This window comes from Pinus tabuliformis, chromosome 7 (genome assembly GCF_031772625.1).
Source record: "Pinus tabuliformis cultivar Carrire ecotype Pingquan chromosome 7, CPIR1, whole genome shotgun sequence".
Taxonomy (NCBI): Eukaryota; Viridiplantae; Streptophyta; class Pinopsida; order Pinales; family Pinaceae; genus Pinus; species Pinus tabuliformis.
This window is the reverse complement of record NC_142293.1, coordinates 363779659-363851747: the sequence shown is the minus strand read 5'-3', so window position 1 is coordinate 363851747 and position 72089 is coordinate 363779659. Positions and strand designations below refer to the sequence as shown.

At 36.0% G+C, this 72089-nt stretch overlaps 1 pseudogene across 1 annotated transcript; it reads right to left on the bottom strand.

Annotated features, from left to right (window-relative positions):
- Positions 1-32959: 32959 nt before the first annotated feature.
- Positions 32960-43721, bottom strand: LOC149247474 (uncharacterized; annotated as a pseudogene). Its single transcript, XR_016263361.1, has 4 exons — positions 43319-43721; positions 42764-43210; positions 33742-33936; positions 32960-33547 (listed from the first exon to the last, which is right to left on the bottom strand). The product of XR_016263361.1 is annotated as an uncharacterized LOC149247474 (transcript).
- Positions 43722-72089: the final 28368 nt, after the last annotated feature.

Genomic DNA, 72089 nt, shown 5'->3' with positions numbered 1-72089 from the left:
ATTGATGAAAGAAATATTAATTTTTTTCTAAATAAAAAAATTTCATCAATTTTTTTATCGAACAGTATTGAAATAGAATCTGAATGCGAATTCAAACAAGATAATTATGCTTTAAAAAGAATAGTATTTTGATGAGGATCTTAGCATAGAAAACTAATATTCCACATTCAAATCAGCGAAGGCAGATGGTTGTCCTTCCTCATGCCTCTAAATTCTGCCCCTTGAAGTCATCATTTATTCTTCCTACTTGCATCTTCCGATTAGTTCATCAAAAGTTGGCAGAACATTGTTATTGCTGATAGTAGTAATGAATACCTCCCAAGTTGTAGGAAGTCCATCAAGGGTTGTGTGTACAAATTCCTTATCATAGAGGGGCTCCCCAGTAGCTAAAATTTGGTCATTGAATTTAGTAATCCTTATAAAATAAGACTGAATAGATTCTCCCTTATTCAATTTGATATCTTTGAGTTGTTTCTTTGAGTCAAGGACGTGATTCATATTTTGGACTTCAAACATGCCAACAATCTTGTCATACATTTCCTTAAATGTCTTCAATTTGGAGATATATGTAAGAATATGATCTTTCATAGAATCAATAATAATTTTGCAGGCTTTGATCTCACCTTTCTTGTATGCTTCTTTAGCAGTAGCGGGGGCATTTTCAGGAGGTTGGGGTACACCTTCTTGGACATACTCTAGAACATATTCTCCATCCAATTTGGTGTCCAGCTTGAGTTTCCACGCAGCATAATTTTAAGCCCATGTCAATTTCTCACTGTCCTTGAAGAAGGATGTATCCATATGAACTGATCTACTATTTTATTTTGAGCAACAAATAAGGTCTTTCAATAGATAATTGGCTTCAACTTACTGTTCTTGAGCTTATCTTCACCACAACTCCGATACCATGTTAAATTTTGCAATTTGTAAATTAATTATCTTAGATCTTCAACCTTTAAGTGCAAACAGTAACCAATATCCATATAGAAGACAAATAATAGACAATAAGACAACATATTTGGTGCAATACCAAGGAAAAACCCCACTGTGGGGGAAAAACCTTTAAGAATTTTATTCTATTAGATCTTCACCAAATGTTCAACAAAGATACATAAGCATAGTACAAAACTCTTTTCTCAAAGACATTAGCATTAACCCTTTTATAATGAGGATAGATCTTCTGAAGTTAGAGATCTGATCACAAATGTAGAATAACAAATACTTCAATCCTTTAGCAAAGGTTACAAGTGTGAATAGGAGATCTGCAAAAAATGATACAAGAGAGATTTGCCACCAATGATAATACAAAATAGAGATTTTTCCCAACCTACTAGGAGAAATCGTCGAATGGGAAATGCTATGTTAGTAAGGTGTGTTGATAGATTCCTAATCAAGGAACCACTGATGGATATGATAGATTTGGTTAGGGAATGGTTTGGTTCAGGAGGAATATCATATCATTCTCCTATCTTTTTAGAAGTAGAAGGCAACTCTCGAAAGTCACATGCACCATTCAAATTTACTATGACATGGTTAAGGGATGAGGAATTTCAAAAAAATGTGAAAGAAGTATGTCAAGATAGCTCACAAATCGAGGAAAGGTTGTCAGTGGAGCACCTAGCTAGAAACCTTATTTGCCTAAAGCAGAGGACGATAGAATGGGAAAAGGAAAAGAAAAAAAAGGAAGAGGAGGCCCTCTGTAAAATCGAGCATGAATCAGCTAGGTTAAAAGATCTTGATAGTGGAGGGTATGATACTTCAGAATCAAAACTATATATCACATAATCAGAGGCAGAGAAAATTCAAGATATTAAGGGAGAAGGAAGAAACATGAAGACTTAAGAGTAGAGCTATTTGGCTCCAAGAGGGATAGGACAATACAAAATTTTTCCAACAAAATGCAAGAGGTCAGAGGGATTTCAATACTATATGGTCCCTGGAGGATGAGGTGGGATCATCAATGAATAACTTCAAAAGCTTAGCGAATCTTGGCATACAAAATTTTGGAAATTTGCTCAAGCCATACCAGGAGGCATCCCTGGAAGAGGTTATAAAGGTAGCTAGCCTATTTCCACAATATGTGAATGAGGAAGTCATTGAATAACTGAACATGCTAGTGACGATGTGGGAACTAGAGGATGTACTGAAGTGGTTCAAAAAAGACGAGATCCCCAGTCTAGATGGATGGCCTGTGTAATTTTACCTCGCCATTTTTGATCTGATAGGTCAAGATTTAATAAGGGTGATCAAGGATTGTAGGAAGAATGGGAGAATTTACAATGCATTTAATGCTATGTTCATAGCCTTAATTTCAAAATCAGATGAGCCCATAACCTTTAATGATTTTAGGCCTATTTCACTGTGTAATTGGATATATAAAATCATTGTGAAGATCATTGCAAACCAAATTAAGCCTATTTTATCCTAGCATATTTCTAAGGAACAATTTGCGTTCTTAGAAAATCGTCAGATCCATGAAGCTATAGGTATTGTACACGAAGGACTACACTCCTTAAAAGTTAAGAATCTAAAAGAAATGATCCTAAAAATAGATCTTTCCAAAGCATATGATAGGACTAGTTGGTTGTACATCTGGATGTTGCTAACTCACATAGGTTTTCAATATGGTTTCATAAAATCTATAATGTGTTGTATTACTTTTGTATCGTACAACATTAATATCAATGGATCTACAACAAATATCTTCCATGCAGAACATGGCCTCAGGTAAGGATTCCCTTTATCACATTTGCTATTCGTTCTAGTCATGGAGGGTCTGAGTAGACTTTTGTCTTAAGAAAGGAATTGCAGGAGATTCAAAGGTGTGAAAATTGTTGTAAATGTTATCTTGACTCATCTACTCTTTGTAGATGATGTCCTCATTTTTGTGAGTGGGGCTATCAATGATACCACATCGCTCAACAATAACCTCAAAATTTTCTGTAAGACCACAGGATGGAGACTAATCAAGAAAAATCCACTTTATCATCTACAAGGTGCACACAGTTCGAACTAATCTATGCAAAACAGATATTTCCCTATCGAAATTTGGTATTTGAAGATGGAATAAAGTATCTGGGATATCGACAAAAACCTAATAATTATAAAATTGCAGACTCGATGTGGTTTGTAGCAAAGATTGAAAGTAGAATTAATGTATGGCATTACCATTGGTTATCTAGAGCAGGTCGATTAGTTCTTCGAAAATCTGTGTTGGAGGCCATCCTTGTATATTGGATGTCTTTTTCATGGATGCCAAAGGGAATTCTTCACAGAATACAACAGATTTATTGTAGGTTTATTTGGACAGGGAAAAAGGAAGGCAAACCTTTTGCTTGGGTTAGGCTCTGGGATCTCATTCCCATTCCCAAAAAATGGGGAGGTTGGGGGATAAAGATCCTTACTTGTTTTTCAAAAGAACTTGCAGGAAAAATGGGATGGAAACTGATCAAATAAAAAAGTTTATGGTCAGAGGTGGTCGTGAGGAAATATATTAATCCGCTTCATATTGATGAGTGGATCAAAATTACTAGATGAAACAAGTCGGATGTCTCTATGATTTGGCAAGTTGTCTTAAACTCCTTTGTTTATATCAGAGTTGGATTGGCGTGGAGAGTAGGATATGGTGAGAGGTTTCGTATTGCCTTAGATGTGTGGCCGGGAAGTGTTAATGCGCACGTCCTCATCCCAAATCTAATACAATTCCTTGAGGCATCTGGTATAAGGACATTAGATCAAATTGCAAACCCATAAAATTATCTTATATTTGGTCAAAAATGGAAATCTTCTAAAGATATTCAGATTCTGATTCAATGGCATCAGGACTAGGATAACTACACAAAAGCTCTCTCAGAGGCATATGTGAGAATACAAGATCGTGAAGATGAATTAATTTGGTCTATGGCTCCACATGGTAGATACACTCGAAAAAAGGTTAGCCCTTCATTTTTCACTGATCATGAACCTGATAACATTGTCTGGTGGTGGCATCCTCTTTGGAAACTAAAAGGCCTGGAAAAAGAAAATATTTTTATGTGGTGTCTGCTACATAATAAAGCCCGCACAAGATACAATCTACAATGAAGATCGTTTCAGTGTCCAACATGTTGCATTTCAGTGTCCAACATGGTGCAACAAAAATGAAGAATCAATCAATCATTTGTTCCTTCATTGTTCCACTATAGTCCAAATTTGGAATCAGGTATATCAATCATCGGTAATCAATATTAGGTCGTAGGGGAGAAATTATTGAAGAAGATTGGGAATCATGGTGGAATAGGGCTCATCCTACAAAGCTTTGAAACCTGCCCCTTTTGGTTTGTGGGGTATTTGGTTAGGAAGGAATGAAAATATTTTTCAAGATAAGGTTTCAAACTGGAATTTAACCTTTTCCCACATAGTGGCACTTTATAACTTGATCCCTGAGGACGAACATAATTAGAATCACCTGAACATTAATGCAAAAATCATCTACAAGACTTTTCCTTGGGCATATTTTGATGGATTTGCTCAGCAAGATGGTTGTTGTGGAGGAGCAATTTTGTATTTAAATGAAGAGAATTATTATAAGATGAAGATCGGCTTAGGGAGAGGCTCAAATAACTATGCAAAACTTAAAAGGCTTAGACTTCTCCTTATTTTTTCCATTGAGAAAGGATGCTGACAACTATAGATTTTTGGCAACTCTAAACTTGTCAGAAATTGGTTCAATAAATAGTCAGATTGTCACATGCACAAACTCATAAATATGTTGGAAGAACTTATTACGTTGAAAGCACATTTTGACTATGTAATTTGTCGTCATATCTACAGGGAAAGGAACTAGACTTTTGACAGTCTATCCAAAGAAGTAACGCAACAACATTTTGGTACTTGGATGATAAATGAACAGATAGGATAGGAGATCTATCAGTATTTTCACAAGCAATTCATTGATATTCAACCATAGGTGGCAGCATCAACTTGATTTTACACAACACATAGATGGACCTATTTTTTCCTATATTTCCAATTATTAGAACAATTAGAATTATATATATTTTATATGTTTCTGTTTCCGGTTACAGTTATGTATCATTCATTTTATTGAAATTTATGCAGTAAGTGGTATTTATGGCCACCTGTTTTGAGAGATGCTCATTTTGCAACATCCTTCAATCCTTTAGCAAAGATTACAAGTGCGAATAGTAGATCTACAAAAACTGATACAAGGGAGATTTTCCACCAATGATAATACAAGGTAGAGATCTTGCCCAACCTACCTGGAGAAATTGTTGAACGGGTAATGTTATGTTAGCAAGGCGTCTTGATAGATTCCCAATCAAGGAACCACTGATGGATAAGATAGATTCAGTTAGGAAGTGGGTTGGCTTGGGAGGAATATCAAATCATTCTCCTGTATTCTTAGAAGTATCAGGCAACTCTCCAAAGCTGCGTTGACCATTCAAAGTTAAAGTGACATGGTTAAGGGATGAGGAATTTCAAATAATTATCAAAGAAGTATGGCAGGCTAGCTCACAAATTGAGCAATGGTCAACGACGGATCACTTGGCTGGAAACCTTATTCGCCTAAAGAAAAGGATGATAGAATGGAAAAGGAAAAGAAACAAAATGAAGAGGAGACCCTCTGTAAAATCGAGTTTGAATTAGTCAAGTTAGAATATTCTGAAAGTGGAGGGTATGACACTCTAGAATCAAAACTCTATATCATACGATTAGAGGCAGAGAAAATCAAGATATTAAGGGAGAAGGAAGAAACATGGAGATTTAAGAGTAGAGTTATCTGGATCCAAGCGGGAGACAACAATACAATTGTTTTCCAACAACATGCAACAGGTTCGAGGGCTTTCAATACTATATGGCCCTTGGAGGGTGAGGCGGGATCATTAATGAATACTTTCAGAGCTTAGCGAATCTTGGCATAGAACATTTTGGAAATGTGTTCAAAGCACAATAGGAGGCATCCCTGGTGGAGATTATAAACGTAGCTAGCCTCTTTCCACGATTTGTGAATAAGGACTTAAATTAAGAACTGAACATGCCAGTGATGATGGGGGAATTAGAGGTTGTACTGAAGTGGTTTAAAAAAACAAGAGCCCCGGTCCAGATGGATGGCCTATGCAATTTTACCTCGCCTTTTTGATATGATAGGTCAAGATTTACTAAGGGTGATCAAGGATTATAGGAGGAATGGGAGAATGTACAATGCATTCAAAGATACGATCATAGCCTTAATTCCCAAATCAGATAAGCCTGGAACCTTTAATGATTTTAGGCTTACTTCACTGTGTAATTGCATATATAAAATCAATGCGAAGATCATTGCAAACTAAATTAAGCCTACTATTCCAGTATATTTCTAAGGAACAATTTGCACTCTTGGAAAATCGTCATATCCATGAAGCTATAGGTATTACACAAGAAGAACTACACTCCTTAAAGTTAAGAATCTGAAAGGAATGATCCTAAAAATAGATCTTTCGAAAGCATATGATAAGACCACTTAGATGTACATCCAAATGTTGTTGACTCACATAGGTTTTCAACATGATTTCATAAAATGGATAATGTGTTATGTTACTTTTGTATCATACAACATTATTATCAATGGATTTGCAACAAATTTATTCCATGCTGAACATGGTTTAAGGCAAGGATTCCCTTTATCACATTTTATATTCCTTCTAGCCATGGAGGTTTTGAGTATATTGTTGTCTTAATAAAGGAATAAAGGGAGATTCAAAGGTGTGAAAATTATTGCAAATGTTATCTTGACTCATATACTCTTCATAGATGATGTCCTCATTTTTTTGACTGGGGCTATCAGTGATACCACTATTCTCAACAATAATCTCAAAATTTTATGTAAGGCCACAGGGATGGAGACTAATCAGGAAAAATCCACTTTATCAGCTATGGGGTGCACACAATTTGAACTAATCTATGCAAAATAGAGATATCCCTATCGAAATAAAGTATTTGGGATATCGGATAAAGCCTAATAATTATAAAATTACAGACTTGATGTGGTTGGTAGAAAATAGTGAAAGTATAATTAATGTCTGACATTATTGTTGGTTATCTATGGCGATTTGATTGATTCTTATCAAATTTGTGTCAGCGGCCATCCCTATATGTTGGATGTCTTTATCATGGATCCCAAAGGGAACTCTTCACAGAATACAGCAGATTAGTTGTAGGTTCCTTTGGAGAGGGAAAAAGGAAGGCATACCTTTTTCTTGGGTTAGCTAGAATCTCATTGTCATTCCCAAAAAATGGGGAGGTTGGGGGATGAAGAACCTTACTTGTTTTTCAAAAGCACTTGCAGCTAAAATGGGATGGAAAATGATCAAATCAAATATTTTATGGTCAGAGGTGGTCACCAAGAAATATATTAGTCTGCTTCATATTGAGGAGTGGATAAAAATGCCCAGATGGAACAAGTCGAACATCCCTATGATTTTGCGAGTAGTCTTAAACTCCTTTGATTATATCAAAGTAGAATTGGCATGGAGAGTAGGATATGGTGAGAGGGTTCGTATTGGATTAGATGTGTGGTCAGGAAGTGGTAATGTGCACGTCCTCCCCCCCAGATCTAATACAATTCCTTGAAGCATCTGGTATAAGGAATTTATATCAAATTGCACACCTAGAAAATTCTTCTATATTTGGTCAAAAATGGAAATTTGCTCAGGATATTCAGATACTAGTTCAACGGCATCAAGATTGGGATAACTACACAAATGCTCTCTTGGAGGAATATGTGAGAATACAGGATTGGGAAGATGAATTAATTTGGTCTCTGGCTCCACATGGTAGATACACTCCAAAAGAAGGTTATTCCTTCATTTTTGTCGATCATAAACCTGATAACAATGTCTAGTGGTGGCGTCCGCTTTGGAAACTAAAAGGCTCGGCAAAGAAAAGATTTTTATGTGGTGTTTGTTGCATAATAAATCCCCCACAGGAGACAATCTACAATGAATATAAATTTAGGGACCAACATGGTGCATATTATGAAAGAAAGAGAAAGAATCAATCAATCATTTGTTCATTCAAGTTCCACACAGTCCAAATTTGGAATCAGGTATATCAATCATTGGAAAAAATCAATATTAGGTGGCAGGGAGAAACTATTCAAGAAGTTTCAGAATCATGGTGGGATAGGGCTCATCCTACAAAGCTTCGAAACTTACCCCTTTTGGTTTTTTGGGGTATAATTTTTGTTAGGAAGGAACCAACATATTTTTCAAGATAAGGTTTCAAACTGTAATTTCACATGTTCCCACATAGTGGCACTTTATAACTTGATCCCTGAGGATGAACTGAAACAGAATCACTGGAACATTAATGCAGAAATCATCGACAAGACTTTTCCTTTGGCGTATTTTGATGGATCTGCTCAGCAAGATGGTTGTGGTGGAGGAGAAGATTTTTATTTAAATGAATAGCATTATTACAAGATGAAGATGGATTTAGGGATAGCCTCAAATAACTATGTAGAACTTAATAGCCTTAGAATTCTCCTTATTCTTTCCCTTGTGAAAAGATGTCGAAAACTACAGATTTTTGGTGACTCTAAACTTGTCATAAATTTGCTCAATCAAGAGTCAGATTATCGTGTGCACACACTCTAAAATTTTCTAGAAGAAATTATTACATTAAAAGAACATTTTGACTATGTAATTTTTCGTCATACCTACAGGGAAAGGAACCAGACTTCCAACAATCTATCCAAAGAAGCAACGCAACAACATTTTGGTACTTTCATGATACATGAACAGATAGGACAGGAGTTCTATCAGTGTTTTCACGGGACATTCATTGATTCTTCAACCACAGGTGGCAGCATCAACTTGATTCTACACAGCACATAGATGGACCTCTTTTTGCCTATCTTTATATTTTATATGTTTCTGTTTTTGTTTCCTGTTTTAATTGTACATATTTTATATGTTTATGTTTCCAGTTACAGTTATGTATCAGTCATTTTATTAAACTTTATGCGGTAAGTGGCAATTATGGCCACCTGTTTTGAGTTATGCTCCTTTTGCAACATCCACAACATGTAATTTTCAATATTTCATATAATGAAAGTTGTGATTTTTCCTTGTGGAAAATGATAGATAACTTTCCAATAATACGAAATCTTCCAAAGAATAATGCAAGAAATAAATATCCATAAATGTGAGAGATAAATCTCCACTAGGTTTGCCAATGGTGAAATGAAATAACAGGCTTCCAATAAATCTGCTAATAGTGGGAGAGCTAAAATACTGATGCAAGGGCTCTATCACCAATGCGAAAGAGATCACTAGTGATGACAAGAGATCTGCCACTAATAATCATAGGTTTTCCATTGATAATAAGAGATCTGCCAATGATGATAAGAGATCTACCATTGATAATAATAAATCTGCCAATGATAATAAGAGATCTGCCATTGATAGTAAGAGATCTTCCAATGATAATAAGTGATCTTCCACTGATAATCAGAGATATGAAAATCTACGATAGATCTGCTAACAATAAGAGAGATAAATTACAAATGTGAGAGATAGATCACCAATGCAAGAGAGAGAGAAATCGATGTGTTTCAAATGAAGGCTTCACTTGAATATATAGGAATCTTTGAGACAAAATTCCTAACTTGAATTAGGTTTTTGGAAGCTCCTAGAGTGATCCATTTTTCACATGTCAAATTGGATCACTTAAGTGATTTTATTTTGCACATGTCAAAATACCTTTATAAAACAATTTTGAAATAACTTTTTCACTTATAAAAATAATTTGTACTTGAGAAATAATTCGCTTCAAGGGTGAAAGGGGTTAACTCATAGAGTGCTTTTCTAGGGAAATGTCTCCCTTAGTTGCACAAAATTCAACACATTCGTCTAATGCTTAACCCATATGATGTGTTATGATAATGACCATGGAAAGCATCATAGGGAGTAGGGGTGCTGACAGGTGTGTGCAAACCCCTCCTTCAAGAATATGGTCATAGGAGATGGAGGTTTTGGTTAAAATAGTTAGATGCATACACCCCATTAATCGGCTCTAGGCCCAAGTCATGCATACAGAAACAATGATGATCCTCCACTGCGGGTGAATCAACAAAACATATGCAAGGGAGATTCCTCCCTAAGGTAGTTGATGGTCCTAAATATGAATGCCCATGAATGTTTCATATGTTAGGATTTTTGTTGGGGTAAAAAATTTCTTGAGGAAATTCATAGCCTCATTTTCATCAGTAAGTATGCCTCTCCATGCCATAACAACAAGTTGAAATAGTTTCCAGTGGAGAAAGGGCTAGCAAAAGGTCTTTTGGGAGTTGAAGAGGAAAATTAGTGAAGCATACATTACCAAACTTATATTATCCCTTCAAAGTGGGGAAAATTGTGAGTGGGTATACTATGGCAATGGTATTGATGTAGGGAGGAAGGCTTATATTCTACCATTATAAAGTGTTTCATGGGGCGGTTATCAATGACCCTCCCTAGGTTAAGGAGATTTATGTCCTAGTACAAGTTGTCAAGAAGTGGAAACACTCTCTTATGCGAAAGGAGACAATTTTCCACACAAATCACAAGTCGCTATAGTACTTGCAAGCCCATAGTAAGTTACAACAAACCAATGATTACAAGTGGATGAGGTTTTTACAACAATTTCATATATTGATTGAGGAAAAGAAGTGTAGCACAAATAGGTTGGTTGACATGCTTTAAAGGCCACCCACATCAAAAGTAACATCTTTGGGAACTATGATACACATGGAACCTTTTACCCATGATGCATATAAAGAGGCATATATAGGGGATGAGGACTTCAAGGAGGTGATTTAATAGTTGTAAATGCAGAGTCATGCAAACAATGGACATAGAAAAGTTGGTAATCATCTCTAGAATATGTTACTCTATAGGTTGCACAAGTTATGTTTTCCTAAAGGTGAGCAACTGCAACTAAACAATGGCCAACTTACATAGGTATGTATATTAGCTCAAAATGCAAGAACACATAACTAGGTACATAAAAAGATGTATGCTTTGTTATATTAGCAAGCCTAGTAACATGAAACAAGGTCTATACCATCCCTTCATTATATCCACTCATCCTTGGGAAAGGATTTCCATGGAATTTGTGGGAGGTTTACCAACAACCAGGAAGCGACATGACTACATGTTCATGGTAGTTAACAGGTTCAGGGAAATCTGCATTCTCATACCTTGTGAAAAGAACACCAGTAGATAACAAGCAACAAACATGTTCTTTAGATGGGTCTGGTTTCAAGTTTGGATACCAAGGGGCATAGTTTAAAATAGAGACATTATATTTCCTAGTGCATGACTACATTATGGGACAAGATGGACACAAAGTAGAAGAGGTCTAAAACATTCCACATACACACACATGGGAAGACAAATGATGTCGCAATGTGACAATATTTCTCACATCATGACATCATTTGTTGTGTCACATTATTTGCCACAGATGATGTCGCAATATGTTCAACAACAAAATATGTCATAATGTGATGAACAAGAATCATGGTCAACAATGTGTTCGTTGTTCATTACGTTGAACACATTGTTAATGTTGTTATTTTTTTTATTTTTTAGGGTTTTCTCATGTTTTTCAATAATAAATAGGCCCTTGAGCATCTTTGTATTTATGGTTATATCTGTAATTTTTTGCGTTCATGTTTAAGTTCGGATCAGTTAGCCACATGTTGACCATAGTGAACCATGTTTCACCAAGCTCAATTGTGGTCAAACGTGGTTAAACAAGCATAGGCATGGTCATACATTGTCACTCATTGTCACTCACGTTTAAACACATACCACCTTTGTTAGTCATAACCAACCATGGTCAACCATACCGAAACTTAGTCAACCATGATCAACCATCATCATCTTTGGTTAACCATAATCAACCTTGAACAACCCATGCTCTTCCCACTCCTCATGGCCAACCATGGACAACCATAATTAGAGTGGTAAAACATGGTCAACCATGGTCTTTCATTGTCAACAAGGGCATCCTTAATCTATTATAGGAAACTGTGATCGACCATGTCCAAATTTGTCAAACCATGATCAATCATGGTCAACATGGTCGAACCATGGCCATCATACCCAACTAGGTTTATCCATGGTCAACCATCATCAACCATGATTAAACATAAACACCCATGGTCAACTCTAGTCAACCATTATTAACCATAATATATAATAGTCATGTCACAAAGTGATGGGCAACATGGTTGAACAAGAAAACCATGGTCAACATGGGCATCATGTTCAGCCATGGACAACCACAGTCATTTATTAGTAAGAACTAACCACCTTAATCAACCATGTACAACCACAGTCAACGAAATGTTGACCATAGCCAACCATGTTTGACCAAGCTCAATTACGGTCAAACAAACTCTTGTATAGTCAAACATTGTTAGCAATGTCATTCATTAGCATCCATGTTTAGCCATAAACAACCTTAGCCATAGTCAACCTCGGCCAACCATGGTCAGCCATAGTCCTTGGTCAACTATGGTTGTCTTTGCTTAACCATAGTCAACATTCAACAAGTCGTGCTCTACCCACTCCTCATGGCCAACCATAGTCAACCATGGCTAAAATGGTCAAACATGGTCAGCCAAGTTCTCCCTGTTTGAACATGGTTAACCATGGCTATCCATTTCAACATGGGAAAAGTTAATGTATCATAGAAAACTATTGTCAACCATGGCCAAATTTATCAAACCATGTTCACCCATGGTTGAGATGGTCAAACCATGGTCATCTTGTCCATGGTCAGCCATGGTCGACAGTTGCCAACCATGATCAAACATGGGCAACCATGACCAACCCTTATTTACTTATCTACCTCACACACACTGCCCATCAACTAGCACAACCACATTAGTAAATGTGGTTGATATACACCGATCGAGGACATTTTACATCTTTTATATGCCAATTGATATATAAGAATGACCTTAATAAACAAATATCAACCATATTTACTAATTCATATACATCATAAATAATTCATATACATCTTAATCATCACATTATTAAAAAATAATAATTAGATTATTAAAATAAATAATACAATAACATGTGGCTGGGATAAGTGATAAGTGCTAAAGCATTGAAATCCAAAATTAAATAAAAATAAGTTGAGGTTGTTATTCTGGAGCCGTCGCAGTTCCTCAAGTTCAAAAATTTTATTTATCATTGATCAAATTCTTTCTATTAATCTTTGCCTCACTTTTTTTCCTTTCTATGTTGTTTTTAAAATTTGATTATATAATTTTTTATAAATTTTAAATTTAATTATATAAGTTTTTAAAATATAGAATCAAATATAATATAATTATTTTTATAAAATATGTTTAACCATTTAGTTTATTTTAAATTGTATCAAAATCATTCATTAACTATATTTTAAGTGGTGGTTAATTTTTTTAATAAATATGTTTTATTTTTCAAAAATATGTTTAACGCTATTACTTAGTTTTTTATTTCTTTAACATTTGTTTATATTAATGGTTATTGATTCTTTCTTTATAAATTTACTAACACTCTTTTCTGACTTATCATACTTTACTTACTCTAAACATAAAATATCAACAAACCAGCGCACAATATCTCCAAAAACTTGTAACACTGTTTTCTGACTTATCATACTTTACTTACTTTAAATATAAAATATCAACAAAGCAACGCCCAATATCTCCAAAAACTTGTAACATTATTTTCTGACTTATCATACTTTACTTACTCTAAACATAAAATATCAACAAACCAACCCACAATATCTCCAAAAACTTGTATCAACATAACAACAGACTATATAATTTTTTTATTATTTAAAATCTAATTTTCAATTTATTCAAATTTAATAATAATAAAATAAAAATTTAAATTATATAATTTATCCAAAATACCCGAACATAAAAGAGTGGGGCAGGCTACGGGTTAACGATTACAGCCTGGATGAAGATCACTGAAAGTTTGGTCACATACAAAACGGTTTATAATCTGTAGTCACAACTTTAAGCCATAGTTACCAAATTCGAAAAGTGAATTCGAAAATTAGTGAATTTGATTAAAAAGTGAACGATTCGATAAAATTAGATCCAGTTCCTGCGTGGATTTGTCCATTCGGGCACGAGTGTTGAGTGTTTTGTATGGATTTAAGTAGGCGATGCGCCATGGTCATTAGTGCCTGGTTGGATTTTCGGGTTAGAGATGAACTTGTTACATATGATTGGATTGGGTTGGGTTAGAGATGAACTTGTTAGATATGATTGGATTAGGTTTATTAATATGATTGGGTTGTATATGTGTATGGTTAGATGTAGATTTAATATTTGATTAAATTTAATAGTGGGTATATATAGCCTAACTTCATTAATAGACTTATAAGCTATTAAATATTGTTCGTGAGTCTTATTTCCAATCTAGTCTAGGCTCTCTCAAGGGATAGCTCTCCCTTCAGAATTTGTTGGCAAGGAATAAAGTCAATATTTGACTGAACACAAAAATAAAAAAAATAAAAAATTGTGAAATTGGAAATATTTTTTATTTCAATTTTACTCTTGCTTTGCGGGGCAAGCTAAGAAAGTAGAAAAACAGACAGTGAACTAGCATTTATTGTCTAAATATATTTGACTTTATGGTTTAAATATGTTTTTAGTTTAATAAATTACAGATAAATAAGTTTAGAATATATATTTATCTCTTAATTTAAAATTTTGGATCAATAATTATGTTAAATTTAAGTTTACAAAATCAATTTTAACGAAAAAAAAATATAGTTTTTTTCTGAAATAGATCTCTGAAGATGTTATATATATATGATATATAGATGTTATATATGATATATATTTATTAAAAATAATTTAAAATTTAAAATAATTAGAAAAACAATTTAACAGAACACATTATTGATGAAAGAAATATTATTTCTTTTCCAAAAAAAAAAAAATCATCAATTTTTTTTATCGAATAGTATTGAAATGGAATCGGAATTCAAATTCAAACAAGGTAACTATGCTTTAAACGAAATCTAAATTCGAATTCGAACAAGGTAACTATGCTTTAAATAGTAAATCAGAAAGGCGCTCAGGTAAGCTAGTACCCAGAAACCCATTTATTACAGAACCTCAAATTCCGACATCACCAATTATAAACATGCCAATGCTGATTGATGGGATCACACAGAGAACTTTGATACCCTCTTGCAACACAAACACATTACTAATCAAAACCCAAAACAGCAGTGTCAATAAAGGGTTCATGTGTATCCATTACTTGATCACTCTTTGTGGATTGTGCTGTCTCAGTTGCTGGTTCTTGTGTATCAGCAACGTCCTCGACAGGTTCTGGTGTAACAGCTTCCCAATTTTCAATTTGAGTCCCCCTCAAGGTAGTATCTGTTGCATAAACTTTGAATCTAGCTTCCACCAACTTCTTAGCATAGGCTACACACAGGGCTCCGGGGATTTCTCCCCTTCTAGCCTTGTCCACAGCCTCTGCCAAAGTATCCATCCCTGGGATTGTTGGCTCTGCCTTTCCTACTGCTAGTTGTTCCCTTAATTCCTTAATCTCTTTTCCTAAAATTTCAATTTTTGACAGCAAAGACTGGGTTTTGCTCTTACCAGGTGAAGGAGGTTTTTCTGGCTGAGCTTTCTGCTCATCCTTCTGTTTGACTGCTTCTGTGTTATTTCTTGACGTAGATGGGGACTCTAGGTGCCCGCTAACCCTTATCCTCTACTTCGGCCTTCTGTCGCCAATTGGTTTATCAACCGACTTCTTGTTGATCCTCACTGTCGAGGACTACGGTTTCTCCTTTGTTACCTCTGGAGTTTCCCCAACTGTCTCTATTTTCCTTTTGCGAGTAGTCCTGGGCCTTTTCCGCATGAACTCTTCCCAATTCTTGCCTTGTTGGCTCAAGGCATCCAGCACGATGAGTTTAATAAGGTTGTGGTTTGTAACACATGTTTCTGGATGTGCAACCATTTTCACAGCCGCGACCATGTGTCTAATATTTCCCAGCAAGAAATATGATAGGTTAATCCGTTGCTGATGGCGGAGATGGTTCAGCAATGGGAAATGGTAATTAAACACAATTGTTGCTCTTCCCTCACAAGTAATATACTTAATGAGGAAGAGAGAAACATCCACCCATGGTTGGGGGAGTGACAACCTATCAATTCCCCTGCCCTTATTAACCAACGTCTCGCTTTCTTGCAGAAAATCCCCTTTTAGCGAGGGGTCATTAACCTTCCTGGTAAACCATCTCTTCCCTTCTGCTGGCAATCCTATTACTCTGGCAATAACTTCTTCCGTGACCTCCAATTTCAGTCCTCTGACTTCCATCTGGTTTCTTTCCAGGTTCTTTGCGAATTCCATGGCCACACCATTGTCTGATCCTTCCAATCTCTGGAAGAATTTGAACCAACCTGCATCTTTGAAAACCTGGCATGCCTCAGGACAGCCTTCCAAGGCTTCTGTAGTTCCTGGTTCGTGCCGTATTGTTGCTCCTCCCATTTCTTTTGCAATTCAATGCTGTTTCACCTGCTTATCTTCCCTCCGGCACGCACTCTAGCTATTTCAGCCTGCACTGCTACCTTCCTCTTCTCCGAACACTCTGAATAGGGATTCAACGCTTCCAATAGGGGTAAATGATAGGGTGGTAAGGTGGCGCATGTGTAGATTTGGATTAAGATTTGGCATGCATGGTTCATACTTCTTAATGAATTTTGAGTCATGGGGAGGTCTCATCAATAGTGCCCTTACCCTTTTTGGTATGATTCAGTATTAAGTAACAATAACTCCAGGTTGCATGTCTTAATTGCTGGATTTTTCCAATAATTACAAATCATGCGATGGTCATGTCGCAACATGATTCATTCCCCTCCAGATTAATTATGACAGTCATCCTCGGCCATCAATAGTCATGTTAAATTGCCATAATTAAAAAATAAATCGAATGCAATATTACCTTTTCGATGACGTACTTGGGTGACGTGGGGTAGAGTAATGGGCAGCGCGACGTCGAATCATACTTGCGCAGTGGGACACACAAACTTAGATCTATTGATGAGGCTCACAGTGATGTTTTTGTTGTTTATTACAATACAATATCTTGTTTTATTCCTAAAAAGTCATCGGTTGTTACAGGTGTAACAACCGCCACCAGGTGGTTTTCAGCTGTTACACTTATTGGAAAAGTTAATTTTTTTGCAGCACAGGGGGACTTTTCCATATTCTCGTAACCTTTAGATCGAAATTTGTGACAATGTTGAAAAATGAATCCTTCGAGGTAGGTTTGTGATACAACCAGAGACGGTGCCCATTTGCAAGTAATGGTGTCCTTGCACTGTCAATGGTTACCAAATTTACAGTCCCATTGTCAAAGATTTCATCTACCTCATAAGGACCTAGCCATCTGGTGCAGAGCTTACCCTTGAAGTCTTTAACCTTGAGTCGTAAAAGAGAGCCCAATCTCCTTTCTGAAACTGTTTCTTCTTTATAAACATGTCATGCCACTTAGCTCTCCGCTGCTGGATAATATCTATTTGCTAGATAGCAACCAACCGTTTCTCCTCCAATTCATTGAGCTGGTTCAATCTTTGCCTTTGTGTTGTAGCCAAATCCAAATTGACCTGCAATGTTGTCCTTAGTGTCTTGATTTCAAATTCAATGGGGAATAAAGGGTTCTTGCCATACACAAGTTTATATGGTGAGAATCCAGTGGTGTTCCTCCATGTAATCATGTATGCCCATAACACTTCCGGAAGTTTGTCAGCCCAATTTCTTCGATGATTGGCCACAGTCTTAGTAAGGATTCCCTAAATGACTTTATTAGTGTTTTCCACCTGGCCATTCGCCTATGGATGGTAAGGTGTTGTGATTTTGTGATGGATTTTATATTTCTCAACCAATTCCCAAATCTTATGAGATGTGAACTGCAGCCCTCCATCTATGACTATATCCTTGGGTATCCCAAACCAGACGAAGATGTCCTCGAACAGAAAGTTTGAGACAACCTGATCCGTGGCTCTGGTTAGTGCCTTCGCCTCGACCCATTTCATGACATAGTCAGTACAAACCAAGATGTAGGATCTCTGTCTGGATGAAGGATTGATTGGTCCTACAAAATCTAGAGCCCACTTCTCAAAATGTTCTATGATGATTTGGGGTTGTAACGACATCTCATCTGATTGCAGTGGTTGGCCCATCCTTTGACAACTATCACATCCCTTCACAAACTTCTTGGCATCCTGAAATATTGTTGGCCAGTAGTACCCTGTTGAAAGGACTTTGTATCCTATCCGTTTGTCTGTGAAGTGTCCTCCGCAAGGTTCCTCATGGTAGGCTTTAAGGATATCAAAGACCTTGTCCTCTCTAACACATCGTCTGATATGGAAATCAGGTCCAGTGTGGTAGAGGTTCCCATCTATCCAAGTATATGTAGCACTTTGTTGTATGATTTTCCTTTTCTCCTTGGAGGACAAATACTAGGGAAACTTCCCTGCAACAAGATAATTGGCTATATCTGCATACCAAGGTGAGTAAGTAGAAATAGAAAAAAAAATATTCATCAAGGAAAGCATCTTTAGTAGGAATGAAACTGTCATCAATAGTTAGCCTAGAAAGAAAGTCAGCTATTACATTGTCTTTTCCAGGCTTATCTACAATATTGATATCAAATTCTTGTAACAGCAATAACCAGTGTGTAATCCTACCATTTGTAATTGGCTTATTCATTAAGAAACGAATGGCAGAATGGTCAGTGTGTACAAATACTTGATATCCGGTGATGTAATGTCGAAATTTATTGATGGCGTGCATAACTGCTAAGAACTCCTTCTCGGTCACTATGTAGTTTATCTTAGTTGGAGTCAGGTTTTTACTTATGTAGTAAATAGTGTAAGGTTTCTTATCCTCCAACTAGCCCAGAACAACACCTACAACAATATTCGATGCATCCGTAGCGATGTGAAACGACAGTTCCCAATTAGGTCCTCGCAAGACCAGGGCTACTGATACACAACATTTCAGCTTTAAGAAGGCCTGCTCACACTTCCCTGTCCGCAAGACATCGACATCCTTCATGAGCAAGGAAAATAATGCCGATGCAATTCTTGAAATTTTTTCTATAAATCTTCTGTAATACCCTACATGCCCCAAGAAACTACGTACCTCTTTCAGCATGCAGGGTCTACCTTGATTCCGTCAGCAGAAATTTAATGTACAAGCATGATCCCTTCAGTCATCATTATGTGACATTTCTCAGTGCTCAGGGCAACATTGGTCTGTACACATCGTTCTAACACTTTTTCCAAATTGACTAATGCTACTTCAAAAACATCTCCATAAGGTGTGAAATCGTCCATGAAGATTTCCAGACAGTCATTCAATAAGTCGGAAAAAATTCCCATAATTTCCCTTTGAAAGGTTGTTGGTGCATTATAGAACCCAAAAGGTAGCACTCTGTATGCGTAGGTTCCCCAAGGACAAGGTTGTTTTATCTTTGTCTTCTGGGGCGATCTATATCTGATTGTAGCCACTGAATCCATCCAAAAATGAAAATAATTTCTTTCTGGAGAGAGTATCAAGGACCTGATCTATAAATGGTAATGGAAAATTGTCCTTTCGAGTGTCCTTGTTGAGTTCTCTATAATCAACACAGACCCTCCACTTTCCATTCTTTTTAGGAACGATGGCAAGCGGTGACACCCACTGACAGTTAGATATTGGATAAATAAAATTAGCATTCAAGAGTTTTTGTAGTTCCTCTTTCACCACTTCCTTTAGTGCAGGGTTCATTTGGCACTGTGGTTGTCTGACTGGTTTGTAGCCATCCTTCAAATAAATACAGTGAGTGCATAGGTTAGGGTGGATCCCTTTCATATCCATATAATCCCATGCAAATGATTTTTTATACTTCTGCAACAGCTGTAACAGCCATTGATTTTGTTCAACAGTCAAATTGAGGTTAACCTTCAAAAGATTTCCAGCCTCAATCTCAATTAGACTGCTAGAAATATTCGGAGTTGTCCTCATTTGTTCAAAATCTATATCTTCCACCTCTTCCTCCTCATTTGCATTTTTAACAGAAGAAACAGATAGTGAATTACTAATAAAACCATTAATAACATCATCTTTTGTTTCGTCTTTAAAATATTGGTCTTTCCCAAGAGTGAGGAGTGGTAGGGAAAGATCTGACTCATGCTCAAACACATCCCACCAAGGGTTGTACACATCCACGTTTGGTTTTGGGGGATAAAGATTACGGTTCTGGGTTTCCTGGCCAACTGAGATCACCATGGATCTCATCCTACGGCCTATAAATGTGTCCGCAGTGGCTAGCCAAGGTCTCCCTAGGATCAAAGGATGCCCCCCCAAATTGGATTTGGGCTATAGAATAAGGAAATCACCTAGGTATCTCCAGGAAGCTATCGTAATCACTATATCTTCTAACATCCCTTCGGTTTAACATGGGACCTGTCTGCCAATTCCAGCATAGTGGGAGTGTGTCTAAGTCCCTATAACTCGAGAGCGATGAAGAGATCCTTCATCATTACATTAATGGCAGCCCCAAGATCAATCAATGTATTGGGTATGGGTTGATCATTAATGTAGACGATGACTGAAGGATTGCCTGGATCATTGTACTCAATAAGGAGAGGCTAAGCAAACATTAATTTGGATAACTTTCCCATCACATGTATGGTGGCAGGGTCTTTAGGCTTTCTTCCAAGCTTCTTGATGCACAAATCTCTCACTATCTTGGCATATATGGGTACTCCTTTAAGGGCTTGCAGCAAAGGGATTCATAGATACAGATTTTGCAACTCCCTAAGGAAATCAGATTCAGGCTGGGAAATCATCCTAGGTTCATCCAGTCTCTGAGGATATGGGAGGTCCTGCATAATAGCAGTTGAATCTGCTGTTACAGGTGTATTAGCCTTCCTCGAATTAGCTATTACATATGTAACAGTTCTTCGTGGGTCAGTTGTTACAGATGTAACAGCTTCCTCTATATTAGTTGTTGTAGATGCAGTAGCTGCCTCAGAGCCTCCAGCTTCTTCTCTAGATGGTTCACAATATTCCTCTATAATGATAGGGGAGTGACAAGGGTTAATTAATATTCCAGATCGTAATTGTATTTCATTAAGTTCCACGGGGGTAAAAAGGTAGGTTTGGAAGGTCGTAGGAGCCTCTATGCCCTGAGCTGCTTTATTGTTTGGGTTTGGGCTACGTTGCACAGGTAGTTGAGGTCACACAAGTGGTGGAGGAGCAGAAGCTTGGAAAGGAGGTAACTGCAGCTGTTGCTACATGGGTGGTGCAGGAAAAGCTGAATTCTGGGCATTTCCTCTCTAGTTATAGTTCGACAACTATGGTTGGGATTGAGGATATTAGACAGGAGGAAATGGAGACCATTGGTTAGAGGGTGAATGGAATAGAGCTGAAGGAGGGGCAAAATATTTCCATGGATATGGTTGATTATTATATGCATTTTTCCACGAATTGAAAGAGGAAAAGTCTTGAGACATACCTGGAGGTCGTGATTGTCATGGCCTCCGTGGTGTAATGAAGTAAGAGGATTGCACCTCTTCGCTTGATTCTCTAAGTACTGCCTTTATTCTAGGAAGCTCTAGACACTTCTTTATCAAATGTTCCAGCTCGTAGATGTTGCAGAGGCTGATGTCGTTTAGTTCATATTCCCTGTAAGGATGTTTCCTCCGACAAGTCGAGCAGAACACGACCAGGGGTGTATCATCTTCTGCTTGTGTCTTTCTTATCTGTGTTGTTGTTATCTGGGATGAGAGAGTACTGAGGATATCGGTATTAAAATTTTCGAACAAATTTCTGAACTCCGCTCTGGTTACTCCTCCGCCTGTAGATTTTTGTATGCGAACAGAGGCATCCTGAATTGTACTTCTTCCTCTAGATGATCCTCAAGAGCATCATAGGCAGAGCTTTATAATTTCAGCGAATGGCTCTTGTGATAAATCCCCCTTGCTTAATAGGTTTATGGTATCAAGGCAGTCATCCCTCATTCCTATGATGAATATAGTCTTCAAGATTTCTGGGTCTAAATCGTTGTGTTTAGACCTCTGTAAATTGTAGTGGAATCGTTCCACATAATCTTCCAGGCTTTCTTCCTCCTTCTGTTTCATTCTAAATATATCTTCCCTTAAGTCCCTAGTCCTACAATAGTCTTGGTATTTTGACAAGAACGTCTCCTTCATAGCATTCCATGTTGAAATGGAAGTGGGACCTAATCCCATGAACCATCTCAAGGCTGCTCCTTTTAAGGTAGCAGAGAATAGATTTAACTTCTGAGCATCTATTGTATAATAATAACTTCTACACAAGACATCAAACTAAAATAGAAATGTATCTGGATCTTCCACAGTCATCCCCTGAAAGGATGGTAAGGATGATAGAGTAATATTCTTCATAGGAGCTTCATCCCTGAGTTCCCAATTGGTAAGTCAAAGGTGGTGGTAGTGGTGTCTGTTTTAGCATTATTATCATTGTTTTCCCCCATTATTAATTCTTCTAACCCTTTCTATAATAGACGTTCTTCCATCTGTGTTTATGATGGCCCTGCAGACGCGATTAATGCCTCAGATACTCCTAGGTGGCTGTTCCACCGCACTACCTGTATCCAGATAATGATAAGTCACTAAGTGGTTCTCCGTCTCTGGTGTCCGATGTTCCCCCTCGGTCCTCAAATTCTGGCTACTAACTTCCCCATCCTGCTCATAAATCAAATCCTTGATCTTGGAGGTATGAGTGCTGGCCTTAGAATGATCTGGTCCCGAGATGGAGGGATTGGAGGTTTATGCTTTTGCTATGGGAGTAACAGCCTTTTGCATCCATGTTTTCCTTGCATTCCTTTGAGAGGTGGACTGTTCTTTTTCCGCCTTGGAGATTAATTCCTGGATAAATGTCTTCCTTCCCAAATCTTCACCCTCCGTTTCCTTTTTGTGACCCGTCATTCCTATGACTTATTAGAGTGGGGATGATTTCAGTATCTCTGTAAGTCCTAAAAAGTGCACACATGGACCCTATGTGTATCAAATCAAACTCTAAGTATCTCAGCCTTCAACAGTGGTGAGCCCGCCCAGGTATGTTAGAGCGATGTGCAGGTTCTTACCTCTCGTCTTACCACCCAGCAACTGAAGAGCTGAAGACACACTAATCAAAGCATCAAAATGTCCTAAGTGTCCTAGTGATCATAATGGTGAGCCCGCCTAAGTATGTTAGAGTGATGCATAGGTTCTTACCTCTCATCTTATTGCCCAAAAATTGTGGACTAGGAGCACTCTATATTAAACAAACAACTTGGTTGACTATATCGTCAACTTGCCATCCCCGAAAACGACGCCAAAATGTAGTGTTGTTTTAATCAACCTTAATTGACTCAGACTGCAACATTAATTGTCAACCCAGGGTAGGTCTTTCTGTTTCAATGGAGTTCGCACTGTCTGTGCCGATACACTCCAGCCAAGCATAAGAAAGTGTAGAAAAACTATAAAAGATGTCACTGATCTAAATTGTTGAATCAAACCATGCATGCAGATATAAAAACACTCTACAGAATTAAATCACAACTCGCAGCTATTGAAGTAAAGGCGCGCCACACAAGAACTAACATCTATTCTAGCTGGTTACTATTCCTCTGTTGATTAACTCTGTGTAACAACATAAAATAAATAGAAACAACAGCGAATGCAATCCACAATTTGTACAACAACAATGAGAAACCATAAATCAATGAACTAAATTGGAATGTACACTACCTAAATCGCTGCAATCCCTGCCAAAGAGGAGGGCCCTTCCTCCTCAGCAGGGCGTAGGAAGAACACAAAAAGTGATTAACAAATCAGTTGGAAAGAAATAACAGCATCACCGTGCCAATTGATATTAAAATAAGTTCAGAAATTATAGAAACAGAGTAATGATACTCCTCTATATGTCGTCCCCTGATACATAAAAAGTCGAGTCTTTTATAACTATTACATCCCGAAAATTAGAAAACAGATCAGTCATGAGAATCTTCGATTCTCATGTTGATCCAAAAATAAAGAAGTTGCAACCTACTGCTAAATAAATATACATTAGTTACAACTGCTTGAGTCTTGTTGCCTCAAAAATAAACAATCCTACTGTCGACAACTGTTATGTGGAATAGTACCCACATTTCCAACTTCGGTGCAACAGTATTGAGCAAATGATGGTTTGGGATGACGTGGCATAACTGATGACAGCACTGTTGGTGTAACAGTGGATCCACGCGAGGTGTAACAGCACCCGATGTGTAACAGCAACCTATAACAACACTGATGTGTAGCAGCAATCTGTAACAGCAGCCACCTATAACAACACCTAGTATGTAGCAGCGATATGTAACAACACTCAGGGTGTAACAGCGAACTATTCTACCCTTTCCTGCAGTTAACTCCTACTGCATGTCTGCTTCCGCGAGCCAACACCTAAAAAAGATAAACTTCCCAACATGCTCCTTCAATGCTCGTCCAGTTAGCCACAAAAAAGGAATAAAGCCTCATATTTATTCGGTAAAATACAGCAAAGTAACATGACAGTAAAATGGATTAAAAAGGTAAGAAAACAGGGAGTTTGGTCATATAAGGGCATAGGTCTGGAGGACAGAAAGGTCAAAACAAGGGAAAGAAGGTGCAAAAAATGGGTGAAAAACCACACCCAATAGTTATCCTCCCCGAATGATGCTAGGGTACATTGGTTTGTTTATAATTTGGTTTAGCTGACATAAGATGCCTTGCAGGAAAGAGATCAAGATGACTAGCAAGATGGTAGACTAAATTTCACGAGATTCTCCTTATGGATCAAATGGGCAGCATGGTGTTGGAAATTCTTCTGACTTAGCAAACACATTGAGAAGCTTGAAGGTAGAAATAAGGAGTTGCAAAGCAGATAATGACAGAGTCATGCATGCACAAAAGAAAAAAGTAGAGGTTAATGCAGTAATCCTTCAGAGTGTATCAGAATTGCAGCGAAAGGGACCACTCCAGAGAAGTCATGAATAGGAGGAAAGAACCAATGGGGCATATGGAAGTAGGTCTCTTGGTGGGTACAAGTCAAATAGAGATGACACAATTAGAGATGGCAAGTTCTTGGACACTCCATATAGGAGAGGTGATAGACACATGTATTGTTCTAGTTCTGGTTCTGATAGGCACTATGATCGTCATCTTTATGATATTTACAGGAGGAGTGATAAGGGATATTTGTCGTATGAGTTTAAGAAAAAAAAACCACCTAAATTTGATTGAGAGATGAAGAAGTCACAGGATGCAAAAGCATGGTTTCTTGGAATGAATAAGTTCTTCAAATTGCACGATTACTCAGAAAACATGAAGGCAAAAATAACTACATTCAGTCTTAAAGGTAAAGCAGATATCTGGTGAGAAGATGTAAAGAATGTCAGAGATATTTATGAGGAGGAGTTGACTTGGAGTGAATTCGAGAGACTATTCAGAAAGAAGTATCTATTAGAGAGATACTATGATAACAGGGAAAAGGAATTTTATTTGTTGAAGATGGGATCCATGACTGATGAGGAGTAAACTAGAAGATTCCTGGAGCTACTGAGGTATGTGCCTTACCTCAAGGAGGAGAAGGCCAAGGTTCAGAGATTCATTAGTCGGTTGTTGATAGCATTGAAAGACAGGATTGAGTCCGATGAGCCTAAATCATTGAAGGAAGCCATAAGAAAGATAAAGCATTGTTATGAGCAATCGAAATGTAGATATGAGACTAACCTATATTGGAAGGGTAATGATAAGAATAAAGGGAAATGGGAAAATAAGTGAGAAAGACCTCACGATACAAGTAACAAAGAGAATGCCATACCACCTAAAAAGTTCAATACATCTGGCAAAGGACAGGGACTTCGATTTGAGGAGAAGAATAAGGATGAAGGTTGGAAGCCTTTGCAGTGTTGGACTTGTGGAGGAGAGCATCACAGGAGAGATTGTCCATATCATCACGGTGGTAGACCGCATATCTATAGTTCTTAGGAGGCACAGACAGTGGGAAATGTTAGACAAAGTATTCCAAGGATCTATGCAAAGTTAGATAACAGGCAGACATATCACCAAGCATCTATTATCGAGATGGATGATAAGGTTTATGATCAAGTTATTTCTATTTGGATTGACCCTGGATCTAGTTATAATTATGTTAATCCTACCCTAGTGGATAAGTGTGGTTTCAATAAAGAAGTACATGCAGAGTCTTGGCTAGTGCAGTTGACTATAGGTACAAAGAAGCGAGTTCATCATTGGGTAAGAGCTTGTGCATTTGATTTGAATGGCATGTCTACCTCAGCACATTTGAATGTATTACCGTATGGATCATATAATATGTTGTTGGGTATGGACTAGTTGTATCTTCATAGGACCAAGGTAGATTTTTATGACAAGGCTATTGAGTTTTTGGATGACAATGGGGAACAAAGAGTCTTGCAGGGTAAGAAGAAAGAAACATCAGTGAGAATGGTGACAACTATGCAGGAAAAGCATTGTCACAAGAAAGGGTGTGTGTTATTTGTAGTACATATTTCTAGTGACAAACGGTAACGAAGTTGAGGATGCAGATGTTTTCAGAAGGTACCCAGTTCTATAGCAGTTTTAGGATGTATTTCTCACAAAGATTTCATATTTTCCACCTCACAGGGAAGTAGACTTTTCTATTGAGTTGGTACCAGGGGCAACACCAACATTTAAGGCACCTTATAGGATGAGCACTCTAGAGTTGGTAGAATTGAAGCTGCAGTTGAAGAAAATGTTGGACAAGGGACACATTAGGCCAAGTGTATCACCATGGGCTACACTGGTATTTTTTTTGAAGAAGAAGGATGGTACTCTGAGGTTGTGCATTGATTACAGGAAGTTGAAAATAGTGACCATTAAGAACAGGTATATGTTGTCGAGGATTGATGATTTGTTCGATCAATTGAAGGGAGAAACAACGTTCTTGAAGATTGATCTGAGATTAGGATTTTATCAAGTACTCATTAAAGAAGATGGCATTCAAAAGATAACTTTCAGAACAAGGTACATACATTATGAGTTTGTTGTAGTTCCATTTGGTTTGACTAATGCTCCAGCTAATTTTATGTGCTTGATGATAGTGTTTTGCATCCTTATTTGGAAAAGTTTGTTATTGTGTTCATTGATGATGTATTGATATCAAGAGCATGTCGAACACTTAGCAGCAATTTAAGATTATTGAGAGAGCATCAGTGGTATGCTAATCTCAACAAGTGCATTTTCTTTCAGACTGAGCTACATTACTTGGGTCATGTGGTTTCCAAGGAAGGAATAACAGTGGACTTAGAAAAGGTAAGAGCTATCACGGAGTGGGCAACTCCGAGGAATGTGGATGAGGTGAGATCCTTCATGGGGTTAGCAGGGTATTACAGGAGGTTCATCACAAAATTCTCACAAATTACTTATCCTATCACATCATTACAAAGGAAAGGCAAGAGGTTTGAATGGACAGAGGAATGTGCAGACAATTTTGAACAGTTAAAGCAGTTGTTGACACATGCTCTAGTGTTAAAGATCACAGATTCAGAAAAATATTTTGTGGTATGTATAGAAAGAGAGGGATTAGCGGAGTCCTTATGCAGGAAGGACAGGTAATGTGTTATGAGTCATGAAAACTAAATGAGCACGAGCAGAACTATTTGAGGGATTGCATTGAGAAGCATCCAAATACATGGGATGGAAATGTGGTATATATAAAACACTCTTATTACAAAGTAGTCCACATATATATTGTTAAGTCCCCATTTAAAACTTGTTTCAGATATTTTCCTCATCCACCTTTAGATATTTCATATGGACAATGAGGAGATGTGAGGGACGATCTCACATGGGATGATTTAAGGGAAAATAGAATTATTGAGAATATTAGGTATATCTATCTACAAGTATAGGAGAAAATGAAGAAGTCACATGAAAAGTACAATTCTAGGTGATATCAACACAAAACAAAGAGTTATTTAGAGTGGAATATTGAGTATCGTCATAGTTGAACAAGGAGAGGGTATAGGGTCCTAATAATACAATCAAGGCTCTGCGTTATGGTCCTTTCGATATACTAGAAAAGGTGGGACATAATGGCTACATATTTAGTCTACCCTTATCCATGCACATTTAATTAATGGTGAATGTGGAAAATCTAAAACTCTATGGCCCTCCATTTTGAATCAGAAAGAGGAAAAGGTTCCACCTTCCATAAAGGATTGATCTCTTAATTCTCTAGTAGAGTCCATAGAGGATGCAATTTTATAGAAGGTCAATAATTGCAAGACATGGGAAACATTACCTTTGGAAAATTGGGTCGAAAGGACAAATTCGAGATAAGGTTAAATGGTACTCTATGGAGAAGGAAAAGGCAAAAAAATTCTCACCTTATTCAATAAAAGATTTTGGGGACCAAAATCCTCCAAAAAAGGGAGGTATAATCTAGATTGATCGTTATATTGCTTTGCACTCATCTTTATGCTTCTGGGCTGGAAAATCCAAAGAGATTAGCTTACAAGATCAATTTTTAACAGTGGGACCTAATTTGGAGAATTGGGGTAAGAACCTTCCAAGGCCAATTTTAGGAATTAAATGATATTTTTGGGGTAAAACTTTGACACCTAAGTGCTACACCAAGCCCTAACATTATTCTACGCTCAAATATCTTTCCAATGGTGCAAAAATCACGTCCATTGGTGTTTGAATGCAAAATGTATGCCTCTCGAAACTTGACTTATTGTGATTAACCACCATAAAAAGAAAGAGAGAATACCATGCCAATCCTCTTACTCATAGAAAAGATGCTATCCATGTGGGGACTATGAGGAATACTCTGAAAGGGTCTTGTTGTAATTCATGTTGAGGGTTGAATGGGTCAAATTTTTGTCTTATAACGAAGCCACTAAGAGAAAAAGGGGTTACATTTATTTGCTTACATTTTGTTCTATAGTAGAGAAAAGCAACGAAGTGTGGAGAGAGAGAAATATAGAGAGATAGAGAGAGAGAGAGAAATTGGGGTTTGTATTTTGTGGAAGCCCAAGGGCCACGGTCATAAAAATCTGCATAAAGAGTACCTTCTCCTTTGTATTTGCATCATTTCCATTCCAAACAAAAGAGAGCAAAGGAACCTCGGCTTCTAGCTAGGTTTTCTCTTAAAAGGGTTCCCTAAAGCATATGATGGTGTTTATTGTGGTTTGAGTGATTATTTTACATGTTCTCTATTTTTGGCATATTACCTATTGCATGCATAAACGACAACAAAAAATAATTAATCAAATCTAGAAATATAAGGAAAATTAACACTCATAATACAAATTTCATAATTTAGTCTAGCTTTTATTAAGTTTATTATGATGCAATATCTAGTGGAATATCCACAACACTTTATAGATTAGAATAACACCTCATCAGGTATCGAATTTATCTTCGGAGAATGATCGCTAGGGTTATCGTACATAGCTCATTCCAGGCTATTGTTGTAGGGCTTTAGTATGCCCTCAATGTGTATGATGTCCCTAATGTCCGTGATCGACATCCAAGCCAACCGAAGGGATGGATCTAGTTGGATTGTCAGTCATTTCAGTCAAGGCTTCAGTCCCCCTATTCATCTGTATCGCAACAAGTGAGATAACCAACTCGAGAGGTGGTAGTTTGGATATGGTAGTAATTTTCGGTATTTGACCCTCTCTACCAATCAATCCACCTTTGAAATGGAAGAATATGGAGATCCTCAAATCTATGTGAGCCTTTGTGCAGTGATATGGCATTTTATACTTAGATCTACACCACCAAGGCTATTATGCGATGACCATGTGTTTTCTTCATGCAGATCTGGTGGTTTGGCTCCCTATTTTGAAGTTTCACGTCCTATTGTAGGTTTACCCAAACCTAAGGCCATCATATCCTTATTTTCTTGCAAATTTGGTTATGGATCATTGTGAAAAATTAGATTCAAAAAAATATTAGGGTGCAGAGAAGTCTTTCCAAATATTTGTGAAAACCTCAGGTGGAAAATCTATTCTATTTTGGGTCTGAGACTCTGATCTGGTAAAAGAGTTGAACCAAAATATCCAAAATATTTTGTGCATTTGAATTTTTGATGATCTTACAAAACCTTATTTTTGGGGGAAATCATTACACGATGATATGAGGATGAAATATTACTACATTTTTCATTCATCCTCCATTATCTTAAATTTGAGGCTACAAGGAGGCTTTCTAGGAACCAGTAATTCCAAGGGTTCAACTTCATATCTGGATGCAGTGAAAATCAAGGGAAAGTCTCAAGCCCATCCTGATCAAGAAAAATCTTCTGGCTCATTCGAGAAAGCATGGAAAAATCATGTTTCAGCTAGGCAAAGCCAGAGTATCCTCGACCCTTATATCGTTGATTAGATGAAACATGCTCCTACAATGGCAGTAAATATCCCAGTGGTAAAGGATATGTTTGACGTTCTCCAATCACAAGATATTGTATTCAAGTTTAATGGTTTTTGGCCCAAATCAAAGGATCTTCATCAATGGGTTTTCTCAAATTGGACCCCCAATTGCGACATTCATTTGTGTTCGAAATGATTTTTTATCAAACAATTTGACACACAGAAGGATTTGGATTACACTCTAAATGAGGGACCATGGTTTTGGGGGAGTGTGCGGCTTTTTATCACTCCATGGTTCCCAGGTTTTGATGTCAATATTTTGGTGGTTTCAAAAATGTCGGTGGTGAGACTGCATAGTCTTCCTCTTCCTTTTTGGCATCGCCAAGTATTAGAGGGAACTAGAAACACTTTGGGAAAACACATAAAAAAGATTTAGAAAGGGTTGAAAAGGGAATTTTTACTTTTGCCAGAATCTATGTAGAGGTAGATCTTAGTAAAGGACTACCTAATCATATCCACTTGCTTCATAACAGTTTTCACTGGACATGGCCTCTATATTTTGAGAACACAACATTCAGATGTTGCATTTGTTTTCATACTGGACATTTACGAAATACATGTCCACACCTAGAAAAGAAGTTTCCAAATAGGAAAAAAAAGAAACCCAAAAATACAAAGGGATGGCAGGTTCCAAATCTGGAGATTTCAGAAGAAGAGGAAGAGGAACTTGTGGTGAATCGAATGAGTGTGGAGGTCCAGGAACACCGAGGAACACCGGAAAATAGGGGGGAAGAGCTTGGATCAATGACTTAAAGCCAACGAATTTTTGAAAAAGCAGAGATCACAGTGAAACAACCAATGGAAGCACTCCCTCAGTTGGAGGTGGGTGGAGTGAAACAATCCCATGCCTCAAAGAGTTTGGATTTAGAAAAAGAAGCCTCTTTGAAGGCATATGTAAATCAGTTAGCAATTATAAATGCCACTCCCTCCCATGAAGTCTAGCGAAAAGTTGAAAAGAAGAAAGGAAGAAAGGGGTAGGATATCTGCCCTTTTCTATATTTAGACCTGATATATTTAGTTAGGTTTTTCTTTGTGGATCTCATCCTTTGGCTGGCTTGACTGAATGCTTTTTAAGTATCTGCAAAATGTAATTTTGTTCATTTTGAATAAAATTGTTATTTTTCCTTAGGGAAAAAAAAATAACACACCATCAACACCTTTTAAACAAATTTAAAGAAACCCTTTCTAAATCAACATAAAATTAAAATTATATAAATAAATACCTTGAATATAGATTAAAACATAACCAAAAAACAACTCACCAATTAAGACAAAAATATTTTCAACAATTACACAGATCATAAAGATAAATCACATACAAATCATAAAGATAAGACCAAAATATCCTCAACAATTACACAAACCATAAAAATAAATCACAAAGATAAATCACAATAAGAAAAAAAGTTAAGTATAAATCTCATAAAAGATATTTTTAAAAGAACCAACCAATATGGTTTATCACACCAGACGATGATTTGAGAAATCATATTCACAACTCAAAGAACAAGATGATAGTTTAAAAAATTACATTTACAACTCAAAAAATTTGAAATCAATTTTCGCCTCGTAACAATTTTCCAAAAAAAACTGTATAATTATTTTCAACCATCACTTTGACATATACCTATACCAAAACTCATTTCCAATAGAATAATGTACATGCTATTAACAACAACCCAATAACCTAATTTGATTAGTTAGTTTCCCGCAGTTTATAAACGTGCATATTTATAAGTAAAACATTTAAAACTTCATAGATGATTCACATCTATAATGTCCAAACACTTTGACGTCTAATAAAAAGGGGTATTCACTTTATTAAGAAAGAATAATTAGAAATATTAAAATAAATAATAAAAGAAAAATTACCCTAAATATAATACCTATCTTAAATGTTGACTTACCTGTCTTCAATGATAATGGGTTATAATGGGTCAATTGAGTGATAATGGGTCAATATAGTTGTGTATCGTTTAAATTTGATTTTTTGAATTGTTTTTATTTTTTTAATTGAAACTCAGTAAGATTATAATTTTTTTATTATTTAAAATGTGTTTTTAATTTATAAATAAATTTGGTTTTATAGAAAAACAAAAACACTTAAAATTGAAATTTTAATAAATTGTGTGAAATTTCAAACAAAATTTATTGAAAAATATATTAAAAAAATATTAAATAATTAGTTAATTTTCGCATTCATTATTCAAAGAAACTTAATTTCAAGTGATATAGTTCATCTTTTGTGTCCTAAATAGCGTGAGTTCAAATTAAAATTTTTAGTTGGAATTTTTTGTGTTCTGAGTAGTGTGAGTTCAAATTAAAATTTTTAATTGGAATGAAACATTTCAATTGTAGAGAGTCTACAACTCAAATTTGTGATTTCAACAAATCACTATCAAATTAAACCAAAAAATAAACCTTCCAAAACATATAACAATTTATTATCTATGAAAAGATAAACCAGATACAGAACCTCAAATTTTGTCATCTCCAAATTATAAACAAGGCAATGCGGATTGATTGGATCACACAGATATCTTTGATCCCCTCTTGCAACAAAAACACATTACTCATCAAAGCCCTCCCCCACAACACGCACATACGATTATTCTCATCCACGCTCCTAAGCAAAGCCGTGAAGGAGCAAAAACAAAAACACATACAGATTCACATCTTTACAACATCTTTAATGATGATGGTGCTTCTTCTTTTCCCCGCCATTCTTGTTCTAGTGTCCAGGCAGCTTCTCTTTGATTTTATCGAGCAGACCCGCCTTCTTCTCCTCTTCACCACCGTGCTGTTCGGAAGAGTGCTTTCCGTCACCGGGGAGCTTTTCTTGGTGTCCCGGAATCTTCTCTTTGATTTTATCCAGCAGACCCGTCTTCTCCTCTTTACCCCCACGCTCATCTGAAGAATGCGTTCCGCCGCCGGGGAGCTTTTCCTTGATCTTGTCCTTCAGCCCTTTCTTCTTCCTCTCGCCTTTCTCTTCTTCATCGCTCGACTGCAATTATAAAAAATAAATAAAAAATAAAATTAAGTTAAAAATAGTTTATAAGGCAGATGGTTTCTTTATCTAGTTGATATATTTTTATTTTCCGTGTAAAACCTCATTTCTCTTCACAGAAAAAAGATGAAGCATAAAGAAACGAAGCGATGAGTGATGAATAAAAGAATTAGTGAGAAAGAGAGACTTACAGAGCTGGAGCTGTCACTGTTCGTGCGGTGAAGCTTTCCCATGAAACCCGTGTGTTTCTGTTGCTCAGCTTCCTCAGGGGTTAGTTGCCCCTGTTGCTTAGCTTGTTCAGCCATCTTAATACTAATTTCAGATACTAAGGCTCTCAGAGAGCAAGTCCAGAATGACGAAATAAACAGCGCGAGTAAATGAGTTCGTCAAAATTGGCGAGGATATAACGAGCAACAAATTGACAGAATACAGAGAGCACTGCATGGAAGTAAGGGAGCAGAAAGTGGTATTTATAGTTATCTTGTGCCGGTGTGGAGGCCTCTTTGCGTCCTTCTTTACGTGTACACGCGCCATGACCACAATGGTCGTGGGACCACAAAGTCGGTGCTAAAAATTTCGTAAGTAGGATAGCGCGTTGGATATTTTAATTTTTTCAAGGGACAGTAAATATCGTACGGTATTATCATGTCAGTTGACTTCCTGCCAACAGACCCTAACCTAACCGTTTGGGGTCCCCGAGGGCTGAAAATAAATAATAAATAATAGTGTGTGGTTTTCCAGGGGTTGAAAATAATTAGTTTGTTAGGGTATTAAATGAGAGCATTAACTGAATGGGGTTTTATATACTTATTAGTTTTGTGGTCCCCAAGGCCAAAAATAAATAATTATTCATAATTCCGAAGCTTTAAAATAAATAATAAATAATCATCTATATCTCTGAAAGTTGAAACTAAATAACCTGTTAAAACATTAAATAAACAGAACTGTATATACCCACTGTTCAGTTTTAACCTCTGCAAAATTAAACGATGAGCATATACATATACAGCTGTTATTTATTTAATGCCCGATAATATGTTGAATATTTCTGGCCGTCCCCGAGCAAGGGCCAATGGCTCTGATATCACAAACACCACCCAGAACTTTATCTTGATTTTCCGGTGGATCAATTTTCATTTATCTTTTTCCAATGTGTAGTTTAATTTGCATATATTTTTTTATTAGTATTTATCACAAATACAAAGAATGGTTGAAACTAAAAAGGTTTAGCGTAACGGTTACAAAATTCAAATGTAATTAAAAAATGCTGAATTTATTTATAATTTTTTAAATTTAATTATATAATTTAATTTCGATAACCATTATAAAATAAAATCTTTAAACGTCTATTTGATCATCTGTAAGTGTCAAAAGTTCATTAAAACACAATAATAATGCACATTGCCTCGAGTTGTCCCATGAATTGAATTTTATGCTATCATAAGAATCAAATATAATTAAAAAAATGTACTTCATTATTTGGGCACGGAATCATCAATGTTAGGTCTTGAGGGACAATTTAATCCGTAAGGGTAGTGAAAATAAAATATTATGTATTAAGAAATTTTATATTCAAATTTTTTAATTTATTTTTGTTTACAAAAATAATATACATAATTAATATTAAAAATATTTAATTATATATTTAAAATTTGTATTATTTATTTATTGATTATTAATAATTAAATTAAATTATATATATATATATATATTTTCATAGATTCAAATCTGGAATTAGAAGAGTTTCGAGAAGCGGAGTGACTATTACCATATTGTTTAATTGTGTGGGGGATTTACCAAGGAAAATTTGCATTTGTGTTTAGCAAAAATGTACACCTTTGTCATAAAGGAGGTGGTGTAAGGTTGAAAATGTACGCATAATAAGTGTAAGTTTAAAAGTCTACACATAACATGTGTAACTTGAAAATGGCGGGAAGAATCACTTTGGATTTATCACAAGCCATAATGACTTTTGTGTTGGCATCTAGATGATAAGTTAGAAATATATTGACTTTTTTGAACCAAGAACTTTTTTTATGTTGTAAATTAATAACATTTATTATTTAATTTTTAATTTAACACAATTTTTATATGTATTTATATCTGAATGTTATATATATATATATATTTAAGGACTTCTATTTTAAGATGTTTGATAATAGTCATAAGTATAAAGATATATTTTCTTAATATGGTAAATTAATAAGACTTATTACTTAAATTTTAATTGAACATAGACCGTATATGTATTTACATTGGAATTATATATATATATATGGATTTTTATTTTAAGATGTTTGATAATGGTTTTAAGTATATTGCATATTATAAACAATATTATGGGTATAGAGTAAAATGTATTTGTTTTCATATTTCTAATAATATAAATAAATTTTAAGCATTTAAATATTTTTAAGATAAAAATGTATGAAAATTTTCTTCTTAAGGTGTGTCTAGGGGATTATATATAGAAATGTTTTAAGAAACTATTATCTTAAACAATGAACACTTAATAAACAAGAGTTTTCTACCAAAGGCATTAGATTGAATATTCAAATTAAAATTAATTTAAAAATGGGAAAATGAATTTCCCAATGTGATTATTGGTTCTCGATTGTTGTAATGACTCATTGGATAAAGGAAACACAAAAGAGGCTCTTCTTTCGTTATTGTGATAACTAAGCAAACCAATAAAATATGTATACATTTATGGAGAGAAAGAAAGAGTGATTGTTGCTATGTTTTGTTTTTATATAGGTATATGAAAAAAGTTAGGATTGTAAATTATAAAAGTATAATAAAAAAATAGGTAATAGGAGTGAATCTTCTTCTGGCACTGAGGAAATTTTCCTACCATTAAAAAAAATCATTTATTGGTGAATGTTTTGTTTATGGTTTTTTATTCCTATTATAATATGATGTTATGTTACTTTTATGGCACTGAGGAAATTTTCCTACTATTAAAAAAAATCATTTATTGGTGAATGTTTTGTTTATGGTTTTTTATTGCTATTATAATATGATGTTATGTTACTTTTATGAATGAATGGGATGCTTCATATGGATGTCGAGTTCACTCTATGATAAATTGGAACTATCACTATATTCACAGTCAACATTTGGGGGGCATTTTGATTAGCAACTCTGCACCTACATGAATCATACCAATAAACATATCAAGATAAGAAATATTGAGTGAATTTGATAACAGTTATGGGACACAAACCTAAATTTAAAATAATAATAATAATAATATTCTTGCTATGAAAGAAACAAGGATCAATAAAAGTTCCACCAAAAATAATTCTAACCTGTAGTCAAATATGTAGAGTATTGGGCAGGGTTGGAGAGTTTTGAGAAGCAAGGTGATTGTTTCTATATTGTTCAATTGGCTGAGAGATTTAAAGGGGAAATTTTTCATTTGTGTTTAGCCTAAATGTACTTCTTTGTCACAAAGGATGTGGTGTAAGGTTGAAAGTGTACACATAACATGTATAAGTTGAAAATGGTTGGAAGAATTGGCTTGGGATTCACCACTAGCCATAATGATTTTTTCCTTGTCATCTAGATTAGAAAACCGTATATAATTAATTTACAATTTCAACATGTAAAGAGTTAGATTAGAAACTCGTATATAATTAATTTACAATTTCAACATGTAAAAAGCTAGTAATATATTGACTCTTTTGACACAAAAATTGTAAATACATATTTTTTAATGTTGTAAATTAATGAGACTTACTATCTAACTTTTTATTGAACATAAACTATATATATGTATGTATGTTTGTATTTAATGATATATCACATTCAAATGCAATTTTGAGATTAGAATGTACATTTCACTGTGGTCAACCTAAACTCTCGATATTAAATCTTAAATTTTTTAAGGATTCTAATTTTAAGATGCTTGGTAATGTTCATAAGTGTATTGCATATTGTGCACATAAAATAAAAATTAGTTTTGTTTTCATATTTCTAATAAAATTAATAATTGTTAAGCATTTAAACATTTGTGAAATAAAAGTGTAGGAATTATTCAAAAGAAAACTCTTCTTAAGGTGTGTCTATGAGACCCAATTCACTATGCATATATAGAAATGTCTTATAAAAACTATTATCTTTTGTAAACAATGCAAGACTAAATAAACCAGGGTTTTCTAACCAAGACATTAGACTAAATACTCAAATTGAAACTAATTTAAAAAGGGGAAAAATAATTCTCCTAATGTTATTATTGGTTCCTAATTGTTGCTAAGTAATAGCTCATTGGATAAAGCCAGAAACAAACAAACAAAAGAAGAAGAAGAAGAAGAAAAGAGGCTCTTGTTTCATTATCGTGATAAACAAGAAAACCAATAGAATGTATATGTATATATGGAGAGAGGGAGAGATTGCTCATAAATTTTGTTCTTATATGGGTGTCTGTAAAATGTTAGGATTGTAAATTGTAAAATTGTAATAAAAATAGATTATATATATTAAGGCTAGTATAGTGATGACTTTGATATGAAGATAAGGGTTTAGTCAAGGTCTACAAACTATTTGAAATATTTTTTATCATCATTAAAAAGTAGGTCTTTTTCTCGCAATGAGGATTTTCCTATTAATTTTCTAGTGCTAAATAGATAAGCATGAATTTCTGCATCTAATAATTACTTCCAATGAAATATGAACATCATTAAGTAATTACACATAGAAATTTCAACTTCTTAGAAAACGTCGACCTCTTTTGTAGATCGACTTCCAAGTGTGAGAGAGAAGAATATATGAGTGATGTGTGTGTTATGATTGTATCGAGTGTATTTTTATAGTGATATTAGGCTTCCCCAAAGAGACATGTCTCTTTGTAAATCAAATTTTAAAAAACTTTAATTTTCTTTCTTTTAATTTTAACTTAACTTTATTTTATTTTTCTTTCTTTTTATTTTAATTGTCGACCTCTTTCGTAGATCTACTTCCAAGTGTGAGAGAGAAGAATATATGAGTGATGTGTGTGTTATGATTGTATCAAGTGTCTTTTTATAGTGATATTAGGTTTCCCCAAAGAGACATGTCTCTTTGTAAATCAAATTTTAAAAAACTTTAATTTTCTTTCTTTTTAATTTAACTTAAATTAATTTTATTTTTCTTTCTTTTTATTTTAACTTGTATAGCTGGGAAACGCCTCCTGTAGCTACCCAAAAATCAACACTCCCTCCTAGCCAGGGGTTATTCACCTTGACTTCCTCAGATGTATCTCTTTGTTGAAAATTTCTTTAAGAATAAGGTTTCACAACTCACAGTATCAACATCATAATCATCCAGGTCAACACACTTGACCTATAACAATCATATCATCCACTTAGTACCATTATCCAGGTTAGCACACCTAACCTATGGTACTAGGTACCATCATCCAGGTTAGTACACCTAACCTATGGTACATCATCAATATGTACTAGGTACCATCATCTAGGCTAGCACACCTAGCCTATGGTACAACAACTAGTCACCATGATCTGGTCGACACCTCAACCTCATGGTATACAAACTAGTATAGGTTTTCCATCCACATTCAAACCTTAGGGAACATCCATGTTCCAACTTCACAAGGTTGGAAAAACCCTAGAGCACATCCACATCCTCACACCACATGGTTGTCATCACCATAGTCAAACCCTAAAGGACATTCACATCTAGACCCCATAGGACTCATTCCGGACCATGATGTTGTATGGGCTCACTCAATGAGTAATTAGGTCTGATGCTAAAAACGAACTCACTCTTATAAAGTGATCGGGCCAAAACACTAAAAGGCATCCACTCTTTTGAGTAGCCTCTACGAGACCATTCTCCCTAATTATCATCGCAGTACTTGACACATGAATAATATCTCTAATTCTGGTCATAGTTCTTGACACATGGAGAATGTTTGCCCATTGGACCACTATTCTTATGTATTGGATACAGTGATCATATCACCCCTAATTCCGATTAGATTACATGACACAGGAAGAATGTATTTACATGATGCTATCAAATCTATTAACTCATTCTCCCTAATCCTGGTCAATGTACTTGACACGAGGATAACTTCCCTAAGTTCACTTAAAGTACATGACACAAGGAGAATCCATATCCATGATGCAATATCATCATCACCAACATCATCAAACAACCAGTAACTCACATTCATGGTACTCATATACATGGTCTATCAAAGAGACATCAATCAAACAAACTCTCTCTAGAAGGAGACCTAAGCCTGATGTTGGGAGGCTCCAAATCAACTTCTAGGACCATCCTTCTTAATTCTAGTCATCATACTTACATAGGGAGAATGACTATCCTTTACCAAAACATTTTCCTAATTCTTGTTAATGTACTTGACACATGGATAACTTCCCTAATTCTGGTCACAATACATGACACAGGAAAATTTCTATCAACCAGATCATTCTTCCTAGTTTTGGTCAATGTACTTGACAAAGGGATAACATCCGTAATTCTGGTCATGGTACATGATATGGGAAGAATGCCTATCCAAACCATTCTTCCTAAGTTTGGTCAAATTGACACAGGGATAATATCCCTAATTTTGGTCAAAGTAACACAAGAAGAATAAAGATATTGCCTAATCTATCAAACCATTCTTCCTAATTATGGTCAACTTGACATAGGGATGATATCCCTAATTCTAGTCAAAGGACACAGGAAGAATATCATCTCTCAAACCATTCTTCCTAATTTTGGTCAACTTGACACGGATGATATCCCTATTTCTAGTCAAGTGAAATAGGAAGAATATCATGATGTAGGGAAAATCATTGCTCCCTCTTAGCCAAAGAGACATGCTCCACAAGTCCTAGCTTATCTCTATAAAACACAAATCTTCCTATGGAAAGACGCGTAGTCAAGACATCGGTGGAGATGTATTGAAGCTTTCTTGCTCCCTTCTCCACCATCTCATGAACGTAGTGGTAGTTGATAACAATTTTCTTTGACCTACCGTGCAACTTTCACTGTCACAAAATATCACGGTCCATTCCAGCACTAACCTAATATGTGAAACTACTTATGAAACTAACTTGTAAATGTGGCTTGTGAAACATGCATTATATTATGAAATGTCTACCCATTCACATTCTCCTCAGTGCATGGTGTTGTCGCAAATAATTAAAATAGTAAAGTTTCATTGTCATCCCATGTGCAATTATTTTAAAAACAATGTAAACTTTGAAATGAGATCTGTAAAGTCAAAACGAGAACTCTACCAAAAAGACCCAAAAAAACATGAAAAACAGCACGAAAACAAAAAGTGTTGATGTTGGAATTACCTTTTTTTCGATAAATTTTCAACATTTTTTAAAAATGACAATGAAAACCAATTTTTTTGGTGCAAAAAACACCCTGAACACTGAAAGTGTTAATGTTGAAATAATGCTCTCTTTTTTTCAACATTTTGAAATAATAGTGTAAAAGATAAAATAGCATGACTTGAAAAACCTTAAAATTTTAAAAGAAAAATGAAAACAAAAATTTACAAACAGAAAAACATAAATTAAAATAATGAAAGAATAAAAACAAAAACAAAAAGTTAAAAAATAATAAAAATATATATTAAGAGAAAAAAAAAAAAACAAAACAAAACAAAACAAACATACAATTTTAAAAATAACCCCAAAAAAATCAAATATATAAAAATATATAGAAAAAAAACCAAAAAAAAATCAAAATAAACCAAATATTAGCAAATATGATTTTTCAGAAAATCTTCATAAATTAATAAAATTTATTTTTAAATTTAATTTTAAAAAAATATATAATATTTAAATGGAATAAATTATATCCAAAATAGCAAAACATAAAAGACTGGGGCAGGCTACGTGTTAACTATACCCAAAAGCATGCCGATTGCGAAGATGAAGATCACTGAAATGTCACATACTGAAAATTAGTGAATTAGATTCTAAAGGTGAATGATTCGACAAAATTAGATCCGGTTCCTGCATGGATTTGTCCATTCGAGCACGAGTGTTTTCGACGCACCATTAGGATGGGAATTTGATAGGTTATTTGCTAGTTAGGTTTGTCAATATAATTTAAAGTTTTATAAAACCGCAAAGATTTTCATTTGAGATTAGGAAAATGGAGAAAATGTGAAAATCGTCAAACTCTATTTTAAAATTCCAACCCTGCCCACCAACACCATAATCATGAGTGCTTGCTTAGACTTTTTCGTCAGTCATGAAACTGTTAGATATGATTGTGTTTGGGTGTCTTATTTCTAATCTAGTCGACGCTCTGTGAAAGGATAACATGGAATAAAACCAGTATTTGGCTAAACACAAAAATAAATAAAATAAAAATTATTATGAAATTGGAAAAAAATTATATTTCAATTTTACTCTTGCTTTAAATATGTTTTTATTTTGATAAATTATAAACAAATAAATTTGAAATATATATTTATTTATTAATTGAAAATTTTGAATTAATAAATTAAATAATTATGTTAAATTTAAGATTTTAGCGCAAGCAATATGGGTTTTTCCTGAATTATATCTCTATAACTATAATGGTGAGAACTGGCAGGGGCTCGACTGTTAAAGAGAGGATTTCAACCCGCCCCTGAACCTTGCCGGACACATTAAAAATAATTAAAAATTTGAAATGAATCGAAAAAAAAATTTAAAAAACACATTATTAATAACATCATCATATATTTCAAAGCTTTATGTATACTACTGATTTTTCCTGAATCAATTTTTTTTTCATTTTTACCACCATTCTATATTTCAAAATTTTATTTATCCAAACTCTCTTCTTCTTTTTTTTCATTTTTATCGCATAGTATTCAAATTGAATCTGAATTCGAATTCGAACAGGGTAACTATGCTTTAAACAGTAAATCAGAAAGACGCTCAGTTAATCTGGTACCCTGAAACCCACTATGCTTAAACGGTAAATCAGAGAGACGCTCAGGTAATCTGGTACCCAGAAACCCATTTATTACAGAATATCAAATTCCCACATCACCAAAATATAAATCTGCCAATGCGGATTGATGGGATCACACAGAGAACTTTGATACCCTCTTGCAACACAAACACATTACTAATCAAAACCTACAACACATACATATAATTATTCTCATCCATGCTCCATGCAAGCAAATCCCTGAAGGAGCAAACACAGATTCTCGCATATATGGGCAGAAGCTCTTGTTTAATGATGGTGCTTCTTCTCTTCCTCTTCCGCATCATTCTTCTGGTTCTTGTGTCCTGGCAGCTTCTCTTTGATTTTACCAAGCACACCCAACTTCTTCTCCTCTTCACCCCCATGCTCATCGGAAGAGTGCTTTCCATCACCAGGGAGCTTTTCCTGGTGTCCAGGAATCTTCTCTTTGATTTTATCCAGCAGACCAGTCTTCTTCTCCTCTTTACCCCCACACTCATCTGAAGAATGCGTTCCGCCGCCGGAGAGCTTTTCCTGTTGTCCCGGGATCTTCTCTTTGATTTTATCTAGCAGACCCGTCTTCTTCTCTTCTTTACCCCCACACTGATCTGAAGAATGCTGTCCAGCGCCGGGGAGTTTTTCTTTGCTCTTGTCCTTCGACCCTTTCTTCTTTCTTCCGCCTTCTTTCTTCTTTCCACCTTTCCCCTCTTCATCGCTCGACTGCAATTAATTATATATTCATTTTTCAGTTCACAGGGAAAAGATGAAGTATAAAGAAAGGAAGCGATGAGTGAGGAATAAAAGAATTAGGAAGAAAGAGAGACTTACAGAGCTGGAGCTGGAACTGTTCGTGCGGTGAAGCTTTCCCATCAAACCAGTGTGTTTCTGTTGCTCCGCTTCTTCAGGGGTTGGTTGCCCCTCGTGACCATGCCCGTGTTCGACTCCATGGTGAGGAGCAGCTGGATAATAAGAAGCAGCCTCAGTCTGAGCAGGAGTTTGCACAATGTGATCACCTTGCTTTCCCTCCTCTTCCTTCTTTTTGCCGAATAAGCCGAACATACCGCGGTCCTGGTGCTCTGGTGCTTCTTCTGCCATATTTAAAGTACTAAGCCTTTCAAAGATCAAAGAGCGAGTGCAGATATGAACAGAACGAGTAAATAACTTCGTCAAAATTGCAGACGATATAAGAAGCAACAAATGGACAGAGGGCAATGGATGGAAGTAAGGGAGGAGAACGCGGTTATTTAAGGTTTTGGTACGGCGGTGTAGAGGCTTCTTTGCTTGCTTTGGATTGCGTATCCTACGCGCTGTAGACGCGCAAAGCCCACAAACGTACGACATTTACGCTGGATAGGACGAATTCACGCGATGTAGACGCGCATTTCCGGGGGAACAATTTTCAATCTTCTCTTTTTCAAAGGGTAGTTTAAACATCTTATTTTTTTTTACTCTGCTTTTTTTGCGTTGTGTATATTTTTTCCATTAGTTTTATAGAAAATGAAAAATAATGGTTGAAACCATAAAGCTTAATGGTAAAAGTTAGCGTAGTAAAACATATTGACCTAACTATATTATTTTTACATTTAAAATTTTTTTAAATTATAAAAATTTACAATTTTATTAACGAATTATATAATTCAATTTCAATAGTAATTATCCAAAATAAGATCTCTAGACAAATTATAAATCCAACGAATCATCTATGTGCAGATAGTAAATAAGTCTTGTATGCATGTGAGGAGTCCGGCGTCAGTACTCGAGGGCATTGATGGAATTTGAAGGGTGATTTGATTGTTAAATAAAATAAAAAAATTTATAAAATAGAGAAAAAAACCACCGAGAGGGCCGTCTTTGTCATGAACGAACTAAAAAGAAATGGATTAAGTTTAGAGTCATTGAATGAACGCCATCTAGTGACGAAAATAACTACCACAACGGTCCTCACATATTAACCACAACGAATACCTTGGAGTATAAATATCTAATTTTAATTTATTTGTATTTAAGTTTACAATTTTGATGATATATATTACGAGAGTCAACCCTTTTTCATCGAGAATTAAAAAAGCCTAAGCTCTATGTAATGAATAAAATATCTTAAAATAAAATTAATATACTCTATTAATTAATAAAAGATATTAAAATATATTAATATATCTGGAAATATATCATTATTACGAATGTTGAATGTTTTATTATTATGGGATTATTATTTAGAGTAGTTTTTGAAAAATTGTTTGAGGTTTTGTTATCTATGTGAGAATATGAATATGAAGGATGAAAATCACTTTTTTTAGAGTGCCTCGTGTACAACCACATTATATCTCAGTTTCAAAATCTTTGTTGCAATACTGACCTTCCTAGCCTTTTAGGTTGTCAAAATTACAGTGAGCTCGGGAGGCTTCTCTCCAAGCTTTTTGAGAATAAGAATAAAATCTTAAATCAAATTAAATAATTCGTTTCTTTAGGTCCAATAGACCAAAATTTGGTCTCAGTAGACGTTAATCATCATCATCAAAATATTAAAGATTGTGAGGGTAGTTATTTTATATTGGTCTTATAATATATGATATTAACAAAACATTAATCAAATGATGACTAATGATGAAAGAGGTGTTTTTCCCTAAAATATCATAGTTGATTAAGTGTCAAATAAATATATTTTTTATTAATTCTTTTATATATCTAAATTAATATATATATATATATATATATATATATATTAATAATGAAATACATATCGTGTAATATAAAAAAAACTTTTTAAAACTATAAATCTTTTGTGCCTTTTAAATATTATACATAAAAATGATTTTACACCCAATATTTCATAATACATATAGAAATTAATAATGAAATATTTGTTTTTAATAACGAAATACCTATCTTATAATTTCCAATAAAAAAGATTTTACAACTATAAATATTTTTTCCGTTTATATATTACATATAAAAATCATCTTACTCATATAAAAATCATCTTACTCCAAATATTTGATAGTATTTTTTTCTTATAACTTTTGTTCTCTTTTCACTCTTACCAAAAGTTCTCTTTTCACTATTAAGAAACACAAGTGGTATAATTTAATATACATGTTTGAGTTTTATTAATGCATGGGTAATTATGAGTTTTTCCATACCAATTCCCTCTTTTCGCATTTGCATGTATTCATACGTGGGGTTGGAGAGATTTAAGAACTAAGTGATTATTTTCATATTGTTAATTTGTGTGCGGGAGATTTAAAGGAGAAAATGTGTATGTGTCTTTAACACAAATGTACACTCTTGTCCTACAGGTGGGAGGGGTATAATGTGTCAAGTGAAAAATGATTAGAAAAATTAGTTTGAGATCAGCTATTAGTCATAATGATTTTTGGGTTGGCATTTACATTAAATTCTATGTAATTAATTTACAATTTTTTTATAAGCAGTTAATTTTTCTTGACACGGAAAAAAATAGACATATTTTAATGTTGTAAATGGATGAACCTTATAATTTATATTTGCAAAACTAATTGTATACTCAAAACTTGTTTGCATTATGATAAACATGTATATAAATACATTAAATATTGGTTTAAGATAGAAAATTTATCTTAACAACACAATCACTTAGCTGAGCAAATATCTCAACCAGACATTAAACTAGAAACTATTTAGTTGGACTAAATCTCTCAAATCCAACTAATTAACAACCAAACAACTCACACAACAATTACATTTAATGATGAGGAACATCATTCAATATTCACAAGACAAGTAGGAGTTAAATCTCCAACACCCTCCATTAACGAGCACTTTTCTTCGATCTTATTGTCTAACAAAGTCTTCCTTAGCTTTTCTAATTATTTTCGAAATTGTATAGAGTGAACTCAATCAAGTTGTCTCATAACCCTCAAGTTGGATTCTCGAGTTCCACTCTTGAACTCTTGAACCATGGATCTCCCAAAGTAAAGTACTAAACAACATCCCAAGTTGTCACATAACCTCACTAGAAGACCACTCTCGCGTCTTCAACAAATGCAGGATCCTTCCCTAGATCCACAACTGACAAACTATCTAGATAACCATCCATGTTGAGCCTTACTTCCACTCAATCTCTTAAAATAGTTGCTTTAGACACAATCAATTACCTGTGTGCAATAACCAAATTGATAGTCATTCTATGGACAAGCTTTCATCCACTGATATACATGGGTGCAAACTATTGTACTCGTTAGTTATATAGGAAAGTCATCTAGATACAGAATGTATCTAGAATCAATTTTACAAAATGAACTCTTTATCTGATTTTGGAAGTTCGTCATCACTTAATTTACAAGCAAAAATGATCTAGATCTTGGGGGAGGCCCACAAGGTCTAAAAAATTGAAATGGATTTTGGGAGAGAGGCCCCAAGATCTGAAAAATTAAAATGCCAATAGAAAAAGAGGAGAATGCCCAATAAACAAAACCACAAAGAATTTTTTATTAAAACGGAGAATAACTATAAAAGCTACATTGTGGTGGACAAGCTGTCTTTTTACAAAATGCGACTTGTTACTTATAGTCTTTTTCGGTTATAATACCACAGGTAAATTTCATGTGTGAATGAATACCATGGGTGTATGTCACAATACCATGGGCAAATACCATGGGTGAATGAATACCATGGGTGGATGCCACTAACAATACCATGGGTGGATGCCACTTACAGTAACATGGGTAAATTCCATGGGTCGCTGAATACCATGGGTTGATGCCATTTTCCATTCGGATCATTCCTCCCTCCTTAAGAAGCAATGACCTCCATTGCGTGAAGTTCCCTCCAACAAAGGCTTTGTTGAATATGAGGAGCCACTGAGGAGAAGGGTTTTATGTGGTTAACCCATAACCATGATGAACGAAGATCTGGGGATAGAGATACCATGTAATGCTTGTGACCAACTGTGATACGGATAGTGTGCGACCTAGTAAATGGACTTCGATGAAGTGTCAATTTGTGGATGACCCATAACCATGATGAACGAAGATCTGAGGATAGAGATACCCTGTAATGCTTGTGACCAACTGTGATACTGACAATGTGCGGCCTAGAAAATGGACTTCGATGAAGTGTGGGTTTGTGGATGACCCATAACCATGACAATCGAAGATCCAAGGATAGAGATACCCTGTAATGCTTATGACCAACTATGATACTAACAGTGTGCGACCTAGCAATGGACTTTGATGACAAGGATTTTGTGTCGTTGACCCACAACCGTGGTGTTGGTTGTTGATGAAGTAGCAGGTGCCTACATAGTCTGGGGTGGGAGGGCACGTCTCCAAAGAACCCAAGCCCAATGCTGCTATGCGAAAACTGATGAATATGAAGTAGGTCCCTACTAAAGCGGGGTGGGAGGGCATGTCTCCAAAGGGAACCCGCTCCAAATGTTGCTCCAGAATTAAAATTGACATAACTCGGTCAATATAACTCAGAATATTTATTATAACCTATTTTTGGAAACAATATAACCATTTTGCATCTTCCCATGTGTTGTAAATTCTTATCTGGACACCCTGGAATCTCAGATTCACGATGCAACTATTCTGCTGTCACGAAAGTTCTGAAAAAAATAAATAAATAGTTGATTTTAAATCAGCGATATCTCCCACATCCGAACTCCGATTCGACCCATTTTTTTTTTGAAATTGGGTGATTTTTCAAGAGGAGATCATATATGCAATCATTGTTCTAAAATTCTGCACAAAAACTACAAAAAATGATACGAGAGCCACCGTCCATAATTGTCCTAAAAAAAACTGCAACATAGTTGATTTTAAATCAGCGATATCTCCCTCATCCAGACTCTGATTCGGCTGATTTGTTTTTTGAATTTAGGTATTTTTTCACAAGAAATCCAGATCAGTTATTTTTTTTTTAAATTTTGCACCAAAATTTTCAGATCTGATCTGCAAACTCGTCGCCCAAAAATATTCCTACAAAAAAATTAAAAAAGAAAAATTCTTCCCGCTTGGCCCAAGAAAGTGCTCTATGGAGGACGTAGGAAGTGCATGAAGATTATTGAATATTTATGGAAACTTTGAAAATGAAATGTGCATCAAACCCTCATTTCCCTATAGTAGTAACCTGCTATGATACCAATGATCTGGATCTTGGGGGGAGACCCACAAGATCTAAAAAATTGAAATGGATTTTGGGAGAGAGGCCCCCAAGATTTGAAAAATTAAAAGGCCAAAAGAAAAAAAGGAGAATTCCCAATAAACAAAACCACAAATAAATTTTTTATTAAAATGGAGAATAACTGTAAAAGCTACATTGTGGTGGACAGGATGTCTTTTTACAAAATGCGACTTGTTACTTATATTCTTTTTTCGGTTACAATACCACGGGTAAATTCCATGGGTGAATTAATACCATGGGTGGATGTCACAATACCATGGGCAAATACCATGGGTGAATGAATACCATGGGTGGATTCCACTAACAATACCATGGGTGGATGCCACCTACAATACCATGGGTGGATGAATACCATGGGTTGATGCCATTTTCCATTCGGATCAAAAAATAATACTTATATACAACATAAAGAGAAGCATATTCTACATACCATCAATAATTAATCTGTCCAGTTTTTTGAAATAAGTCTGCAAACATCCTGATTCTCCTTTAGGTTTAAGGCATTCTACCTTCTTGGCAATCCGATTTTTCAGTCCCTCAGGAATCAACAACATTTAAATCAAAATTCATAGGAATACATGCAGATTTCTTCATTCATTGTCCCCCAAATGATCTTGTTAGATGATTTGTAGACCCTCATGATTTGGCTATTCACAAAACTAAAAAAACAAACATTTCTTACTTTACGATCTATCTGGCTATACAGATGCATCCATCGAAGATACCTTCATGATTTCCAATACACCTTTGCAATTCACCAAGTCTCGTCTCTTTGTACAATGTTTGAGAAAACCAAGGGGAATTGTGCCTGTAGTATGTTTCCCATAATGCATCGAATTGAAGCAATGACATGTTCTCTGGATCAAGATAATCCACCATGGTATTACCAAATTGGAGTAGAAATCATGCCCTCCTTTCTTTCGTTGCTGCAAGATGACCAGAATACTTCCTTCTAGTAGTCGTAGTGCCTTCCTAGCCCTCAACAACATGAAAACTCTGTCACACAGCAACTGAGCATGAAGAAATTCTCTCCTCCTCACCTAAACCTTTAACAAGAAATGGTGAAATTTTTTCTTTTGAAGAATGTGTCCAAACATTCAAGTTACCAGATGTTCATATATCTACACTGTTAGAAATACACCTAAGCAGTGATAGTGATAGCCCCTGCCATCTTGCAAATGGTTTGATGTTGCAGCCTTAGTCTTCTAGAAACACAGAGAGTCATGGGTTCCCACAATGGTAGCGAGTACCATTTCATGCAATGTCATAGCTCAACTATTCAGATCCACACCCTGATTATACCATATCGAGTTATCTCCAAGAAATTGTTAACTCCATCCCAAATTTGATTCCTAACACTTGAATAATACATTTAGAAACTTTTCCACATAAACTTAGCACTTTTTGTGGTGAGAAATGTGTAGCTGGCTCCTGGAACAACATAATCTCTCTAGCAAAGCTACAAATATCTCTAGATCTTATTTTTTTCAGTATGATGAAGACAACATATTGAAAACCTGATCAGGAGGACCATTCAGCTTCAAAACCTTACCAAGAGTACGACTTGGCTGAAAAAATTGAAGAGGTGGACAAACAAGCACTACTACAGACAACACACATATGTTAATTTAATCTACATCTCTAATCTAATCATACAAAAAATAACTCTTGCATCTCTCTCACATATACTTGGGCCCTTCCTTAAGAGAGTTAACCTAGAGCCATTGGCTCTGATACCAATTTGTAAAACTAATTGCACACCAAAAAATTGTTTCCATTATGATAAACACATATAAATACATTAAATATTGGTATAAGATAGAAATTCTATCTTAACCACACAATCACTTTTCAAGAAACTATTTCAACGAAACACTAAACTAGAAACTATTTTATTTGGACTAAACCTCTCAAATCCAACTAATTAACAACCAAACAACTCACACAGTAATTAAATTTAATGAAGATGAACATCATTCAATATGCACAAGAAAAGTAGGAGTTACCACCAACACCTATCTCTTTACTAGACATAGACTATGTATATTATGTATTTAACTATGTATTCACATTAAATGTAATATTGAGATTAGTTGTTAACCTAAATACTTAATATTAAATTTTATTTTTTTAGGATTCCCATTTCAAGATGTTTGGTGATGGTCATAATAATATTGCATATGATGTTTGGTAATGATCATAAGCATATTGCATACTATGCATATTGAGTAGAAATTAGTTGTTTTTGTATTTCCAACAAAATTAAAAAAAATTAAGCATTTAAACATTTGTGAAATAGAAGAGGGTTTTTTCAACAAACAAGATAGGATTTTTGGTAAGGTTCAAATATGTCGTTGTGTAGAATTAATTTCCTTCGTGTTGTTGTTTCATTGTGTTAAATTTTGCAATTTTTAAATTAATTATCTTAGATCTTCAACCTTTAAGTGGAAACAATAACCAATAGCCATATAAAAGGCAATCAATGAACAGTAAGACAACAAATTTGGTCCAAGGCTAGGGGAAAACCCTTTAAGAATATTCTTGTATTAGATCTTCATCAAATGTTCAGCAGAGATACATAAGCAGAGTACAAAACCCTTTTATCAATGACAACAACATTACCCCTTTTCAAACTAGGAAAGATCTTCTCAAGTGAGAGATCTAATCACAAATGTAGAATAACAGATCCTTCAATCCTTCAGTAAAGATTACAAGTGAGAATAGGATATCTACAAAAAATGATACAAGGGATATATGCCACCAATGATAATACAAGATAGAGTTCTTTCTAATAATATGAAATCTGCCAAACAATAATGCAAGAAAGAAATCTCCATAAATGTGAGAGAGAAATCTCCACTAGATATGCCAATGATGAAATGAAATAGTAGGTTTCCAATAAATTTGCTAGCAGCGAGAGAGATAAAATATTGATGCAAGGTCTTTATCACCAATGCGAAAGAGATCACCAGTGATGAGAAGAGATTTTCCACTGATAATCAGAGGTATGCCACTGATAATAAGAGATATGCCAATGATGATAAGAGATATTCCACTGATAATCAGAGATATTCCACTGATAATAAGAGATCTGCCAATGTTGATAAGGGATTTTCCACTCATAATCAGAGATCTACAAATATACAATAGATTTGATAACAATTAGAGAGATGAATTACTGATGTGAGGGCTTGATCACCAATGTGAGAGCTAGATCACCAAAGCAAGAGAGAGAGAACTCAATGTGTTGCAAATGAAGGTTTCTCTTCAATATATAGGAATCTTTGAGGCAAAATCCCTAAATCGATTTAGGTTTTTGGAAGCTCCTAGAGTGATCCATTTTTGCACATGTTGAATTAAATCACTTAAGTGATTTTATTTTGCACATGTCAAAATACCTTTATAAAACAATTTTGAAATAACTTTTGCACTTATAAAAATAATTTGCACTTGAGAAATAATTCGCTTCAAGGGTGAAAGGGGTTAACTCATAGAGTGTTTTTCTAGGGAAATTTCTCCCTTAGTTGCACAAATTCAACACTCCCTCTCAACTAGGGAGGAATTTCCATCAATAGTGTCAAAATTGTTGTACTTGTCAAATCATCATGGCTCATGCTGAACATTCTCAAATCTAAAGAAGAATACTCATGGCAGGGGAGCCTCAGCTACCACCCTAAATCCAAGCTCAGCCAAATAAAGGCTAAGAAACCATTATCAGGGAGTCTCAAGCTCCAACCCGACCTAAATATCATCGGGGAGCCAGATGCTTCCACCCGACATCAGGGAGCCACATGCTACAACCTGGAACAAATACCATTGGAGAGACTCATGCTACCACCTAGAATGAATATCGCTTAGTCATGAAGACTAAGAAACCACTGCTCAGCCAATGAGGCTAAGAATCCATAATAGCTCAGCACATAGGCTAAGAATCCATAATAATTCAAGAACACCAACATCTTCAAACTTGAGTGAGATACTACTTACCATGACTGGTAAGGATCACAATCCAATCTCAAGTAGCCAGTATACATATCCCAGATGGGTGGGTAACAAGATGCATGATTGGGGAATACTCTTGATTGGAGGTCCCTCATCCCTAAGAGCTTACTAGCTCAATTCCTCATCCCTAGGAACTCAACAAGGGGGGAAGAGCACAGATCTTAGTGTTGTTGATGAGCCGGGTCCCAAAGATGGAAGGGGTACATCCTTTAATCCAAGCATATCTTTGAAGACTAGAAATTTCTTCTTCGGTAGTGCTTTGGTAAATATATCAATAATCTACTCATCAGTGTGAATATGGTGGAGTCTCACTGCCCGTCCTTATACCATGTCTCGAATGAAATGATATATGAGTTCAATGTGCTTGGACATGTCATGAAATATGGGATTCTTAGACAATCGGATCCTTCTCATATTATCACAGAATATCACTTTAGTATCCAGGACTTGGTCAAATAACTCTCCAAAGAGTTTTTTTAACTAGACAACTTCACAACTAGCTAAGCTAGTAGAAATATACTCAGCTTCAGCAGAACTGAGAGTAACTAATTTATGTTTCATTCTCATCCAATAGATCATGGTAGATCCTAAACTGAAACAAAATCCTGAAGTGATTTTTCTATCAATAATATTACCTGCCAGTCAGTATCTGTATAACCATGCAACTTTACATTGTCAGCAGTATATCAAAGACCAAAGTTAATTGTCCCATCTACATATCTATGCACGTGTTTAGCAGCAACCCATCGATTATGTAAAGACTTGGTCATGAATTGGCTCAAGCCATTTACAACATAGAAAATATTAGGAGTAGTGTTCACTAAGAACATCAATGCTTCAATCAATTGACAATATCTAGTTGGATTAGATAAATCAGGTCAACCTTCATCATCACAGAGTTTCTTGAAGTTCATCTCCATGGGATTGCTCATGAATTTTCACTCTAGCATTTCAATAATTTCCAATAGCTCTACAACATACTTCCCTTGGCGGAGAATATTTTCGCTAGGTCTCTGCCAGACCTCCAGGCTAAAAAATGTAACCCTGGTAAAAAATCCATGTAAAAATTAATAAAGGTAAAATAAGACCTTGGTCATGGGACACGTATTCCAAGCTGAATCTCATGAAAAAACATAGTGATGGGGATAACTTGTGATTAATTAATGACAAAGAAAATTGGCAAAGGCAATGGCTAAGGCTTTGGAAAGGCAAAGTGGCATTTATTGGCATTTTATATATTAAAATAATGGAAATTAGGAGAAAAGGAAGGTGAAAGGTCACAACTTGCATGTGAGGAGGAAATTGAAGTAAAATAATGGAAAATTAAGAAAATAGAGGCCTCGTTGATAAAAGAGCTTCTGAGGATCAGTTCACGGACTTTTGTCAGTTCAGTTTTGGAGCTCTCTCTCTATTCTCTCTCTCTCATACTCTTAGACACACAAAGTTTTCTAGGAGCACTCTTGCACGAGTGTGGCATACTTAGATTTTTGGAGCAAGAAGACAAATGAAGAGCAGGAAAGCACAAGAGGACATTGGGGTCAACAACTGCATCGGGTTTTTCTTGCAGGTACCAAGTTTCATGTATGTTTTCCACACTAGTTTTGGCATGCATGCCATATGCATGTGGTTTCTTGGTTATGATCTAACATTGGCATGGACGATTTCCTGGATTGACATTGGTTTTGCCTTCCATTTCCTGGATATTCATGGTGTTGTGGGTTTTTCTTGTGTTTTCTGGTTGGTTTTCTTGTGCCTTTGGTTGTGGGTTGAGTTACTAGTTCCTGGAAGCCTTGGTTGGACAAACGCTCTGGAAGCCCTGTAACAACTTGGGTTGAGTACCTAGTCCTGGAAGCTTTGGTTGGAAAAATTCTCTAGAATCCCTTGGTGGGTTGAGTTACTTGTCCTGGAAGCCTGGTTGGAACAAACACTTTGGAACCCTGGACAACTTGGGTAGAGACCAATATGATGATGGTTAGTGATGTCCAACTATGAGGTGGAATCATTGGTTGAGGGTTGAGTTGGTTTGGCCTCTGGTAGCCTTGGATGGTTTTTATTAATGTGTTTTATGATATCCCACATTCATGCTTGGAATATGGCATGGGGGTGACTGGCTGAAGGAAAGATTTGGTTCATCCTAGTCTACGGCCGGGTGGTTCGTGGTGTTGAAGGAAATGTAACTAGGTTCAGTTTTCATAAATGTACTTTTGATATTTGTATTTATTCAAGAAAATAAATATTATTTTTATAATATATTTCAATGAGTTTCTATCTCATTGAAATGGGTCTAGCACAAGTTAAAGTGTTATAGGTGAGTCAAATAGTCAAAATAAAATATTGAAGACCTTAAGGGCATGTTGGATCATGTATATGTTTGTATAGAAATCAAAGAACTCTCCTCCAAGCAAAATCAAGTCTCCTCCAAAGCAAAGGCACCATCAAAGAGTCTCCTCCAAGAATTTGACACCACAAAAGATGCCATCCGAGGTAAGACAACAAGTCGGCCTACAAATAGTCTTTTTAGTCAGACTTCTAGTTGGCCTAAAGGGAGGGACAATCCTCTATATATAGAGGTTGTCCACTTCACTATAATGCAATCCATCTCTCTAAAATCAGTGAGGGAAGGAAGCCAAGAAAAAGGGTGAAAAAGGATGAAGAAAGGGTCTCCAAGTGTATCGAAGAAGGAAGAAGGAATACCAAAGCTTTGGAAGTCTGTTCTAGGGCTAAAAGACAGTCACACATCCGAAGAAGGAGAGGGTATCTTTTTTGTCATAGCAATCCTCTATCACAGTCACACAAACTTCATTATTTGGGCTAAGAACATAGGCCTAAAGGGCCTCCCACTCAAGTAAAGAACCAAGGAAGAAGAACGAAGGTAATAGGGTTGTTCTAAAGCCTATTGCAGTCACACGTGCAAAGAGAAGAGGTTGTCTCTACTGTTACAGCCCTTACATTATAGTCATACAAGTTCATTGGTTGATGAAGAGAAGGAATGGAGCATCATAAGGAAAAGGTCTCATCAAAGGTACCTCTTCTAGAGCAAGTGCAACAAGGTTTACCAATAGTTGAAAGTAGAATGAGGTACCAAAAGGAGGAGGACGAAGTGCCGAGGAACAACGTGCCAGAAGAAGGAAGTGTCAGAGAACAAAGTGTCGAAAGGAGAAAGGACTTGACTTGTGCTTGGAGGACATTCTAGTCAAGGGTCTAGGGTTTAGAATTGATCAATAAGAAGCTTCAATAAGAGAAATTTACCAAAGGGTTTTCCTCTCAAGAGAAGATAGGTTTTGGCCCTGGCAAAGAACCAAAAAAAAAGACTCCACAAATTGTTATCAAGTCAAGAAGAATCACACTACACCAAATTTTCCCTAGATTCTTCAACATGGTATCAAAGGTAAGGTGACACATCAAGGAAAGGGCAACTCAATAACACTCATCAAGGAGAAGCATCTACAAGGTTAAAGCATCAAGTCAAATCTACTCAAGGAAAAGAAGGCCTACCATCTATCATTCATCAAGGAAGACTACAAAGAAAGAAGAAGAGCCTTACACAAAGGCACCTACAAACAAGAGTAGATCAAAGAGTGACCTACATCATCTACAAGTTACCAAGCAAATATATTCATCAAGCAAGTCCACTTGGAGAAGGAAACTTGAAGAACATCAAGATCCTAGGAAGGCAAGACATCAAGTCTTCAAAGAGAAAGCAAATCCACTACATCTAAAAAATATATCAAGTAAGTATATGTCCCCTTATGAATATACATCAATGTCTTTTTGCAAGGAAAGCAACAAATTGGTAGGTACCAATAACTTTCTTGCATGGAAGAAGAGGACTGATTTATTTCTCAAGGAGAATGAACTTCTAGAGCATGTCAAGGGGAATATCACTATACATGCTAAGGAACAAACCAAAGCCTTAGCCAAGTACAATAAGGATGAGACAAGAGCTTAAAGGATTCTAATAGAATATATCAAATAATCTCGTATTCCTTATGTCTCCAAATTTGAAACATCAAAAGAAATTTATGATAAGTTAGTAGAGATATTCTCGGTATCCACAACCGAAGAAGTGATATCTATAAGAAATGAATTGTACAAGATGAAGATATCAAAGGAAGAAATAGCTCCCTAATTCATGAAGACCTTTGAGATGAGGGTTCAACTTCAAGAGCTTGGGGAAGTCATGTCTGACAAAGAAATGACCACTGTAGTACTCAATGCTCTACCTGAGGAATAGGGAAACTTCACATCGGTATTAAAATTTTCGAACAAATTTCTGAACTCCGCTCTGGTTACTCCTCCGCCTGTAGATTTTTGTATGCGAACAGAGGCATCCTGAATTGTACTTCTTCCTCTAGATGATCCTCAAGAGCATCATAGGCAGAGCTTTATAATTTCAGCGAATGGCTCTTGTGATAAATCCCCCTTGCTTAATAGGTTTATGGTATCAAGGCAGTCATCCCTCATTCCTATGATGAATATAGTCTTCAAGATTTCTGGGTCTAAATCGTTGTGTTTAGACCTCTGTAAATTGTAGTGGAATCGTTTCACATAATCTTCCAGGCTTTCTTCCTCCTTCTGTTTCATTCTAAATATATCTTCCCTTAAGTCCCTAGTCCTACAATAGTCTTGGTATTTTGACAAGAACGTCTCCTTCATAGCATTCCATGTTGAAATGGAAGTGGGACCTAATCCCATGAACCATCTCAAGGCTGCTCCTTTTAAGGTAGCAGAGAATAGATTTAACTTCTGAGCATCTATTGTATAATAATAACTTCTACACAAGACATCAAACTAAAATAGAAATGTATTTGGATCTTCCACAGTCATCCCCTGAAAGGATGGTAAGGATGATAGAGTAATATTCTTCATAGGAGCTTCATCCCTGAGTTCCCAATTGGTAAGTCAAAGGTGGTGGTAGTGGTGTCTGTTTTAGCATTATTATCATTGTTTTCCCCCATTATTAATTCTTCTAACCCTTTCTATAATAGACGTTCTTCCATCTGTGTTTATGATGGCCCTGCAGACGCGATTAATGCCTCAGATACTCCTAGGTGGCTGTTCCACCGCACTACCTGTATCCAGATAATGATAAGTCACTAAGTGGTTCTCCGTCTCTGGTGTCCGATGTTCCCCCTCGGTCCTCAAATTCTGGCTACTAACTTCCCCATCCTGCTCATAAATCAAATCCTTGATCTTGGAGGTATGAGTGCTAGCCTTAGAATGATCTGGTCCCGAGATGGAGGGATTGGAGGTTTATGCTTTTGCTATGGGAGTAACAGCCTTTTGCAGCCATGTTTTCCTTGCATTCCTTTGAGAGTTGGACTGTTCTTTTTCCGCCTTGGAGATTAATTCCTGGATAAATGTCTTCCTTCCCAAATCTTCACCCTCCGTTTCCTTTTTGTGACCCGTCATTCCTATGACTTATTAGAGTGGGGATGATTTCAGTATCTCTGTAAGTCCTAAAAAGTGCACACATGGACCCTATGTGTATCAAATCAAACTCTAAGTATCTCAACCTTCGACAGTGGTGAGCCCGCCCAGGTATGTTAGAGCGATGTGCAGGTTCTTACCTTTCGTCTTACCACCCAGCAATTGAAGAGCTGAAGAAACACTAATCAAAACATCAAAATGTCCTAAGTGTCCTAGTGATCATAATGGTAAGCCCGCCTAAGTATGTTAGAGTGATGCATAGGTTCTTACCTCTCATCTTATTGCCCAAAAATTGTGGACTAGGAGCACTCTATATTAAACAAACAACTTGGTTGACTATATCGTCAGCTTGCCATCCCCGAAAACGACGCAAAAATGGAGTGTTGTTTTAATCAACCTTAATTGACTCAGACTGCAACATTAATTGTCAACCCAGGGTAGGTCTTTCTGTTTCAATGGAGTTCGCACTGTTTGTGCCGATACACTCCAGCCAAGCATAAGAAAGTGTAGAAAAACTATAAAATATGTCACTGATCTAAATTGTTGAATCAAACCATGCATGCAGATATAAAAACACTCTACAGAATTAAATCACAACTCGCATCTATTGAAGTAAAGGCGCGCCACACAAGAACTAACATCTATTCTAGCTAGTTACTATTCCTCTGTTGATTAACTCTGTGTAACAACATAAAATAAATAGAAACAACAGCGAATGCAATCCACAATTTGTACAACAACAATGAGAAACCATAAATCAATGAACTAAATTGGAATGTACACTACCTAAATCGCTGCAATCCCTGCCAAAGAGGAGGGCCCTTCCTCCTCAGCAGGGCGTAGGAAGAACACAAAAAGTGATTAACGAATCAATTGGAAAGAAATAACAACATCACCGTGCCAATTGATATTAAAATAAGTTCAGAAATTATAGAAACAGAGTAATGATACTCCTCTATATGTCGTCCCCTGATACATAAAAATTCGAATCTTTTATAACTATTACATTCCGAAAATTAGAAAACAGATCAGTCATGAGAATCTTCGATTCTCATGTTGATCCAAAAATAAATAAGTTGCAACCTACTGCTAAATAAATATAAATTAGTTACAACTGTTTGAGTCTTGTTGCCTCAAAAATAAACAATTGTACTGTCGACAACTGTTATGTGGAATAGTACCCACATTTCCAACTTCGGTGCAATAGTATTGAGCAAATGATGGTTTGGGATGACGTGGCATAACTGATGACAGCACTGTTGGTGTAACAGTGGATCCACGCGAGGTGTAACAGCACCCGATGTGTAACAGCAACCTATAACAACACTGACATGTAGCAGCAATCTGTAACAGCAGCCACCTATAACAACACCTATTATGTAGCAGCGATATGTAACAACACTCATGGTGTAACAACGAACTATTCTACCTTTTCCTGCAGTTAACTCTTACTTCATGTCTGCTTCCGCGAGCCAACACCTAAAAGATATAAACTTCCCAACATGCTCCTTCAATGTTCGTCCAGTTAGCCACAAAAAAGGAATAAAGCCTCGTATTTATTCGGTAAAATACAGCAAAGTAACATGACAGTAAAATGGATTAAAAAGGTAAGAAAACAGGGAGTTTGGTCATATAAGGGCATAGGTCTGCAGGACAGAAGGGTCAAAACAAGGGAAAGAAGGTGCAAAAAATGGGTGAAAAACCACACCCAATAGTTATCCTCCCCGAATGATGCTAGGGTACATTGGTTTGTTTATAATTTGGTTTAGCTGACATAAGATGCCTTGCAGGAAAGAGATCAAGATGACTAGCAAGATGGTAGACTAAATTTCACGAGATTCTCCTTATGGATCAAATGGGCAGCATGGTGTTGGAAATTCTTCTGACTTAGCAAACACATTGAGAAGCTTGAAGGTAGAAATAAGGAGTTGCAAAGCAGATAATGACAGAGTCATGCATGCACAAAAGAAAAAAGTAGAGGTTAATGCAGTAATCCTTCAGAGTGTATCAGAATTGCAGCGAAAGGGACCACTCCAGAGAAGTCATGAATAGGAGGAAAGAACCAATGGGGCATATGGAAGTAGGTCTCTTGGTGGGTACAAGTCAAATAGAGATGACACAATTAGAGATGGCAAGTTCTTGGACACTCCATATAGGAGAGGTGATAGACACATGTATTGTTCTAGTTCTGGTTCTGATAGGCACTATGATCGTCAACTCCAAGAAATTGTTAACTCCATCCCAAATTTGATTCCTAACACTTGAATAATACATTTAGAAACTTTTCCACATAAACTTAGCACTTTTTGTGGTGAGAAATGTGTAGCTGGCTCCTGGAACAACATAATCTCTCTAGCAAAGCTACAAATATCTCTAGATCTTATTTTTTTCAGTATGATGAAGACAACATATTGAAAACCTGATCAGGAGGACCATTCAGCTTCAAAACCTTACCAAGAGTACGACTTGGCTGAAAAAATTGAAGAGGTGGACAAACAAGCACTACTACAGACAACACACATATGTTAATTTAATCTACATCTCTAATCTAATCATACAAAAAATAACTCTTGCATCTCTCTCACATATACTTGGGCCCTTCCTTAAGAGAGTTAACCTAGAGCCATTGGCTCTGATACCAATTTGTAAAACTAATTGCACACCAAAAAATTGTTTCCATTATGATAAACACATATAAATACATTAAATATTGGTATAAGATAGAAATTCTATCTTAACCACACAATCACTTTTCAAGAAACTATTTCAACGAAACACTAAACTAGAAACTATTTTATTTGGACTAAACCTCTCAAATCCAACTAATTAACAACCAAACAACTCACACAGTAATTAAATTTAATGAAGATGAACATCATTCAATATGCACAAGAAAAGTAGGAGTTACCACCAACACCTATCTCTTTACTAGACATAGACTATGTATATTATGTATTTAACTATGTATTCACATTAAATGTAATATTGAGATTAGTTGTTAACCTAAATACTTAATATTAAATTTTATTTTTTTAGGATTCCCATTTCAAGATGTTTGGTGATGGTCATAATAATATTGCATATGATGTTTGGTAATGATCATAAGCATATTGCATACTATGCATATTGAGTAGAAATTAGTTGTTTTTGTATTTCCAACAAAATTAAAAAAAATTAAGCATTTAAACATTTGTGAAATAGAAGAGGGTTTTTTCAACAAACAAGATAGGATTTTTGGTAAGGTTCAAATATGTCGTTGTGTAGAATTAATTTCCTTCGTGTTGTTGTTTCATTGTGTTAAATTTTGCAATTTTTAAATTAATTATCTTAGATCTTCAACCTTTAAGTGGAAACAATAACCAATAGCCATATAAAAGGCAATCAATGAACAGTAAGACAACAAATTTGGTCCAAGGCTAGGGGAAAACCCTTTAAGAATATTCTTGTATTAGATCTTCATCAAATGTTCAGCAGAGATACATAAGCAGAGTACAAAACCCTTTTATCAATGACAACAACATTACCCCTTTTCAAACTAGGAAAGATCTTCTCAAGTGAGAGATCTAATCACAAATGTAGAATAACAGATCCTTCAATCCTTCAGTAAAGATTACAAGTGAGAATAGGATATCTACAAAAAATGATACAAGGGATATATGCCACCAATGATAATACAAGATAGAGTTCTTTCTAATAATATGAAATCTGCCAAACAATAATGCAAGAAAGAAATCTCCATAAATGTGAGAGAGAAATCTCCACTAGATATGCCAATGATGAAATGAAATAGTAGGTTTCCAATAAATTTGCTAGCAGCGAGAGAGATAAAATATTGATGCAAGGTCTTTATCACCAATGCGAAAGAGATCACCAGTGATGAGAAGAGATTTTCCACTGATAATCAGAGGTATGCCACTGATAATAAGAGATATGCCAATGATGATAAGAGATATTCCACTGATAATCAGAGATATTCCACTGATAATAAGAGATCTGCCAATGTTGATAAGGGATTTTCCACTCATAATCAGAGATCTACAAATATACAATAGATTTGATAACAATTAGAGAGATGAATTACTGATGTGAGGGCTTGATCACCAATGTGAGAGCTAGATCACCAAAGCAAGAGAGAGAGAACTCAATGTGTTGCAAATGAAGGTTTCTCTTCAATATATAGGAATCTTTGAGGCAAAATCCCTAAATCGATTTAGGTTTTTGGAAGCTCCTAGAGTGATCCATTTTTGCACATGCTGAATTCAATCACTTAAGTGATTTTATTTTGCACATGTCAAAATACCTTTATAAAACAATTTTGAAATAACTTTTACACTTATAAAAATAATTTACACCTGAGAAATAATTCGCTTCAAGGATGAAAGGGGTTAACTCATAGAGTGTTTTTCTAGGGAAATTTCTCCCTTAGTTGCACAAATTCAACACTCCCTCTCAACTAGGGAGGAATTTCCGTCAATAGTGTCAAAATAGATGTACTTGTCAAATCATCATGGCTCATGCTAAACATTCTCAAATCTAAAGAAGAATACTCATGGCAGGGGAACCTCAGCTACCATCCTAAATCCAAGCTCAGCCAAATAAAGGCTAAGAAACCATTATCAGGGAGTATCAAGCTCCAACTCGACCTAAATATCATCGGGGAGCCATATGCTTCCACCCGACATCAGGGAGGCATGTGCTACAACCTGGAAAAAATACCATTGGAGAGACTCATGCTATCACCTAGAATGAATATCGCTTAGTCATGAAGACTAAGAAACCACTGCTCAGCCAATGAGGCTAAGAATCCATAATAGCTCAGGACATAGGCTAAGAATCCATAATAATTCAAGAGCACCATCATCTTGAAACTTGAGTGAGATACTACTTACCATGACTGGTAAGGATCACAATACAATCTCAAGTAGCCAGTATACATATCCCAGATGGGTGGGTAACAAGATGCATGATTGGGGAATACTCTTGATTGGAGGTCCCTCATCCCTAAGAGCTTACTAGCTCAATTCCTCATCCCTAGGAACTCAACAAGGGGGGAAGAGCACAGATCTTAGTGTTGTTGATGAGCCGGGTCCCAAAGATGGAAGGGGTACATCCTTTAATCCAAGCATATCTTTGAAGACTAGAAATTTCTTCTTCGGTAGTGCTTTGGTAAATATATCAATAATCTACTCATCAGTGTGAATATGGTGGAGTCTCACTGCCCGTCCTTATACCATGTCTCGAATGAAATGATATATGAGTTCAATGTGCTTGGACATGTCATGAAATATGGGATTCTTAGACAATCGGATCCTTCTCATATTATCACAGAATATCACTTTAGTATCCAGGACTTGGTCAAATAACTCTCCAAAGAGTTTTTTTAACTAGACAACTTCACAACTAGCTAAGCTAGTAGAAATATACTCAGCTTCAGCAGAACTGAGAGTAACTAATTTATGTTTCATTCTCATCCAATAGATCATGGTAGATCCTAAACTGAAACAAAATCCTGAAGTGATTTTTCTATCAATAATATTACCTGCCAGTCAGTATCTGTATAACCATGCAACTTTACATTGTCAGCAGTATATCAAAGACCAAAGTTAATTGTCCCATCTACATATCTGTGCACGTGTTTAGCAGCAACCCATCGATTATGTAAAGACTTGGTCATGAATTGGCTCAAGCCATTTACAACATAGAAAATATTAGGAGTAGTGTTCACTAAGAACATCAATGCTTCAATCAATTGACAATATCTAGTTGGATTAGATAAATCAGGTCAACCTTCATCATCACAGAGTTTCTTGAAGTTCATCTCCATGGGATTGCTCATGAATTTTCACTCTAGCATTTCAATAATTTCCAATAGCTCTACAACATACTTCCCTTGGCGGAGAATATTTTCGCTAGGTCTCTGCCAGACCTCCAGGCTAAAAAATGTAACCCTGGTAAAAAATCCATGTAAAAATTAATAAAGGTAAAATAAGACCTTGGTCATGGGACACGTATTCCAAGCTGAATCTCATGAAAAAACATAGTGATGGGGATAACTTGTGATTAATTAATGACAAAGAAAATTGGCAAAGGCAATGGCTAAGGCTTTGGAAAGGCAAAGTGGCATTTATTGGCATTTTATATATTAAAATAATGGAAATTAGGAGAAAAGGAAGGTGAAAGGTCACAACTTGCATGTGAGGAGGAAATTGAAGTAAAATAATGGAAAATTAAGAAAATAGAGGCCTCGTTGATAAAAGAGCTTCTGAGGATCAGTTCACGGACTTTTGTCAGTTCAGTTTTGGAGCTCTCTCTCTATTCTCTCTCTCTCATACTCTTAGACACACAAAATTTTCTAGGAGCACTCTTGCACGAGTGTGGCATACTTAGATTTTTGGAGCAAGAAGACAAATGAAGAGCAGGAAAGCACAAGAGGACATTGGGGTCAACAACTGCATCGGGTTTTTCTTGCAGGTACCAAGTTTCATGTATGTTTTCCACACTAGTTTTGGCATGCATGCCATATGCATGTGGTTTCTTGGTTATGATCTAACATTGGCATGGACGATTTCCTGGATTGACATTGGTTTTGCCTTCCATTTCCTGGATATTCATGGTGTTGTGGGTTTTTCTTGTGTTTTCTGGTTGGTTTTCTTGTGCCTTTGGTTGTGGGTTGAGTTACTAGTTCCTGGAAGCCTTGGTTGGACAAACGCTCTGGAAGCCCTGTAACAACTTGGGTTGAGTACCTAGTCCTGGAAGCTTTGGTTGGAAAAATTCTCTAGAATCCCTTGGTGGGTTGAGTTACTTGTCCTGGAAGCCTGGTTGGAACAAACACTTTGGAACCCTGGACAACTTGGGTAGAGACCAATATGATGATGGTTAGTGATGTCCAACTATGAGGTGGAATCATTGGTTGAGGGTTGAGTTGGTTTGGCCTCTGGTAGCCTTGGATGGTTTTTATTAATGTGTTTTATGATATCCCACATTCATGCTTGGAATATGGCATGGGGGTGACTGGCTGAAGGAAAGATTTGGTTCATCCTAGTCTACGGCCGGGTGGTTCGTGGTGTTGAAGGAAATGTAACTAGGTTCAGTTTTCATAAATGTACTTTTGATATTTGTATTTATTCAAGAAAATAAATATTATTTTTATAATATATTTCAATGAGTTTCTATCTCATTGAAATGGGTCTAGCACAAGTTAAAGTGTTATAGGTGAGTCAAATAGTCAAAATAAAATATTGAAGACCTTAAGGGCATGTTGGATCATGTATATGTTTGTATAGAAATCAAAGAACTCTCCTCCAAGCAAAATCAAGTCTCCTCCAAAGCAAAGGCACCATCAAAGAGTCTCCTCCAAGAATTTGACACCACAAAAGATGCCATCCGAGGTAAGACAACAAGTCGGCCTACAAATAGTCTTTTTAGTCAGACTTCTAGTTGGCCTAAAGGGAGGGACAATCCTCTATATATAGAGGTTGTCCACTTCACTATAATGCAATCCATCTCTCTAAAATCAGTGAGGGAAGGAAGCCAAGAAAAAGGGTGAAAAAGGATGAAGAAAGGGTCTCCAAGTGTATCGAAGAAGGAAGAAGGAATACCAAAGCTTTGGAAGTCTGTTCTAGGGCTAAAAGACAGTCACACATCCGAAGAAGGAGAGGGTATCTTTTTTGTCATAGCAATCCTCTATCACAGTCACACAAACTTCATTATTTGGGCTAAGAACATAGGCCTAAAGGGCCTCCCACTCAAGTAAAGAACCAAGGAAGAAGAACGAAGGTAATAGGGTTGTTCTAAAGCCTATTGCAGTCACACGTGCAAAGAGAAGAGGTTGTCTCTACTGTTACAGCCCTTACATTATAGTCATACAAGTTCATTGGTTGATGAAGAGAAGGAATGGAGCATCATAAGGAAAAGGTCTCATCAAAGGTACCTCTTCTAGAGCAAGTGCAACAAGGTTTACCAATAGTTGAAAGTAGAATGAGGTACCAAAAGGAGGAGGACGAAGTGCCGAGGAACAACGTGCCAGAAGAAGGAAGTGTCAGAGAACAAAGTGTCGAAAGGAGAAAGGACTTGACTTGTGCTTGGAGGACATTCTAGTCAAGGATCTAGGGTTTAGAATTGATCAATAAGAAGCTTCAATAAGAGAAATTTACCAAAGGGTTTTCCTCTCAAGAGAAGATAGGTTTTGGCCCTGGCAAAGAACCAAAAAAAAAGACTCCACAAATTGTTATCAAGTCAAGAAGAATCACACTACACCAAATTTTCCCTAGATTCTTCAACATGGTATCAAAGGTAAGGTGACACATCAAGGAAAGGGCAACTCAATAACACTCATCAAGGAGAAGCATCTACAAGGTTAAAGCATCAAGTCAAATCTACTCAAGGAAAAGAAGGCCTACCATCTATCATTCATCAAGGAAGACTACAAAGAAAGAAGAAGAGCCTTACACAAAGGCACCTACAAACAAGAGTAGATCAAAGAGTGACCTACATCATCTACAAGTTACCAAGCAAATATATTCATCAAGCAAGTCCACTTGGAGAAGGAAACTTGAAGAACATCAAGATCCTAGGAAGGCAAGACATCAAGTCTTCAAAGAGAAAGCAAATCCACTACATCTAAAAAATATATCAAGTAAGTATATGTCCCCTTATGAATATACATCAATGTCTTTTTGCAAGGAAAGCAACAAATTGGTAGGTACCAATAACTTTCTTGCATGGAAGAAGAGGACTGATTTATTTCTCAAGGAGAATGAACTTCTAGAGCATGTCAAGGGGAATATCACTATACATGCTAAGGAACAAACCAAAGCCTTAGCCAAGTACAATAAGGATGAGACAAGAGCTTAAAGGATTCTAATAGAATATATCAAATAATCTCGTATTCCTTATGTCTCCAAATTTGAAACATCAAAAGAAATTTATGATAAGTTAGTAGAGATATTCTCGGTATCCACAACCGAAGAAGTGATATCTATAAGAAATGAATTGTACAAGATGAAGATATCAAAGGAAGAAATAGCTCCCTAATTCATGAAGACCTTTGAGATGAGGGTTCAACTTCAAGAGCTTGGGGAAGTCATGTCTGACAAAGAAATGACCACTGTAGTACTCAATGCTCTACCTGAGGAATAGGGAAACTTCACATCAAGCATATATGACTAGAATGAAGAAACCACACTCAGTGAAATGTGGTCTCTATGCAAGACAAAGGAAACCAGACTTAAAGCAAAAGAAGATGTGGGATCAAACAAGAAATCATTTGCTACCATGGCCAAGAGAAAGGGAAAATTTGTGAAATTTGATCCACGAAGAAAAAACAACAAAGTTATGTCCAAAATCCAATGTTATGGATGCCAAGAATATGGACACTACAAAAGGAATTGTCCTAAGCTTAATAAGGACAACAACAACAAAAGAAAGAGGGAAGAACCTCACATGACTCAAGAGGTCAAAGAAGAAGAAAATAATCAAAAGAAGGAATATCCTTCAGATCTCTACTATGACTAAGTCAAACTCTTTACTTCAAGTCCTCTTTCAAAGCTTTGAGTAGTATAGGAGCAAGTAGGAATAGAATAAAATTGCATAGCTATAAACATCTTTTAGAATCTAGAAGCATGGAGTACATAGAGTTCTAGATACTCATGAAGAAAGAGCATTTATTAATGAAAACAAAATGTATGGCTAGAAATATATTCTAGAATATAGGAGCATGGTAGATATAGCTCAAGATATTCATGTAGAAGGAGCATACCTAGTATAGGACCTCATCCACGATGAAAGAAAATTAATCATGATTAAGAATCTTAGAAGGCCTCCATCATCAAAAGAAAAGAAAAATTTGCAAGGCAATGATCTTTAAGATCCCATGATGGAATCTTCAAAAGAAGGTTCATGAACCAAAGAAAATGTCTCATTGGGAATCCCATTCATGGGATTCAAGAAAAGGATGATATGCAGGCAAGCTAAGATGAAGCAAGAAGGGCCACACCAAGGACAACCAAATGAAGCTAAGATGATCAAAGGAGAATCAAGATGAGGTATGTATGCATTAAATTTGAGTCATGTTATCATTTGTATATTATTGAGTCATGGGGATAGTTCTATAACATGATCAAATATGAAAGAATCTCTTTCACCAAGGACATGCTCAAAGGCATGTACTACTTGCAACAAAGGTCAAAAAAAGGATATGCTCACATAAGGAGTATAAGATTGCTGACTAAGAAGCAAGAAGAAATGTTGACTAGAAGCAAGCAATGAAAAAGTGCTCTCACAAGGAGCATAAGGAAATTGACCAATCTATCTAAGAAGAAGCAAATGAAGAAAGAGATCAAGCATGTGAAGAAGACCATGATCACCAAGAATCGCTATTTGACAAGATATTTTGAAGATATCTCCCGAAAGAAGGCAGGGCAACTCTGAAAAAGGAAGGAAGGACCCTTGACACCTATGAAGGCCTTGGAGATATAAAAGATGAAGATAACAGATTCTACTCTACGAAGTTGTCGTGATGAAGAAGTCATCCAGCAAAGGAAAAAGAATGTTGAAGAAATATCAGGATGAAGTCATGATGGGCTACTAGGTCGAAGCATATAAACAAGCAAGTACAATGAAGCATCCATGAGAAGAGTATTCTAAGACATGGACAAATGACAAATGAGTAGGCAGATGACGAGAAAACCCGATGTATGGAAATAAAGCCACTTTCCATGAAGGGAGCAATGACATGGCAAACCAGGAAGGAAAGTGATCAATGGATCATGCCCTACCTAGAAGAAGTTCGAACAAAGACTCCATGACATCAAAGAAAGGAAAGAGATCAAGGAGTTGAAGGACCCACGAAGAAGAAGATGTTGATGAATGAAAGAGTCCCTAGTTAAGAGGGAGCTTCGACAGGTCTCTGATCAAGATGGAGCTTTTGATCACCCTTGAATACAAAGGAGTGAAAATTGTGTTTTTCCATATCATGTATCATGCACTAGACCAAGACTAATAACCGTAAGTCTATATGAAAGCCATGAATGGAAATGTAGATAAAAGATAGACACAACATTATTGTCTTCACTTGGGAAGAAAGAATGGGAGGATTGGGTAATCATATGGAATCTGATACGCTTTGAGGATGTATAGGGCATCCAAGACAAGAGTAGGCAAGAGGACTGATATTCTTTAAGGGTTGGGAACCCAAGACAAGAATAGTCCTAGAAGGTCATACTCAGAGAACACCCAGGTGGGTATGTACCTTGAGAGACAATGATGAAAGTGTCTATAAATCATTGGTCTCACCAGCATTGTAGCTCATGATCTCATGAAGAGATGGAGTTGTTAGTCAAGGCCTTTCACTATGACAATGATGATTGATATGATGCTATAATAGATGGATTGCAAATCTGGTCTCTCTTATGTGAATTATTCAAGATTGAAACACAGCCAAACACCTTGTAATGTTGTATGAATACCTCCCTAGTTAAGAGGGAGTGTTGAAGGAAATGTAACTAGGTTTGATCTTCAGAAATGTACTTTTGATATTTGTATTTATTCAAGAAAATAAATATTATTTTTATAATATATTTCAATGAGTTTCTTGCTCATTGAAATAGGTCTAACACAATTTAAAGTGCTATAGGTGAGTCAAATAGTTAAAATATTGAAGACCTTAAGGGAATGTTGCATCATGTATATGTTTGTATAGAAATCAAAGAACTCTCCTCCATACAAAGTCAAGTCTCCTCCAAAGAAAAGGCACCATCAAAGGGTCTCCTCCAAGCATGTGACACCACCAAAGAAGCCATCCGAAGTAAGACAACAAGTCAGCCTACAAACAGTCCTTCTAGTCAGCCTTCTAGTTGGCCTAAAGGGAGGCACAATCCTCTATATATAGAGGTTATCCACTCCACTATAACGCAATCCATCTCTTTGAAATAAGTGATGGAAGGAAGCCGAGAAAAAGGGTGAAGAAGGACGAAGAAAAGGTCTCCAAGTGTAGCGAAGAAGTAGGAAGGAATACTGAAGCTTTGGAAGTCTGTTCTAGGGCTAAAAGACAGTCGCACGTGTAAATAAGGAGAGGGTCTCTTTGCTGTCATAGCAACCCTCTATCATAGTCACACAAACTTCATTATTTGGGCTAAGAACATAGGCCTAAAGGGCCTCCCACTCAAGCGAAGAAGCAAGGAAGAAGAGCGAAGGTAATACGAAGGTAATAGGGTTGTTCTAAAGCATATTACAGTCACACGTGCGAAGAGAAGGAGGTTCTCTATGTTGTTACAACCTTTACATTACATTCATACAAGTTCGTTGGTTGGTGAAGAGAAAGAAGGGATCATCATAAGGAAAGGGTCTCATCAAAGGTACCTCTTCTAGAGAAACTGCAACAAGGTTTACCAATAGTTGAAAGTAGAAGGAAGTACTGGAAGGAGGATGATGAAGTGTCGGGGAACGAAGTGCCAGATAACAAAGTGTCGAAAGGAGAAAGGACTTGACGTGTGCTTGGAGGACATTCTAGTCAAGGGTCTAGGGTTTGGCATTGATCAATAACAAGATTAATAAGAGAAATTTACTGAAGGGTTTTCCTCTCAAGAGAAGAGAGGTTTTGGCCCTGGCAGAGAGCCAAAAAAAAAGACTCCACAAATTGTTATCAAGTCAAGAAGAATCACACTACACCTAATTTTCCGAAGATTCTTCAACACGTGGAAGTACCATACCTGGTCGGCTTGTGCAATCATCAATAAGAGCTCTCTTTCTCCTTGGTATTTTATGGGTAAATATGCTTGTTTATATGTGGTTTATATGGTTGTTATACTCTTGATATTTCTATTGGTTATATGTTGGTTATGAATGAGTTTTATGAGAGTGAAAATATATGGCTTAATAGATGGTAATGCAGTTATTTTGATAAGGCATCAATGCATCTTAGTGATTCTCAGATAAGTATGAGACCCCTATGCTTAGATATGTTGTTTAAACCTATAGAATGCATATTTGTGACATGTTTGATGAAATTCTTGTCATGGCTAGTAGGGGTCTAGTCAAGTCCTTGTTCAAGTAATTACATTTGTATCATTATTCCGTTGTTATCTTTCATTTCTGGAAGTGTCATGGAGTTATGGGCAGTGACTTGAGCCCTGGGCCTGAAAAAGTGGCATAAAAGTCAGATTCGCAAGCACAAAACTTCTTGGGAAAGTCCCCAGTTGTAGGCATACCCATGTTGTGGGAGCGACTAGAGGGTCCCAGTCACACTCATGCCCATGTCATGGGAGCGACTGGGGGATTAATACATTAAAAGGTTAGTTTGTCTCAGGGGCCAGTCACCTGGAAGGTTTGGATGGCTCCTAGGGGTTCTGCAGTAGGTCTGGAAGGTCTGTAATGTTGCGTTTTGTTGGTTCCACTTCCTTAACTAAGACATAGGTAGTTGAATCATATCATAGTAACTCTTCATCACATTTTTACCTCGGTTGTCCGGTTACTTGGGTAGATGTGGGAGTTGGGTGGTTACAGAGTTGCATCAGAGCATGGTTCACCCCTCGGACTAGATGGGCGGTGTGTTGGTCATGCATTCATGTCGGATGCATATGTGTTCCTTATGCTTATGGTCTATGTGCTTGTTTCATATGCATGGTGTTGGTCATGGTTGCAGTAATTTCTCCATGTGAAGGTTGATAGTGTTGTTGTGGGATGTGTCGTCATGAGTGTATGATTGGTTATGTGTTGTTTATGCATGTCAAGTGTACATTGGTATGGTTGTTGTTGTCATGCATGAGGTCATGGTATGGGATTGATATGGTCATGCATTGATGACTGGACTATGATTAGAATGATGTCTATATTTTGCTATATCTATATGCTATACGTTTATATGATGTTACTATTATGTTTATATATATATCATGTTGATTGGTTGATCTTGCAGATGGGCTATCCTCCTCGAATGATGCTAAGGTATGCTGGTTTGTTTATGATTTGGTTTAGTTGACATAAGATGCCTTGCAGGAAAGAGATC